The 70,438-nt window shown below is 45.4% G+C and overlaps 4 protein-coding genes across 5 annotated transcripts; 2 read left to right on the top strand and 2 right to left on the bottom strand.

Annotated features, from left to right (window-relative positions):
* Positions 1-462: 462 nt before the first annotated feature.
* LOC101759783 (glucose-1-phosphate adenylyltransferase small subunit, chloroplastic/amyloplastic) lies at positions 463-5,267 on the bottom strand. Its single transcript, XM_004973199.4, has 10 exons — positions 4,900-5,267; positions 3,954-4,250; positions 3,123-3,392; positions 2,818-2,997; positions 2,315-2,418; positions 2,085-2,196; positions 1,865-1,963; positions 1,667-1,786; positions 915-1,032; positions 463-756 (listed from the first exon to the last, which is right to left on the bottom strand). Exons 1-9 carry the CDS (start codon positions 5,146-5,148, stop codon positions 916-918), a joined length of 1,548 nt encoding a protein of 515 aa, XP_004973256.1. The 5' UTR covers positions 5,149-5,267; the 3' UTR covers positions 463-756; position 915.
* Positions 5,268-8,873: 3,606 nt separating this feature from the next.
* Positions 8,874-13,976, bottom strand: LOC101759376 (KH domain-containing protein At4g26480). 2 transcript variants are annotated; one of them, XM_004973198.3, is made up of 7 exons: positions 13,802-13,972; positions 12,772-12,857; positions 11,352-11,497; positions 10,545-10,661; positions 10,353-10,469; positions 9,507-9,650; positions 8,874-9,370 (listed from the first exon to the last, which is right to left on the bottom strand). In XM_004973198.3, exons 1-7 carry the CDS (start codon positions 13,888-13,890, stop codon positions 9,221-9,223), a joined length of 849 nt encoding a protein of 282 aa, XP_004973255.1. In that variant the 5' UTR covers positions 13,891-13,972; the 3' UTR covers positions 8,874-9,220. The 2 variants fall into 2 exon arrangements, with proteins under 2 accessions (XP_004973255.1, XP_022683424.1); XM_022827689.1 differs by lacking the exon at positions 9,507-9,650 and having other exon boundaries at positions 13,802-13,976.
* Positions 13,977-38,936: 24,960 nt separating this feature from the next.
* LOC101758977 (protein PHR1-LIKE 2) lies at positions 38,937-48,652 on the top strand. The gene is made up of 6 exons (XM_004973197.4): positions 38,937-39,296; positions 45,367-45,443; positions 45,527-45,581; positions 47,263-47,332; positions 47,457-47,526; positions 48,019-48,652. The coding sequence occupies exons 1-6, from the start codon at positions 39,083-39,085 to the stop codon at positions 48,319-48,321; spliced, it is 789 nt and encodes a 262-aa protein (XP_004973254.1). The 5' UTR covers positions 38,937-39,082; the 3' UTR covers positions 48,322-48,652.
* A 533-nt stretch (positions 48,653-49,185) lies between these two features.
* On the top strand, positions 49,186-55,131 carry LOC101767513. Its single transcript, XM_022827743.1, has 5 exons — positions 49,186-49,251; positions 49,395-49,955; positions 51,842-52,254; positions 52,336-52,412; positions 53,801-55,131. The coding sequence occupies exons 1-5, from the start codon at positions 49,186-49,188 to the stop codon at positions 54,229-54,231; spliced, it is 1,548 nt and encodes a 515-aa protein (XP_022683478.1). The 3' UTR covers positions 54,232-55,131.
* Positions 55,132-70,438: the final 15,307 nt, after the last annotated feature.

The following is a 70,438-nucleotide window of genomic DNA, read 5'->3' as shown; positions in this document are numbered from 1 at the left end:
TGAAAGACGATTATAGATTGTAGAAGAACTGTTGGTCTTAGTCAACCTCATATACAACTTTTGCAACAGGTTCATTTTACTGCCCAATTTGTACATGTCTCAGTGAAGTCCAAGCAGCGGAACAGAATAAAACACGCCTAATAGCCTTCAAAGGAAAGAAAACATTCTCTTTTCCTCTTGGAGACACGGGGAATTTATCTCGTTTCCAGTACGAATGAACTCAAATGTTTCCTTTTGCACAAGGTAAAGTAAACCGTTCCCGGTAAAAATTTCAGTCGAATTATTACATTTCTGACAGGTCTTGTACTGCACTTCCTACTGGAGAAGCTCTGAGTTCAGACGATGGCTTCATTCTTAACTTAGGCTACGGGTTGGAAATTGAGTAACGGACAAGGTGATAAGGGAGTGGGTAATCAGAACATGCTCAGACAGCTCATCATGCATGGTGAGTAGCTCCTCGGCTCAAATCAACAGCAGCAAGCATGATAATTAAACTGATAATTACACAACATCAAAGAGGTATCCCAAATTCAGGCATGCAATTTTGATTCCCACGACATATGTAGAACATTTGCCGCTACAACATTATATCCTACAACATTAACGAGGACAAAAGAGCACTAAGAAAAAACAAAGAGTGCCTTGAATAGCACTTCTTTTATTGTTTCCATGATCTCCAACACGCTGGTCAGCGGATCAAGCAAGTAACAGCGCTGATGATCGTCGATGGCACTCAGGCGCATGTCTCACATCTACCTGCAGCACAGTTCAGACAGTGGTTTTTTGAACAGGCAAGCTTGCAAATTCCAGCAAAGATGCAGCATTTCCTACCTATTTGATTTAGTATGTTTCATAGCTTTTGCAGGAGAGGTTTTACTGACAGAAATGTGCTTGGGAACAGGGGGGTAACTTACTTCATATAACTGTTCCGCTAGGGAGCAAAGCATCCTTGATCACAGTGACGATTCCACCTTTGATGAAGTATCCATCCGTCTCCCTTGCAGCTTCTTGAACATTGTCAGCATTGATTATCTACAAAACCAACAAGTCGTGTGAGAACAATTGCTGCCAAAGAAAAAGTGTAGTAAGCAAACCTATGGAATGCAATGTTACTGTTTAATCATATGAATCACAAATTCAGAACTCTTCTGCTCACGACAAGTTAAGAACAATCAAACGCAACGACAGATCTGTCAAGCAATGGCAGTAACAGAGCAGGGAAACAGCTGGGTCGGGATATGGCAGATCTTTTTGGATGGAATTTGAATGGCATATGCATGAATAGTACCGCAAAGAACAAATCATATATGGCTCTGCATTTTCAGATATCTTTTTATTTATATTTTTACAGCAAAAACTGATAAATGACTTGTTGACAACTTTATCTTTTGGAACAAAGAACTCCATCTTGATTACCTCAGTTAAATAAAGGTAAAGGGGTAAAATGAAAATTTATGCAGGCAAACACAAGTGTACAGAGTCATATTATATAAGCTATCTTCAGTGCAAAATGACAAAATAACGTGCAAATGTATTCATATTTTTAAATTGATATTTAAAAAAATAATGCAGAATCGACAGGAGAAAAATGACATATAGTTATGTAATATCCCATGAGAAAAAGAGACCAATAAATTATTAAACATAAGAATATCAGTTAGAATACCTTCACATTGTCTCCAATTCGAGCATTCTTGTCAATGATTGCTCGTCTGATGTGTGAATTCTTCCCAATACCAATGGGAATGCCACCGTTTTCAGCAAGGAGTTTCTTGTCAGCTTCAGTCTGGAAAAAAAAAGAACACCAAGTTTGAGTTCTCTTAATGTTCTCAGCAGTATACGCTTACACCTGTATATATTTTACCTCATAGTAGTCAGCACCCATTAGCAAAGTGTCCTCTATGATAGCACCTTCAGATATGCAAGATCGGAGTCCAACAACAGAATGGTGTATCTTGCAGTTCTACATGCACAAAAATCAAGGCATAAAGGATTTAGCGAATGAAGTATGAAAAAATACTTTGGAGATATACAAAGCATATAGAAAGGTAAAATATTATGCAGTAAAATAAAACACTACTTACTTTAATAACACATCCTTCACCAATAACACTGTCAGTGACATCAGCATCAAGAATCTTAGAAGGTGGCAGGTGTCGAGGTTGTGTATAAATTGGAGCAGAACGGTCATAGAAGCTGCATTCAGATTGAAGGCAAACAAACACTATCAGAAAAGGCTAATTGAAATTGTAGGAATTGACATGATGCAGCTTTGTAATTGACTACTGCAGCACAGTGAGAAGAGAAAGCATACCTGAAATCTGGGATTGGCTTCTTGGTTATTCCCAAGTTTGCATTATAGAATGCCTCAATGGTACCAATATCTTCCCAGTAACCATCATACAGATAAGCTTGCACCTGCAGACAACAATAACAAATCTCAAGTACTGCTCTAAAAGGCGGCTGCAAGCCTGCATAGGAGCTACGTATCATCCTATTTCCTAGCACCTAATTGCTTCCTAGCTCGCCTATTTGATGACCAAGCATTAGGTGCCAACCCCACCTGCCTAGCATCTGTGCTTTCTAGCACACTGCTCTTAAGCAGGACTTAATGCATATGAACTGCAAATATGTATGTACTCCAATGTATCTACATGCTAGAATGCTGCTTCAAAAATAAAAGAATTATCGGGTTACCAACTTATGGCATAATGGCATTTCTATGAAAGAAAATCAACTGCCATAATAATAACTTTTAAAAACACATCAGTAAACAGAAGAAAACAAACAGCTAAAGATTCAATTATCTTTCCATACCCTCTTTCCAATGCTTGTTGCACCTGGAATAACCTCACTTCCAAAGTCATTGGCTCCAGGAAATTGTTCACGGAGGAGCTGAAGCATTACATCTTTGCTAAAAACATAGATACCCATGCTAGCGATATAAGGCATTTCCTTTGCCCTCACATCATCAAGGCCAAGTATGGTGGTATCAACCTACATGGATCAGTAAGCAGTATGGTGTGAAGGCATTTTAAAGAAGAACATTTTAGCAGTACTCAATGGTTGTCCACTAATGTATATCTCAAGTTAGCTAGAAAGGAAAGGTGCAACATGTGTACCATCATTGCTTTCAACTGATCTCCTTTTGGCTTCTCGGCAAATTCAATGATCCTTCCTTCTTCGTCGATTTTCATCAGGCCGAATGCAGTTGCACGTTTCTCATCCATTGGTAGGGCAGCAACAGTAATATCAGCATCTGTTTCTCTGTGAGCCTGGATGAACTTTTCATAGTCCATCCGGTACAGGTGATCACCAGCAAGAATTATAAATTCCATCACATTATGCTCCTCAAATAGCCACAAATACTGCCTTACAGCGTCTGCAGTACCCTGAAAAAATATATATATAAGAAAATCAGTACTCGACATAAGCTAGTGAAGGACTCTAACAAAATCTCCTGTAGACAACATGCATTTGCTTCAGACATGATAGCACATGTCAAACTCATGTTCAGTAACCAATTGGAATGACCTTCGTTCTCTGCTGGTCACAAATGCAAAGGAAAAATATGAAATCTGGAAATGAGGATACGGTGTTAAATGTGCTGCTTATTTTAGGGGGAGAAACATCATTGTGCACCCACACAATAGACATGGTAAACTAAAATGTTGGCCTTAACTATATGACACAATTGTCCAGCAAAGTTAGGCATATAAAGTTGAAAAGATATATTGTTCATCCACTGCATAGTCATATCATCTATACCCTTTTATTTCATATACCCTATGAAATTGAGTGCAGACTGAACATAGAAGCATCCTTTCATTTCTCTCTAAATTCAGTCTCAGAATAAAGTAGAACATCTCGTGTTAGAAACCCCCTGACGTGCAAGCTACTAAATGGCACATACATAGAGAAAATCAGAGAAGACATAGTATCAGTAGGGATACCTGAAACCAGTTTGGGTTATCTGGGCTCTGCTGTGCAGCTAAGACTTCAACAAATCCTTCATTCTTGTACCCTCCAATGTTGCTCCCATAGGCTCTTGAGAGGTGACGATTGAGAGAAGCGGAGTTGAACTGCGTCAGCACATAGATCTTTGATATGTTGCTGTTGAGACAATTGCTGACAGGGATATCAATAAGCCTGTAGTTGGCACCCAATGGAACAGCAGGCTTGGCACGCTTCTTCGTCAGGGGGTACAATCTCGTCCCAGCACCACCACCAAGAATGATCCCAAGAACACTCTGAGCAAACAAATGTGTGTTAAATTGCATACAGACAAATCAATTTAACAAAAAGTGAGTAAACCTATGAGTAATGACAGAAGGACAGCTCTGAAACCCTTTTTTTTGGCACTCCTCAGAAACCAATAACATCAAAGAACAGGTCATGTTTAAAAAACAGAGACCGGATCGTGACAAATGGACCACTAATGTTTCCATCAGACCCAGAAACTAATACCATGTGAGAACAAAAAAGATACGATTATAGTAGAAAGAATGATCCAATAGCCACAACCACCGGCCATGACAACATCTTGGATACATTTCTTATTGGCTACAAGGAATAGGTAATCCATCGCATGAACCTCGCAAGAACTAACTAGCATCCTAAAATGGCCTCATTCATCGGTACCTATACAAATAAAAATCGGCAACCGTGAAACGTGCACATGAGAACACAAGACGACAATCCCAGCCGCCGATTTGGGCATCTAGATCAGCAACGCGCAAACGAATAAAAAAGCAATCTTTTGCGATCGCGTCCCAATTTCCCATCAGGAACGGCAAATGCGCCTCCAAGGGGCCACCGACGGATCAGAGGCAGGAGAGAGAGACGGCCAGGCGCGCCAACAGAGACGCCGCATTCCCCGTGCAAGAAGTGGGGGCGTACCGTGCTGGCATCGGGGTCGAGGCAGGTCTGGGAGCTCTTGGAGTCGGACACGGCGCGCGGGGTGAAGACGAACGGGCGCCGCCGCGCCGGTGCCGTTGAGACGGGCACCCCGCGGCCTCGCCTGCCGTGGCGCGGCTGCGCGCTTAGGAGGCGGAGCGAGGAGTCGCCGGAGGTGGACGGCGCGGCGCCGTGGTGGCGCGCGGGGATCAGGGTCATGGACGACGGGGAGGCCATGGCGGCCATCGCCATTGCTCCTGCGGTGAGGAAGGACGAGGGAGGGCAGGCGCCGAGCGGCGGAGCTCACGGGTAGCCTGTGGCCTGGGATCGGGGAGTGAGGCCACACCCTGATAGGGAGTGGAGGTGAGTGTGAGACTGCTCGTGTGGCTGTGCGATTTTAACTCATCTGGTAGTCCTAGATGTTTTTAAATTTTTTTTTGTTTTTTCCTGGGGAGTGAGACCTGCACTGTGCAGGTGACAACTTCTGGAACGGCCTTGAATCTTGATGTCTAATTGTGGCAAATGATCTTGGGTCTTGGCTGACATCGCATGGCAAAGGGGTTCTAGTTGGCATGTATAAGAAAAAGAAAATCATGCACTCACTGAAAATTCAGAGAAAGAATATTGGGCCCTTGTTTACTTGGGAAGTTGGGAGGTGCCAAATTGGCATTTTGCCATAAATGCGACACTGTAGCGTTTCGTTTGTATTTGTGAATTATTGTCCAAATATTGATTAATTAGGCTCAAAAGATTCGTCTCGCAAAGTACAACAAAACTGTGCAATTAGTTTTTGATTTCGTCTACATTTAGTACTCTATGCATGTACCGCAAGTTTGATGTGATGGGGAATCTTCTTTTTGCATAGTGTCAAAGTTGGGAGTTTTGTGGGAAGTAAACAAGGGCTGGGATGATATAAGGTCCTGTTTTGCATGGCTTCAACTCCACATATTTCTGCTCCACTCCACAACTTCAGCTGGAGTATGCTCCGCATGGAGCTGGAACATGATGTATAGCTGTCAGGGTATCCTCAGCTCCAGGAAAGAGATATTTCAGGGTGGATTGCCATTTTTGCCCTAACTTATGACCCCACCAGTCATCCTCTATCCATATCTTCTTCCTTAGGAGCTCCAAGGAGATCAGGCGGGACAGGGGCCTCCTCGCACCACCATGGAGAAGGGGTCGCTGGCGCTGCACAGGACGGAGGTGTGGCGGCATAGGAAGGCGCGTCCCCGTAGCATAGAGCCGTGACGACGCGGCAGGGGCGTGCCCGCATGGAAAGGGGCCGGCGGTGTGGCAGGGTGTGGTGTGCGAGATGCGGAGCAACGGATGCGCAGAACGGGACTGCCGGAGGCCAGCGGAGGATGTTGAGCGGCTGCTCCCGCGGCTCACCGCACTGCCCATGCGGGAGGGGACAGCGCTGCACCGGCCGGATCTAGGCCGGCGGCCATCGAGTGGCCGAGGGTAGGGAAGAGGTGGCGCGGCTCAAGCGGCGGCCTGGGTGGGCGGTTGCCGAGGTGGGGAGGCGGCAGGTGGCGGTGGCACTCCCGTGAGTCGGGGAGAAGGGGTCGGGAGGATAGGGGCGAACATAAGGAATGAAAAAATAGATTGAACCGGTAAGTTTGTGTAACCAGTGGTAAAGGTGGGTAATTACTCCCAAACTTCACGAGTAGATCCATATTTGAGGATCTTGGAGTTGCAAATGAGGTGCTCCACCAAAATGAACTGGAACTCCAAAAACTCCATAGAGTTGTACTGCTCCAAAAAATGGTGGAGTTGGCCTGTTTGGCTGGCTCCACTCAACTCTGCCCTAGAGTTTGGAGTTGTAGTCATGCAAACAGGGCCTAAGTTAATAACAATGTTGATAAGACTATATTAAATTATTGTGCACAAACTGACCGTGTATTAAGATCTCCTATAAAGCTTTCTATTTTTCTAATGTATCGTTCCAGCATCCACGTGACATTGTCTCAGACAAAGAATTATTTAAGACCACTAGTTTACCGATATTTTCTAATATACAGATAATAAATAGGAGATAACTTACATCGTTAGCATTAGGATCCAGGTATGTATGCTTGGAGGCGGAGGAGTCATTTGCAACGGCTTTGTCACGCTTTGAAATTGGTTGCTCCATGGTAGCATTTGAGGGTGAAGGGAAGCCTTTAGATGCCAATGCCACATCCATCGATGCAGCTTGAGAAGAAGTAAGATTAAGGAAATATGAGAATGGAATTTGTAGGTGTGTCTTGTGTATTCATTGAGGCATCTTCTCTAATTTATAGACGATAATAACTTGTAAGCCCATGCACAAAAGATGCCAATTTCATTACTCGACGAAAGAAGTTTGTTGATCAAAAGTGTAACAAGCTGTAAGATTTGTTCTTATATACAACCAACTTTTGGAGAAAGGTGCATGTTATGAGTTTCAAAACGTGAAGCTTTTTGTCATCCTGAGCCCAACTCTTTGGCTTTTATATGACACTACCATTTCTTGACGTGAAGAAACAAGTTTGTTTTGAATAATCTAGCATATACTATACAAGTTATAGCTGTATGGGTTGTTTCTAGCGTACAATACATCATTCGAATGTTGTTGGGAACCGTAAAGTTTAGTAGTGCACTTCATGATAAAAGAAAAAGTAAGCATACAGGTTGTAAGTGTGTCATGACATTATGCAGAAGGCTTGCATGATTGTTGTTAAGCAATATATGTCATAAAAGATGTTGACACTTCCCATACGAATTCTAAAGTAGTTTGAACTTTATACATGGGATTTTACGTGAAGCCATAGCAAATCCTTTTGGCAGCATCAAACTAAGTAAAATGGGGAGAAATAAAGTATTGAAAGCATGACATATCGATCGAGCGGGTCATGTGATGGAAAAGTGATACAAGATTATTTTTATCTGTAGAAATGTTCCTAATAAACTTGATGAGATATGAATGCAAGCAAAAGGGAGATGGCTTTTTAGCAGACATGTCATGCTCGATGTTGCATGTTTCAAAAAATCTAATCTTTATGTGAGTTGCAGGATATATCTTGGAATTTAAAATATTTGGTGGCACTTGAAACACGTATAAAAACATACAAATTTTATAATCCAAGCGCATGATTAAAAAAATGTAAGTCATCTATAAAATTTATAAATAAGTTTGTAAGATCAGTACATATTTTACATAGATATTAATTTCAGTTGGATAGCAATAGATCAAATCCGGCGTATTCAATGGATAAAAGAGTTGTAGAATGTGTGCACGCCAACCTCCCTCCCATCAGCCTCCAGTCCCCCACCTTTAGGCAGACTCTGTGTGCAAGACAGGGGGCGCCTACCATTTCGCCGTTTGGTGTATCCGATGGGAGCAGAAGCGAGCATGTGGCCTCCGGTACTTGCGCGGCTCACGTGTCAAAAGGCGTACAGACGTGGCACGCCACCACTCGTGGGCTGTAGATTTGCCGTCCCTCGTGGGCGATGCACGGGCTGGGGCCGCCGCGGGAGGCCCGGCCAAGGGACTTTTCGACGGTAGAGAGCCGCCGAGAAACCCAGATGCCGACGCCTGTTCGTTCGCTTGTTCGAGGAATATGCCCGCCGCAACGTTTCTATTATTGTGGATCTTAAATATCAGCCTACATACTCCCTCTGGTGACACTTCGGACTCTTTTGCCTTAAGATTTCGTTGTATCCTAAAATTCGGCAATGGAACCAAGTTACTTTACCTGAACCTTGACCGAGCAAGATGCATCATGCGTGCATCAGTGCATGCATAACTAAGTTTTTTTTTAAGGATTCATGCCTAACTTATTAAGTCTTGCTCGGCCAAGGTGCAGGTATACTATCATGCATACTGCCTATCATTCATATTTTTAAAAGACAACGGCACCATATCGATGCAGCCTTGAATCGGATCGCTGCTGCAAGTGTCAAACAATGTGCTTCTCAGTGCTACTCTAAACCGATCCAATAACAATGCAATAACAGAAACAAAACACCGTGAATGACCTCACCGAGCTTTTCCAGATCAATAATTAATGGTCATATGCACTAAGATGACACAAAAGCACTACCCAGTTAGATTCCATACAATCAGTTCTTTCCATAGGTGACCAACATGTTGAGCTATACAAGCCTACCAAAATCGCATAGCACATTCTCCCCCCTAGATTAGAACTCTAAACACTAGCATACTAGACAGCCACAGCCACAGCCAGAGATGGTTCTCTTGTCACACAACTGCAACATATACTTCACAGTTCAGGCAGCAAATCAAAGTCTCACATAGCAGATGTATTCTCTTTGGAGGGAGTCAAAAGGCAACCATTGTGGTTTAACCACGAGTCTTGGCCCTCTTCATGCCCATGCTGTTGCGAAATGGGGAGACTGACCCAGACTTTTGCGAGCTGTCGTCTCTGAGGGTACCGTTTAGCATGGCAAGCTCGCGAAGCTGCTGCTTCTTGAAGAAGTCCATCGATTCATCCTAGCAATGTTTAAACATATAAGCACATATTGGAGAAAGGTATTGCAAGACCAGAAAATGTTGACAGCATGGTTGAAACTGACACTTTAATTGAAAATGAAAAAAATATTAAAAACTATAGGCAAAGCTATCCTACCACAGGTTTCAGCATGTCATCGAGAATTTCTCGGGCCTGCATAAGGCGGATATCAACTATTTCAGCTGGCAGCTCAGCTTCTATCACAAGGTGGAGAGGCTCATTAAGGTGTTCATATCCTGGTTTTCCCCTCATCAGCTCTTCCTGCAAGTTTGGAAGGCAATATAACATGGGGTGACCTCAACACTCAAATAAGTGGCAGTACAACAACAGTATCTGGAGAAGATACCAAATACTGGACATTTCTGAAGCACAATTTGAAAAATAAATCATAGTTCAAAAGCAAGTTAGCTAAAGCAAAATGATGTCCAAGGAATAGCCATATAGACAGTTCCTATGCAATATAATTCAGGTTTGCTGCAAAATGCAGTACAGCCTGTTCCAGTTGAAAAACTTTGGAACTGACCATACTTGACATTAGAGAACAATCCATTGGTGCAGTAGTTAAAGTTCACAGAAGGATGCAAATTTTAGTGATATACCTTAATTATTTAACTATCTTTTAAACCAAAACATTACCCTAATTAGCATACTCCAAGACATTAGAGAACAAGTCTACATTAACTATTTAACTATATATCAAACCAAAACATCACCCTAATTAGCATACTCCAGGACATTAGAGAACAAGTCTTGCTCCAAAGAGGATAAAAATTGTGAATATAGACAAGGAAACAAAACAGGTGTGTGGTAACTTATGAGTTTACAATCAGAATATTAACAGTGACACAAATCTAAATAGTCACAGGGAAAGTAATAAACCAACACGAAACATACCTTAGCATATAAACAGTGACACAAATCTAAATATTCAAAGGGAAAGTTATAAACCAAGATGAAACCTACCTTAGCAGCATCCTTTATGCTGCCACGGCCTCTAATCAGGACACGGCAGTCGGTGTTTGCCTCAACTCGCTTAAGAGAATTTCCCCTTGGACCAAGTAGTCGACCCACAAAGTTGAACTGTAAAGCATAATCCCACAATCATATAAAATTCATCTGAACTGAGGGAAATAAGATATGGAAGCAACATCTTACATTAGGGTATTTATCCACAGGAATATCCATTCTCATTGTTTTCTTCACAATAAAACCTGAAGAGTTGCCTTGCGGACTATGCCACTTTCTAGATGGAGGATGGAACATGCCTGCCCCCTGAAACGTAAAACAAAATATGGCCCTGAAAAATAAACTAATTGAAACATGAATATTCTATTTAAACTTAACACAGAATCCCCCATTCGAAAACTGTGAAATGTAATACAATAATTATGTCAAATTTGACATGCATATTCAGCCCCCAATGTAAGATCAAATTGTACTTAAATCATCAATACTGCAACTTTGCACTTAACTTCCCAAATTTCAACTTTTGGCAACTATTTAATGGACTGAAGCATATTTTTTTAATAAGAATAAAGCAAATCCATGGACTATTCTACAGTGCAAACTACAATTCAAATAATCTACCAAGGAAATTTCCATCTGATCAATTTTAACTTGGCTAGCTTTCACCAGTGGCCTCCTAAGTCATGCCATTACCAAAAAACCTAAAAGGTGTTAAATAAGATATCTTTGCAGTCAATGAGTCTGAAAAAATTGTGTGTCCATTCGAGAAGTTAATACGCAACCAGTCATCAACTTTGGAGTTGGGATCAGTATTTACCCCTACAAGCTACAGCACACATAGTTAATTGCCTGGTGAACAAGAAAACACTGCAGGGTATTCGCTACTGATAAATGTTAAGAACAAGAGACCAACCGTCACTTCATTTAGGTATTTCACATTCACCACAATCCATAAAAACAAATAGCAATAGTTACGTCAGTGGTCAGTAATCATACTTCAGAAGGAATTGCTGGCGCCCAACCATTCATTTCAACAGGCCTTCCATTTGGTATTGCTCCTCCATTTATAAGGGGGCTACCATGCTGATACCCAGGTTGATCTAAAACAGGAATCCCCAAGAGTGCAGATACATGCAATATTTCTGCTCACAATTTGGAACACCAAGCATGACAGGTACCAATAAGTTAGCATCACACATTGAAACAGACAAGTCAGAAGTCGATGGACAAGCACATCAACTTAAATCCAACACTTTTAAAGTTCAGTTAAACTAATGTAATCACAAGCACGCATAAATTTCCTGAGCAGTATTGTCTGTACATGTCAGGATTACCATTAGCTACCAGAAGCAACCACAGGGCAGAACTAGCTGACGGGGAAGACAATAGAAGTCATGGCTCTAAGACCCAAGTCTTAACTGTCCACGAATCAATGATTTGAAATTTATCTAAAGTGAAATTATTAGCTATGCTATTCATCACAAGGAAAGACATGGAAACCAAACAAAAAAGAGGAACTAGTTAAGTAACAATAATAACTATCGTAAGTTGTTAGGATCCTTTTTCGATGTATCTATAAATAGATTATCTCTATGTTGTGTACTCCGTACCACAGTAAGTAGCTATCCTATTGTGAAGTTGCTAACAGTACACACTGTTGGGATGGAATTGAAACATCAAATATCATACACAATTGTAGCATCAGACTTGGATTCACAATGTGCAGCAGATGGAATTCGAAACCTGGTGTTGGCTAAGTAACCAGGTGCATCTAATTGAGCTACAACTGGTTTTCACTCGCAGAACATAGAACCACAGTCAGAAGTGAATTTCTTGAAAAAGTTCATTTACACCCATTACAGGTCCACCACCACAAACTTCCACGTCTCAAAAAATTAAACTCATACATCATGCCAAATCATACATGCCTACAAAATTTTGTGCAAAAATATGTTCATTTGTGCATCTCCCATCTATTTTGCACAACACACAGATGAATGTATTTGGGCATAAATGTTAGCAAGTGTGCATGGTTTGGCATGCATGCATGTAAACTTTTTTGGAGAACTTTTGTAAGTTCGGAAGTTCATCCACCTATAATGGGTATTACATAGTAGACAAGCTTTCATTTCATAACAGAATTTCCCATAGAACACAAGCCTTTCTAGAAGCTGTTCGTTCTACCAACGACTCTTACTTGAGAATTCGAGGTATATATTTGTATGTCTGTAGTGTTTCTAAGAAATATTAGAACAGCAGAACGAGAAATGAATGTCCTTGCATAATTATTCTAAATTATCCGCATTTCCTTGATTTAGGTAGGAGCATACAGTAATTGTTCACTCAGGAAAATAACTATGCTTCTTTGCCGGTGGACAAGAAACTAAATTTAGTGGATGCGTTACTGATGATTTACCTTGATTCAACAGCCGAGATGTGCATGGAAGAACTTGCATGAACGGGGTAAGCTTTTGCTTCTCTGCAAGCAACTCTGCAATGTACCTGGAAACACAACAACCAGAATCATTGAGCGCACACCTAGATACAATAATAGAAAGTGAATGCTCATCAACTGATCTATTATGTCAAATCATGGGAGGAATCTCTTAGGGTCTTCTTAAGTGGAATCAGTTGATTTGTTCGATCTACTAGTAGATTGGGAAAACCAGCACTCATAAATCAAGATCGAACTCAACCAAAATGGTGAAGTAGAGTCAAAATGGTCAGCGTCCCTCATTGAATTGTTCAGTTTGACAGGATTACTTGATTGTGATACCAACCAAACATCAATAGTTAACCTCAACTAGAATCAATTATGCCCACCCGAAAATCAGATGAAAATCACAAGGATCAGTTCACTACTCACTCAGTAACTCAGCTCTTACCAATTCCGCCAAAAGAAAATAGAAGGTACATGTTTCACTTTCAATCAAACACTTATCTGAAACCAACAAAACCCATCCCAGTATCAACACCAACGCAGCCATCAAAAGCCTAAAATTCACGAGCGAAATAGATAATCTCTCATTAAAATTTCAAGATTCAAGGAACTGAGCAAGTTCCTCACTCCCTAGTCTAAGAAAAATTAAACACATCTAGACTTCTGACAGTCCAACCCGACGGCCACAGTCGAGCCACCAACTCGCATACAGTTCTATCCTAAGTAGAAAACGAAAGATTCACTTGCATCTTGATCATCTTAAAACCAATCGAATCGGGACCATCAGAAATCTTTAGCACCACGAGCAGTCAATCCAATCCCGAGTCCTAACAAACCAGACAGGGATCACCAATCGACTCTAAGATCCAATCTTTTCAAGACATCCGTCCACAGAACCACCCATCAAACCTCCATCGCGGCACAAGAACGAAGACATCGTCGCAACGAATAAAAGGAAGGATAGAATCAGGGGGGCGAGAGGTGGAGGCTCAGGCGTCTGACGTACTTCTCATGGTCGGCGAGCTGGAGGTGAGGGGAGTGCGGGCCCGTGGAGGGCGACGGCGAGTAGGCCATGTAACGGCCGCCGGAAGACATGGCCGCCGCCGGACTTGGGTAGGATCTACCGAAGGAGGGGCGAGAGCACGAGCAGATTTTTCTTCTTTTCACTGGTGATTGGTGCGTAATTATCCCTTCAGCTAATGCGCATGTATGCTCAGAAAGTTCATAAATTGCACATATACCCTTGCAAAAACAGACTTGGTCCTCTTGAACTTTTTCTTTTACGAAAGTCAAATATTTGATCTTGGATAACTAGTGTATTGTCTCGAGTACAAATTCCTGCAGGGATTAAAGTTCCTCGTGGTTTGCATGAAATTTTGTTCCTGAAATAAATAGTGGTAGGAAGGTGTTTGCAGTGATTTTGTCAATATTGAGATTTGTCAGCTTAGTCCTGATAAGTGCTGTCGGGTTTGGTGACCAGCAGTCCATCAAGGGTACCTAGATGGTTGATTTGTAGGTAGAGAGAATCGCAAGATCGTTAATTGAAGAGTATCTTGGCCCCTAAGTGGGTTTTGGTGATTTAATGATAAAAGCTTAAGTAACTAATAAAGTTTCAAGTGCATGAGCAGGTTCAAATTGATGTAGCACTTGTGATGGATCCCTCAAAACGAAATGAAACGATGAGCGACATTTTTAGCAATTTAAATTTTATTCTTGGTTTGAATTTGAGTATAGGAAAGTCGCACTATTAAGAGGGATGCGTAATCTCTGGTCTTGATGATGAAAGATGCTCAAGATGACCTAATAAAACCTATGAAAGACACCATTTGCACCAGCACATCACTTGGGGATAATTAGAAGTGCTAACTAGAGACTTCCGGATTTTTCCGAAATATTCCAGAAATGGAGAGTTTCTGGAGAGTCTCCAGAGGTCCGAACTTTTCCGGAAGTTTTTCCAAAAAAGTCCGGAGGTCCGGATCTTTTCGGAAGTTTTTTCGGAAAATGTCGGAGTTTTCGAAAATCTCCAGATAAAGTTCCGGAAATTTTTGGAATCTTTTTAATAATGGACAGTTCAGGTGTGAAGGGGTATAAATACCCCCTCACCGTCTTCCCTGTGCCCTCTCTTGCCTCTCTATTGTTCTAAGCTGCAGAAACACTCTAGAGCTCCTCTCTTTGCTCCCTTTGACTTTCTTGTGAGATTTGTTGGGGATTTAAGAAGAGATTGGTGAGTGGGCAAGGGATTGTGCCAGTGAGCTGCAACTCCATCTCTTGAGCACCTTCGTTCTTTGTCAAGCCGGCAATTCGTGTTTGTTACTCTTGGAGCTTTAAGCTCTTAGCCTGCTAGGCGTCGCCCGGACGAGCATCCAAGCTTGTAGCTGCCCCGGAAAGTTTGTATTACCCCTACGATTGAGTAAGTAACTCTAGGTGGATCTTTGTGGTCACTAGAGGGAGGAAAGTGACTTGGTGATATAAGTCCACCCTTCGTGGGTCCTCAACAGAGATGCAAGCTTCGCGGTGTGAAGCTGAACTCCGGAAACAAATCCTTGTGTCATTCTTACTTATTGCTTTTAAGCTCTTTCAAATTCCTGCTTAGAACTCATTTCTAGGGTTTGCTCCCGATCTACATTTCTAGTGTGCTTGGAGTTGTTCTATCTTACTTAATAGTCCTATAACAACTCGGTGCTTCACCTATATTCATCGATCTAATTTCCAGCAAATCTTGCTAGGGGGCGTAGTTGTTTTTGAAAAAGTCCGGATTTCTCTGGATATTTCTCTGGAAATTTCCGGAACAATCTCCGGAAATCTCCGGAACTTTTTAACAAGTTTGTTTTAAGTGTCAAATTTTCAGATTTGGACTATTCACCCCCCCTCTAGTCGACACTCTAGATCCTTTTAATTGGTATCAGAGCTTTGGTCTCCGGATTAAAGCCTAACCGCCTGGAGCATAAAAATGTCGACCTCGGGGAATCAAGATGTGGCTATTGGAGGAAATGTCTCAAATCCAACCGACTCCCAACCACCCGTGGTACCACAAGGAGCAACAACAAGTGCTCAAGGTGGAGGAGTTGGTGGAGCAAGCACAAGTCAGAGGAGACGTCATGATAGTGACGATTCCTCCTCCGACGACTCCGACTATGACGATACAAGGTCTAATCGCTCCGGACGTCATGGCTCGAGAAGGGAGTATTATCAAATCTCTTTCAATTACAATCGCTTAAATGTTAATACCTCATCCGGGTCGATCAACTTGGGAAAGCCGCCCCATTTTGATGGGGTAAGCTATTCCTAGTGGAAAAACTCGATGAGGGAGTATTTGATGGCGGTCAACCCTGCACTTTGGTATGTTGTGAATGTAGGCATAACATTTCCATCCGAAAATGCCACTCTCACATAAGATCAAGCTCTTGACATACAACGCAACTATCAAGCCTTGCATCTTATCAAGAGTTCCTTATGCGTCGAAGAGTTTGATAAGGTGGATGGATTGCAATTCACCAAAGAGGTATGGGATACTCTATTCATCAACCATCAAGGAACAAAGAGAGTTAGAGAAGGAAGAATAAGAGCTTTGGAAAGTGAACTCAACCGTTTCATCATAAAGAAAGATGAAACACCTCAAGAGATGTATAATAGGTTGAACAAGATTGTCAACAAGATAAGATCTCTTGGGAGTGATAAATGGGGAAGAAGAGAAGTGGTTGACAAGATCCTCTCGGCTTACATGGCTAGAGATGTTCAACTTCCTATATTGATTAGGGAGAAGAGAGGATTCAAGAAGTTCACACCGACGGATGTGATTGGACGTATTGAAGAACATCTCATCACCGTCAAGGAATTCAAACTATCCCAAGAGATGTCAAAGATTCATGAACAAATTGAGAAGAATAATGGGGTAGCTCTCAAGGCAAGTCACAAGAGCAAAGAAAAGGAAGCAAGTTCATCGTCAAAGGCAACCACCAAGAAAATTGATGACGATAGTGATAGTGAGAGCATGGATGAGGAAGAAATGGCCTTATTCATGAGAAGAATAAGGAGAATGATGAAGAGGGGTGGCTTCTTTGAGAAGAACAAAGATAAAGAGAAGAACAAGAGGAAATCAAAGAGGTCGTGCTTTGGATGTGGCAAGGAGGATCACTTCATTGCAAATTGTCCGAATGTCAAGATCAAGAGAAACAACACATCAAAGCGTGACAAGAGCAAGTACAAAAAGAAGATTGGTGAAGCCCATTTGGGTCAAGAATGAGACTCAAATGAGGAAAGCTCAGATTCCGATGAGGAGGTTGGTGTGGCAACTATGGCATTTGAAGCCCCAATCTCCAAATTGTCTCTATTTGATGATCTCACCGATGATGAAGACGGCTTCACCCACACTTGTTTCATGGCTAGAGGGATAAAGGTAGATTTCAAAACCCCCCTCTCATAATGATAATGATGATGATAATGTTAGTGATGATGAAAAGGCCTTAAAAGGTTTAGGAAAACTAGCATCTAAGAGAATAATGAAATTAATGACGGAAATAGAAGATAGGGATGAGACTCTTGAGGTGCAATAAGAGTTGTTTAGGCTTGAGCGAGAGAAAACCATTGCCCTTGAAAAGTCCCTTGAAAATGAAAAGAAGGGACTCAAGGTGCAAGAGGACTTGCTCAAGATTAAACTTGACGAAATTCTTAGCCTTGAGAAATCTCTTGTTAAAGAGAAGATGAAAGTGGATGAATTAACTGAGAAGGTTTCTTTAGTTAAAGACACTAGTGCTAATCTTCAGGATGAAAATGTTAAGTTTCAAGAGAACCTCACTAGTTTGGAAACTAAACTCATGGCACTTGAAGTTCAACATGACATCCTTAAGAAGAGTACATCATCTAGCTCTAATGATGCATCCATATCTTCTAGTGCTTCTACTAGTAATAGTTATGCAAGATGTCATAACATTGATGTAAATGCTTGTGCAACTAACATTGCTCAAATAAATGTTATGAAAAATGAGATTGCTAGGTTGTCAAACTCACCTCTCAATGAGGAGAAGAGCACACCGAAAAGAGGTGAATTTGAAAATCATACCGAGGGTTTTGGGTCAAACTACATGAAGAAGTATGGCTTCAAGGATGGAAAGGGGCTAGGTAAGTTTGAGAAAGGCTCAATTGAGACCATTCCATTCGTGAAGAACAACCATACTATGGGCATGGGGGCAAGAAGAGTGGTACATGGCATGAAGCAACTTGGGGCAAAAGTTGTTGGTAAGCAAGAATACAACAAGCCCATCTAGTTCAACAATTCTCAACAAAAGCAAAAGAAGCCCCATGCCATGCCATACAACCCCAAGGTTTTTCAACCTAAGCAAGTCAAGAAACTCAAGCCATATGCATCACAAAATACATTTTATGCCGATTATGTATTAACTTGGGATCATAATGGTAAAGTGATCGCCAAGTATGTGGGGAACCACACCAAGGACACTTTGATTAAGAGAAGTGTATGGGCGCCCAAGGTTCTTGTAACTAACGCACTAGGACCCAAATCTATTTGGGTACCTAAAACACAAGCCTAACTTGTTTTGTAGGCTTACTCCACTGGTGGGACAAAATGGGTGATCGATAGTGGATGCACCAATCATATGACCGGTGAGAAGGAAATGTTCTCCACATGTGAGATGAAGAAGAATTCAAGGGAGAAGATTGTGTTTGGGGACAATAGTGAAGGAACAGTTGTTGGTCTAAGTAAAATTGCAATATCAACCGAGCATTCAATTTCTAATGCTATTTGATTGAATCTTTGGACTACAACTTGTTATCTGTGTTACAACTTTGTGAGATGGTTTACAATTGTTTATTCACTAATGAGGGTGTGACCGTCTTTAGAAGAAGCGATGACTTCGTTGCTTTTAAGGGTGAACTCAAGGGAAAGCTTTATCTAATGGACTTCTCCTCTAATAAGGCTCAACTTGATACATGCTTAATGGCAAAGTCTAGCATGAGTTGGCTTTGGCATCGCCGGCTAGCTCATGTTGGGATGAATAATCTCAACAAGCTTCTAAAGGGGGAACACATCCTAGGACTAACAAATATTTATTTTGAGAAAAATAGAATTTGTAGAGCTTGTCAAGCCAGAAAGCAAGTCGGTGCCCCACATCCATCCAAGAGCATCCTAACCACCACAAAACCATTGGAGCTATTGCATATGGATATCTTTATTCCGGTGGCTTACATTAGTATTGGGGGGGGAAACAAATATGGATTTGTCATTGTTGATGATTACTCTCGCTATACATGGGTGTTCTTCTTGCATGACAAGGGTGAAGTTCATGAGATATTCAATAAGTTTGCAACAAGAGCACAAAATGAGTATGGAGTGAAGATCAAGAGAGTAAGAAGCGACAATGGCACCGAGTTCAAGAACACCAACATTGAAGAGTATCTTGACAAGGAAGGCATTGGTCATGTGTTCTCCGTCCCATACACTCCACAACAAAATGGGATTGTGGAAAGGAAGAATAGAATACTCATCGAAGCGGCAAGAACAATGCTTAATGAATACAAGACTTCGGATCAATTTTGTGCAGAAGCGGTCAACACGGTATGTCATGCTATCAACCAGCTCTATCTCCACAAGATGTTGCACAAGACCGCATATGAACTCATCATCGGTAAAAAGCCTAACGTGTCTTATTTTAGAGTTTTTGGTAGTAAGTGCTTCATTCTCAACAAGAAGCCCAAAAGCTCTAAGTTTGCTCCTAAAGTTGATGAAGGTTTCTTCTTGGTTATGCCTCAAACGCTCACGGCTATCGAGTCTTCAACAAAACCATTGGTTGTGTTGAAGTCGTGTGTGACGTAACGTTTGATGAAACTAACGGCTCTCAAGTGGAGCAAATTGATCTCAATATTGTAGGCAAAGAAGAACTTCCATCACGAGCTATTGAGAAGATGGCCATAGGGGAAGTTAAACCTCAAGAAAAGGAAGATGTTGATGACATAATTGATGGGCAAATCAATCAAAATACAGCTGCAAAATCGAGGACCTCAGAATTTCGAAGATCTCTGAAAGATGTTCCGGAAAATTTCGGACATCCGGAAATATCCAGACACACTCCGGAAACTTCCAAAAATTCTGAGAAAAGTGATCAACATCAAGCCAAAGGCGAGGATTTAATCCAACCACAAGCTTCCAACCCTCATCCAAGAGTTCATCAAAGTATCCAACGGGATCATCCCATTGATAATATCTTGGGAAGCATTCGAAGAGGGGTAACTACTCGTTCTCGTTTAGCTAACTTTTGTGAACATTACTCATTTGTTTCCTCTTTGGAACCCCTTAAGGTAGATGAGGCGCAGGAGGACTCGGATTGGGTTATGGCCATGTAAGAGGAGTTGAACAACTTCACAAGGAATGAAGTCTGGTCCTTAGTGGAACGCCCCAAGCAAAATGTGATTGGAACCAAGTGGGTGTTTCGCAACACACAAGATGAAAATGGTGTGGTTACAAGAAACAAGGCAAGGTTGGTTGCTCAAGGATTCACTCAAGTCGAGGGATTGGATTTTGGGGAAACTTATGCAACGGTGGCAAGACTAGAAACTATCCGCATACTATTAGTCTATGACACCCATCATGACTTCAAGCTATATCAAATGGATGTCAAGAGTGCTTTCTTGAATGGCCCAATCTTCGAAGTTGTATATGTTGAGCAACCACCAGGCTTTGAAGATCCAAAATTGCCCAACCACGTCTACAAGCTCCATAAGGCGCTCTATGGGCTTAAACAAGCACCAAGAGCATGGTATGAATGCCTTAAAGATTTTCTATTAAGGAAAGTCTTTGAGATAGGCAAAGCCGATCCTACTCTCTTCACTCGCAAAAGGGATAACGATATCTTTGTATGCCAAATATATGTCGATGATATAATATTTGGTTCTACTAATCAAATGTGGGTTGAAGAGTTTAGTAGGATCATGACCAAGAGATTCGAGATGTCCATGATGGGAGAGTTGAAGTTCTTTCTAGGTTTTCAAATCAAGCAACTCAAGGATGGCACCTTCATAAGTCAAACCAAGTACACACAAGATATGCTCAAGAAGTTTGACATGGAGAATGCCAAGCCCATCAAGACTTCTATGCCAACCAATGGACATATTGATCTAAATGAAGATGGTAAGAGCGTGGATCAAAAGGTATATCGATCCATGATAGGCTCATTGCTTTATCTTTGTGCATTTAGGCCCGATATCATGTTTAGTGTGTGCATGTGTGCAAGGTTTCAAGCTAATCCTAAAGAATGTCATCTTATGGCCGTTAAGAGAATTATAAGATATCTAGTACACACTCCTAACCTTGGCTTATGGTATCCTAAAGGCTCCACTTTCAATCTACTTGGCTATTCCGATTCGGATTATGCCGGTTGCAAGGTAGATAGAAAGAGTACATCCGGGACTTGTCAATTTCTTGGTAGGTCCTTGGTGTCTTGGAGCTCTAAGAAACAAAACTCCATTGCCCTATCCACCGCCGAGGCTAAGTATGTTGCGGCTGGTGCTTGTTGTGCCCAACTACTTTGGATGAGGTTTACATTGAGAGACTTTGGTTGTGAGTTCAACAAAATACCTCTCCTATGTGACAATGAGAGTTGTTATAGGACTATTAAGTAAGATAGAACAACTCGTTGCTTCACCTATATTCATCGATCTAATTTCCAGCAAGGCTTGCTAGGGGGCGTAGTTGTTTTCGGAAAAGTTCGGATTTCTCCGAAAATTTCCAGACGTTTATTGTGAATTTCGGTAAACAAATCCTTTATCTTGTGTGTTTATTGTGTTCTTCAAGTTCTTGTTGACCTAGAGCTTGATTCGTGTTGTTCTACATTTTGGTGAAGTTTCTCTCATAAAGATCACCTGTAGTAGTTTCTATATATCATTGTTGATCTTTTGATTCAAATAGATTTTGTAGAAACCTGTTTGTTTTTGAATTTCATAGAGTAGTTTTTACTCTGTCAGAAGTTCCAGCCCTGTACCGGAAGTTCCGACCCCGTCAAAAGTTCCGACACAGCGTCAGAAGTTCCAACCCATTTAACACCGTTGCGAAGAATTTTTCAAGTTTTATAGATCAAGCCTATTCACCCTCAACTAGGCATCACACGATCCTTTCAGGGAGGTCAGCCAAACGGCTGGAAGCATGCTGAGTCGCCCCTCGCCCCAAGCTAGAGTGGTCGGACGAGCAACGAGAGGCACGCTGAGTCATCTGTAGAGCCTAGCCCCTGAGCCTGGGAGCTAGCCAAGCCACATAAGCACACCAAGTCGCCTCCCGCCCCAAGCCAGAGAGGTTGCCCGAGCAACGAGAGGCACGCGAAGTGGTTTCTGAGCTGTAAAAGGACAAAACATTATATAGCATAATGTAGAATATTGAATAACTCGAAAGTTTAATCGGCGTAAAAGTAAATCCTTGCGCGTCCTAATCTTGTGGGCTATGTAATTTTCTCAGGTAGTTAGCCCGTTATGCTTAAACACCTAGCCTTGCTTAGCCAGCAGTCTGCTGAGAGCGGATCTCGAGCTTGTATATGGGGCATCACAAGATGAGTCGTGGTTTCACGGATTAAAGCGTGTGCTACCCGAATACTTTAGCAACTGTTAAGAGAGACGGACAAGCCGCAAAGCAGTTGGAACTATTCGGGAAAGTAAGAGTGTGCGCTGGGCACGTGTAGGGCGCATCGCTGACTGCCCGTGTAGTGGACGGACTAAGCTGTATAAATAGTCGGGGTGTGACCGAGGTGGTCGGCGAAAGTCATGGAGACATAGAAAAGTCGGGGCGTATTGAGATATACGAAAGTTGTAAATATTTAATTGAATATATGACTTAGCTTGATTCATGGTCGAATTGGAGAGTCAACGTCATGCCCGAGTGGACCGCCATTGGTGAACAGTTATTGACGAAGCTGATACTGTGTTCAGGTGGTAGGAGTGGTCGACTGTGCTGGCTGCAGGGGCAGCGATGCGTGGTTTGCTGCTGCCGAGTCGATGCGGCCGTTGGGTAGTCGCTGCACTTGCAGTAGGGCACTTATGGTTGTGCTGTTGACAAGCCTTCAAGCGCACCAGCGCATGCGTGAGCTCCGAGCTGTGATCCGCACCGTGGGATAGCTCCATGTTTCATTGCCCAAAGCAATGCAAAACAGCCATGCATGCACCAACGTTAAAGAAATAATAGATTATAAAATAAAGGAGCAGATCATATCGGGGATATAGAAGAAAAACAATGAAAGCAAAAGAATCTCCCTGATATGCGCATGTATCCTGATCCATCCGTCACGCACGTGCCAGAGGCAACCTAATCACCCACGCATGGTGAAGCATCCCCACATCAGCGGAGACTAAATGTGATGCAAATATCAGTCCCAGGAGGCTGATAACACATTTATTCAACAGATAGTTCAATTGCTGTACAACTCCCGAGAGAGTGGGTGTGAAAGCCACGCCGCGATAATAAGCAAATAAATAACAGCGGCTAGCTAAGAGACTACCAAAAAACAGCACTCAGGACTACACATCAGCAGAAGCATCTTGTGAAGGCCAACACCTCAGGCAGTGTTGGGTGCGGACACGACCTCCTACTCAAAGTCCTCAGCGACGAAGTCCGGGTCTTCCTCTGTAGCAACGAAGCAAGGGTGAGTACAAAAGTACTCAACAAGTCCAACCCCATCCACGGAGGGGGATACAATCAAGAGTATGCACGGATATATCAAGAATGAGGCTAAGGTTCATTTTGCCATAAAGCTAGGTTTTTCCAACACGTGCAAGGGTTCATTTTCAAAAGAGTTTCCGCAAAGCTTTTCCTTTAGTAACCGAAACATTGAGTGGGGTTGATCCTACACAAAGGATCCAAGTTTTATTGCTATCGGACTCCCTGTCCACCATAGCCCGCGGCACAACTGTCGGACACTTCCAAAATCCAACACACGCCATAAAAACCATCCAACTCCAAATGCTAGTTATGTGATCAACCCGTAACTCGTCCAATGCCGTGGACACGGCTACCCGGATAGGTTTTAACTCTGCAGAGGTTGTACACTTTTCCCACAAGTAGGGTACCACAGCATGATCACCTTAGTGCCGGCGCGGATCCTAACAAAGCCATTACCCACCTTAGCTAAGACTGACTAGCTAACACGGGAGCACCCAAGGGGTTAACGACCTATGTAGGAGGCCGTAACTGGGACCTAAGTCACAAAGATCTTACTCATTTTCCATGGGCTCCCGTTGCTTACCAGCTCACCCGAAGACTAACAGTTTAGCTAGTGGGATTTATGCTAAGCCGTTGCCCATACAACGGTTGAGTGGTTGCACGATGGTTGAATTAGGCGAGATGACACATCAACTCGGTCCTTAACCATGACAAGATGGACATCTCCCAACCTTGCTCAACCACTAAGGTACGAGCTCAACATTCTGGCATTTCACACAAGAAACACCCGTCCATCTCATCTAAGCATTTCTTGCCTTTATACCCGAAGATCCATTTTCTCATTTGAAAACACTCACACATTTATTCTTGAAATAAACCACTGTAGTCATGATTGGATTTGAGTAACAAGGTCCTAAGCATTCTAGTAGTAATTATCATCTAAACAGAGCATGTCATATTTAGAGATAATTATAGGATAACAAGGAATGTTCATAACAATCAAGGGTGGCTATCCAACCGTGTCTTGCAATACAACAATATGCATCTTTATAAAACAGGCGATAGGTTGTGTTTGAAAAACTAGGAATAAATATGCATCAAAGGGTGAGATTGGACTTGCCGTCCTCAAAGCCTTCCGGGAGTTCCAGCTCACGCTGCTGGTCCTCAGGCTCGGGCTTGCGGTCAAACTCCTCCTCGTGCTCCATCTCAGGTACTCCGCGATCTACGGCACACACAAACGAGCACACAATAAATAAAAAGAAAATACGATTTTACCCGCTGAGCTCCGAACAGAGAATGCGAATGAAAAATAGGTGGGATGAGTATTTTCATGAAATTTGGATATGCCTCGCTGGAAGTATACTGGAGGATGACGTGGTCGAATTTGGGATTAATTGGAGGAAGTTTGGCACATGAAATGACGAGTTAACGGAGTATTAGGGGCTTAAAAGAAGGTTTAGGACTGATTTACGAGAAACCAGGGACCTATTCGTAAAATATTTTTTGGGTGGTGGAGGGGCACATCTGTGAAACAACCTTTGAGGGAGGTGGAAGGGTTATTTTGTGAATAGAGAGAAGTAGGGGGTTAGATCAAAACTGGGGGTGATTTTCTCCCTCTTCTTCCTTGGTTCAGGAACAGAGAAGGAGAGGGAGGAGATGGCCGGTCGAGCCTCGCCGGCGGTGAGCTGAGGGCCGGGGGAGGTGGAGGGAGTTGAGGGGGTCTCATTTTGCCCATTACCACGGAGACTCGGAGATAGGAAAAGGGCGGATGGTGGTGGCTTCTTGGGTGGCGGTGCACGGCACGGTGGCGGCGGTGGTTAGGCGCACGGGAGGGAGCAAGGGAAGGGGCGGTGGCACTGGTGGATGGAAGATGGGGCAAGGTGGGGTGTCGCTCTGCCCTTTAATAGGCCGGCAGCCGGCGACACTGTGGGCCGGGGCCGGCGGGCGGCGAATGGCGCGCCAGGGCGGTGGGGGACGGCGTGCTGTGCCGGTGGTAGGGGACGCCGGGGGGGAAGGGGGGGGTGAGCGGCGGACGGTGCAATAGGGCCCGGGTGTGGCGGAACCACCTCTGATTAGCTTGATTAAAACATGGTTAAGTCGCCTAACACGCGACGCTCATGCCTTAGCCAAGTTAACATGAAGTGCCGTCGGATTTCATCCGATTTAACCACTTTAACAGGACCGAGTTAGCAAACTCACATGAAGGTGAGCGGTTCCAGAGAATACAACAAGTCAACTGAGTTAAACAAATTGACCATTTAGTTCAACAACAAAACCACATCAGAGTTTTACCAGGTTCAAAAGCAGCGGAAAGATGAAATAGCGGGAGCTAGCGCCGGGGTCGGACGTCCTTGGTGAGGCCAGCCAAGACATCAGTGATCCTTGTCCTCGCCGTCCGAGGAGGGATCCCACTCGACCGTCCAACCCGAAGGGAGTTGGGGCGGCCAAGTGCCAACAGGAGTGGACTCAGGAGCTGCGACTTCACCTGAAAAAGAAAGCCACAACAAGGCTGAGCTACTAAGCTCAACAAGACTTAACCAACCGGGAGTAAAACTACTCCACCACCTCTAGACATGCGAGGCTCTTTGGCTGAGGGGTTTGTTTGCCAAAAGCACTATGTATATCCTTATTTTCAAAGTTTTAGCTCAGATTCTAAGTTCATTAACCGGTCTAAGTTGGCAACTTACTCTAAGCAAACATAGATCCAACCAAAGAGTATATAACATCCTCAAGGTCAAGTCATCATCAGATTCCTTTATTACTCAGTGTAGCATAGCGATCAAGTAGTCTCAAACTGTGAGAGGCAGATGAATCGATTCGAGTGATTTAACCATGCATGGTGAACCTAACCTCACGACATCCGCGCACCACCGAGGTCGCTTCCTGTGTCAGCCTTCCCCATCAATTCCCTAACCCATGTCGGGCCTATTTCCTTTGGTGCAAGGTTCCACAGACCCGGCCTCTGCCGTTCTGTGACCACACTTGCCACCACGTGCGGCCGCAGGGGAACTCCGTTCCAAGGACAATGGGGCGACCGCTCACATCTAGGTTCAATCCGGTACTAGGCTTCCTCATCCCATACTGAGTATGAGGTTAGTACTTTCAAACACTTGATCACGAACAACACCACTGTCGGGCCTTAACAGATTCCATAGATAGACGGGGCGATCAGCCGACCACCAAAAGAGTTAACCAAAACCCTGCCCCGTCCATTGTCCTTATAGTTGTAACAGAAGAGAAACAACCAACTCCTACAACTCGCGAGTGATAGGAGATCACTCAACCTTTACCGATCCCTATTTAAGCATAGCAACTACTCGGTCCAGCAACTAGTGTTCAGATCAAAGGAACTACGCCATGCATCTACGGTTGCAAAAAACTCCTATACGTAAATGCACAAACAAGATGAAGAAGGCATGCGCAAGTTTGGGAAACTGGGGTTCATGCTCCGGGGCTTGCCTTCCAGCGAGGAGGAAGGGAACGGGTCTTCTGCTGGGGCGGCTTCGGCTTCTGGAAGCGGTAGCTCGGCTACAGCTCCGTCTTCTGGCGCCGGGTACAGCTCGTAGACGCTGTCGGCGAGATGCAACTCTACCCTAGTCTCTTGAACCCGAGTTAGCACTTAGACGGTTATTTCAATAGCAACACTTGCAAGTTTTAGCCCAGAAACTTTGTAGCAAAGCTACGGAAAAAGTGGGGAAGTTCACTTGAGTTGGTGGAGAACAAGGTAAAAGGGTCGGATGGGAAGAAACTTATGATCTGACCCTTAGGCTAGAGGAATAGCTGTGCTGCGGGGGTCCTCAGACTTAACGCAGAGAAGTCCCCGATTTTACACATATACCCTTGGGTCAAGGAAAAGGATACAGTCGAGCCCTCGGGCGAGGCGGAAAAAAGGGTTGGCGAAACAGACGGGGTCGGGCGAGACGGAGAAAGGGGTCGGACGAACGGATAGGGTCGGGCGAGGCGGAAAAGGGGTCGGGCGGACAGACAGGGTTGGGCGAGGCGGAAAAGGGGTCGGGCGGATAGACAGGATCGGGCGATGCGGAAAAGGGGTCTCGTTTTCTTTTTCCCTTTTTCTTCTTTCTTTCCTCTTTCTCTTTCTTTCTTTCTTCTTCCTCCTTCTTCTTCCTTCCTCCTCCTTCCTTCTTCCTCCCCCTTCTCCCTAGCAGACCGCACGCCTGGCCCCTCTTGGCGCCATCCTCCAGGCGCCATACTCCTGGCGCCTGACCCCCCTATGCCTGCTCCTCCCTCGCGCCCAACCGCCCCGACCCCCGTGCGCCTCGGGCCCCGCGCCGCCACGCCCAGCCTCGCGGGACCGCTGGCCGCGCCGGTGCCCCTCAGGATGCGCGACCCCCCGGCGGCCAGCCCCGGCCCGGTGTGACGACCGACCCCAAATCTTTTGAATTAATCTAATCCGAGTCCCTAATCCCCCTATCTCAGCTTCCCCAAGTTTAAGTGCTCAACCTCCAGTTCCGGTCCCGACCCCTCTCCGCTGGTTCCCAGCTCCGACCCCTGCAGACCCCCAGCCCACCCCGTCGGTCCCTTCTGAGTTCCCCAAGGCAGTGCCCTTCTCAATCTTGAGCAGAGGACAAACCGAGACCGACCGGTGGACCCGCAAAATCTTTTCCCCGATCTCCCGGTGCAGACGCACTCGAGTGGCATGCCCGCTTCAGAGCTTCTCCGCCGCGTGGCTCAACTCCTCCGACCCCCGCCGCTTCGCCATGTCGCCGGCCGCGACCGGATGGAATCCCGCACCCTCTTCCCCAATCGCAGCGGAAGCCCCTCTGCAACCCTTTCTGCAGCGCCTCGTGGCTTGCGCCCATCATCACCTCGCCGGACCCCCGGTTGCAAAGCCCGATGCCTCCCGGCTTTTCTGCCGCCTCTCCCCAGTCGCGCCGCCCCAGATGCGCTATGCGAAAATTCCTCCTTCGCCAACCCCGACCCCGGCCGCGACAGCTCCTTTTCTGCCTTGGCAGAACTACGCCCCGATAGACCGCTTCTTCGCGCTCGCCCGCGCAGCCGCAGCCCGCCTGTCTTCTCACCTGTGCAACCTCGCTTCTAGCATCATTCCCCCTGTCACACCCATCAGATCCGCCGCACGATGACGCCCGCCTCCGCCAAATCTCAACCACCGGCAAAACCGCGCCTGCGCCGCCCTGTCTCCAGTGCCCAATGGCCGAAGGTGTCCTCCCCGAAGTCCTGCTCCGCCGCCCCTCGTTGCTCAATCGCCGCCATGGCAGCGCACTCCATCGCTTCTTTCTGGTCTTCGTGCTGCTCCAACCCTCTCTCTTCCGCGCAGCTATAAAAGGGAATGCCAGAGTCCCACCGGAGTCCCCTTCGCCATCGCTGCTTTACCGCCGTTCCCTCTGTTTCGTGCTCAAGCGCTGCCACCTAAGTCCTGAGGAACTCTCCTCTCCACTCAACACCCACCTTTCCCAATCCACCCAGCCGCTTGCTCCTCCGCGCTGCGCTAGAGCTTGCTTGTTGTCCACAAGAAGCATCGCCACCGCCGGAGCACCGCCGGACATCGCCGCTGCCTAAGTCTTTAGTGCTTCAGTCCTTCCACTTAAGTCTGCTCCTTCCCGACCCCAAGTTTCACCTATAAACCAAAGGTAAGTTACCGACCCCTTTTCCGCCTCGCCCGACCCTGTCTATCCGCCCGACCCCTTTTCCACCTCGCCCGACCCTGTCTGTCCGCCCGACCCCTTTTCCGCCTCGCCCGACCCTGTCTGTCCGTCCAACCCCTTTTCCGCCTCGCCCGACCCTATCCGTTCGTCCGACCGCTTTCTCCGTCTCGCCCGACCCCGTCTGTTTCGTCGACCCTTTTTTCCGCCTCGCCCAAGGGCTCGGCTGTATCCTTTTCCTTGACTCGAGGGTATATGTGTAAAATCGGGGACTTCTCTGCGTTATGTCTGAGGACCCCCGCAGCACAGCTATTCCTCTAGCCTAAGGGTCAGATCATAAGTTTCTTCCCATCCGACCCTTTTACCTTGTTCTCCACCAACTCAAGTGAACTTCCCCACTTTTTCCGTAGCTTTGCTACAAAGTTTCTGGGCTAAAACTTGCAAGTGTTGCTATTGAAATAACCGTCTAAGTGGTAACCCCCTGTATTTGCATTCGTGTAGAGTTGCATCTCGCCGACAGCGTCTACGAGCTGTACCTGGCGCCAGAAGACGGAGCTGTAGCCGAGCTACCGCTTCCAGAAGCCGAAGCCGCCCCAGCAGAAGACCCGTTCCCTTCCTCCTCGCTGGAAGGCAAGCCCCGGAGCATGAACCCCAGTTTCCCAAACTTGCGCATGCCTTCTTCATCTTGTTTGTGCATTTACGTATAGGAGTTTTTTGCAACCGTAGATGCATGGCGTAGTTCCTTTGATCTGAACACTAGTTGCTGGACCGAGTAGTTGCTATGCTTAAATAGGGATCGGTAAAGGTTGAGTGATCTCCTATCACTCGCGAGTTGTAGGAGTTGGTTGTTTCTCTTCTGTTACAACTATAAGGACGATGGACGGGGCAGGGTTTTGGTTAACTCTTTTGGTGGTCGGCTGATCGCCCCGTCTATGGAATCTGTTAAGGCCCGACAGTGGTGGTGTTCGTGATCAAGACTTTGAAAGTATTAACCTCATACTCAGTATGGGATGAGGAAGCCTAGTACCGGATTGAACCTAGACGTGAGCGGTCGCCCCATTGTCCTTGGAACGGAGTTCCCCTGCGGCCGCACGTGGTGGCAAGTGTGGTCACAGAACGACAGAGGCTGGGTCTGTGGAACCTTGCAACAAAGGAAATGGGTCCGACACGGGTTAGGGAATTGATGGGGAAGGCCGACACAGGAAGCGACCTCGGTGGTTCGTGGATGTCGTGAGGTTAGGTTCACCATGCATGGTTAAAGAACTCGAATCGATTCGTCTGCCTCTCACAGTTTGAGACTGCTTGATCGCTATGCTACACTGAGTAATAAAGGAATCTGATGATGACTTGACCTTGATGATGTTATATACTCTTTGGTTGGATCTATGTTTGCTTAGAGTAAGTTGCCAACTTAGACCGGTTAATGAACTTAGAATCTGGGCTAAAACTTTGAAAATAAGGATATACATAGTGCTTTTGGCAAACAAACCCCTTAGCCAAAGAGCCTCGCATGTCTAGAGGTGGTGGAGTAGTTTTACTCCCAGTCGGTTAAGTCTTGTTGAGCTTAGTAGCTCAGCCTTGTTGTGGCTTTCTTTTTCAGGTGAAGTCGCAGCTCCCGAGTTCGCTCCTGTTGGCACTTGGCCGCCCCAACTCCCTCCGGGTTAGACGGTCGAGTGGGATCCCTCCTCGAACGGCGAGGACAGGGATCACTGATGTCTTGGTTGTCCTCACCAAGGACGTCCGACCTCGGCGCTAGCTCCCGCTGTTTCATCTTTCCGCTGCTTTTGAACCTTGTAAAACTCTGATGTTGTTTTGTTGTTGAACTAAATGGTCAATTTGTTTAACTCAGTTGACTTGTTGTATTCTCTGGAACCGCTCACCTTCATGTGAGTTTGCTAACTCGGTCCTGTTAAAGTGGTTAAATCGGATGAAATCCGACGGCACTTCGTGTTAACTTGGCTAAGGCATGAGCGTCGCGTGTTAGGCGACTTAACCATGTTTTAATCAAGCTAATCAGAGGTGGTTCCGCCATAGCAGAGAGGATCGCAAGACTATGAACTTGATGGTAACGCAAGGCACAAGATACAGAGATTTATACAGGTTCGGGCCGCCAATGTAGCGTAATACCCTGCGTCCTATTTTGTGGGATTGTAATGCGTCCTGCGCTCGGGTGTTGGTTGTTGTGTCGAGGGATTGGGTACCCCTACCTCCCCTTCTATACTCAGGGGTAGGATTACATGGCAGGACCCCTAATCGGTTACTATAGATGAGATCTAGTCGAATTACAACTGCTTGTGTGGAGCCCTAAATTCTGCCTTCTTCATCAAGTTGGGCCGGCATTAATGGTCGGCTGGACCCTCCACGAGGGTATCTAGGAACTATAACCGTCAGGTGCTTATATGATAGGAGTGTGTGCATGCGCTAGTGGGAATGAAAAGCTTATACAACTCGAATTTTGTAGGTTTTGAATGCTACAGGGTTCATATTTTGAAGTATAGTTTTTGCGTAGCAAACTTTTAACATATTTTTTCTCTAAGGAGAAAAGGCTATTTCCAAGTTGTCAAATTTCATGTAGAATCAAAACAATTCATACGAACCAATAAGGTTGGATCACTTCATAATGACATTTGTTTTTTAGGATTTTGTGCGATAAAAATTGACATCACATGGCATTATGACCATTTTCACATACTTTGTATCTTACAATTAATCACATGCTAGGTGGTCTGACACTATACAAATAATGCTAAAAGATTTACCTTCTAGCTACCGGTATTATAGACTTGATAGCATCAATGACTTCGTAGAATTTTGATTTGACATGCAACCTATACAAAAAGATATTCCTGATCGCTCAGTTTTGTCTTAAGTCAAACTTATCTAGTTGCGATAAACTTTATGGAGAAATAGGTTCACATCTATAATATAAAATAAATGCTCTAGCAATATATACTTGATTGTATCAAATGAAACTAATTTGGTGTTTCAAAAATTATGAATTTTTCTATAAATTTGATAAAAAATAAATAAGTTTGATCCGATCAAAATTAAGACGACTTAGAATTTAGAACAAAGGGAGTGAAAAAAGAGTTGCCGCTACAAAACTAAATGTAAATATTTCAATAAATTTGATGGTGATATGAACTCTATTTGTGTGTATAGAAATAATTGAAGGGTTACCAGAACAATACACATATTAAGATGTGGGGTTTTCTATCCACCGATCTCAATCCTTTCTTGATAGAACCGAGCTGATGAAAAAACGCAATCACAAGTTGAAATTTTATGCTAAGTAAAGTCAGTATAGCTTAGCTGGCTAGCTTCCTTATGCGACGTGGCCACCTAGATTTGAGTCCTCGATTCAACATGGATTCTAGTTTTTTTTCTAGATTTACTTCATGAATTATGATGGTATTTTTTTAGTGGTAGGCGATATACTTATCACTAGCAAAGTATTTACGATGACTTCATCAATCACAATATCTGAAAGGCAAGCCTCTTGAAGGTGCTCATAGTGTCTACGTGTGATTACTGTGTTCTACAAAAAAAAATAGAGTTTTCCATCCGCTGATTTCAACCCTATTCACTAGGTCTTTAACATAGGGTGCTTGTATTTTCAGCTCATTATTATTTCAATGGTAGGCAGCATGCTCATGGACAATGGAACTCTTATGGTGATTTTGTAAATTTCAAATCTATCGCCCAGTTTCTTAAAAAGTTTCATAGTGTAAGGTGTGCGAATGTGGATATGATTATTTGTATCATTGTACCAATACCGTGTTTAGAGTGTTTGTGTTTAGGGTTCAATACCGTGTTTAAGAAATTACAACTATTTATGATATATGTATCGAACAGATACAATTTCAAGATCCAACTTCAATAACCTACAACCATTTCGAGACATGTATAAAAAACTACAACATTGTGACCGTATGACAATGCGGACATTGTCATATGGTCCCGAAGGTTGTAGGGTTTTTTTTTTTGAAACTGAAGGTTGTAGGGTTTTAGTTGTGTTGAAATAGTTGTAGGTTTTCGAAACATGTCCATTTCTAGTTTATTATTATATCTTTTTGGATGGGCAAAAACAAAACGATTCATTTAATGTAAAAACTCATGGCCACGGCTATCCCGTGAGCACTGCCGGGCCGGACCGGCTATCCCATGAGCACTGCCGGGCCGGACCGGGACGGCTCGGACTTCCCGCTCTTTTTCAATAAATAAATAAATAAATAAAGCGAATATTCATGGCCTAGCTTCCTTTGGTCAAGCCCAACCTTGCTAGAAATGCGGGCTAGATCTGGTAAAAAATATATTAAAATAGTTGTAGATTTTTAAATTCAGTAAAATTGAAACCGAAATGGAAGCCAAGTTGACCCGCCTCCAATTTTGCATGTAAAATAAATAGTATTTTTTTACTTGTTTCACCCTAGCCTAGACTAGTTTTTTCTTTATAAAAAAGGCTAGACTTATTTTTTACTTGAAGCTTCTAGCAAGAATGACTTTGGTCATGTGTCTGCAAAGATGGGCTTTTATTCCAAGCTAGGCTAGGTCTGAAAGTGTAGTACAATATAGATTGCATATGATACGTTGCTTAACCCCCACCGATATATATAAATATGATACATGGCGTAGAAGACAAGTAGCCAGAATGAGGATTATTACAATTTTAAACTACTAATTTTAGAATATGCCATATACTAACAAGGTCTATCCAAGCGTAGGTGTAAATGGGTTCCGCTTGGCCGAACAGGGGTGAATTGGTAGCCAATCATATTTCAAGAAGTCTAAATCACACGTGTCACTTTGGATGAAAAAAGCGCGTGATCTCTTTGCACAGGCGACCTGTCTCAAGTAGGTTTGTGTTTAGTTCATGAATATGTGGGCTGTGTCATCTCCCGTGTCTTGGGTGAAACAATGGGTGTTCATCAAGATTTTTTTTTACATTGGACGTAAAAAGGTGGATATTTTTTTTCTAGATGCGTGTTCGGCACGTACTTTTGTACGATGATGCCTCCTTGATTAGGAGTTCATTTTCGATAACATTTTCATCATTGTATTATCTACAACAATCTTAACAAACAAGATTCACATTGTATATGTTTAAAAACATTTGTGTGTAGTGGCAATTTATATGTAAACTAGCTATTGAATACATAAGTTGCCACTTAATATGGAATGAACTGCTAGATATCATTGTAACAACTCTACCTAAATTAAGTGCTTTTAACTATAAACCAGTGACAAATCAAATCCCTAAGTTAAGAAGTGAAATGACCTTTAAAAACCTAAGAAGCTCTTTTTGGAGTTTGAATTAAAGCTTGAATTTTTTTTATATACAAACTTAAGTTTCTGCCCAAATAAGAGTTCTAAAACTTTTAAATTCCAACAACTTTTGTTAAAGGCACCTTGACTAATTCGGAGTGGAAAGGAGTCAAAAACAGCAATCCAAAAACGGTTTACTAAAGGACCCAGAAAATCTCTTAAGTCCTGTAATTCGAGTTTTTCCTCCATCCTTGCAAGCTTTCATCTCCCGTTTTCCTATCTAAACTCGAGTCAGAGCCTTAATAGAAGTTGTAGTACCTCGAGAGTGTTCCAACTTTGTTACACTGACCCAGATCCAAATCAGACCCGAACTTGTTCAAAATCCCGGTCAAAGTGAGGTAAACCAGTCAACTCACCCCGGATGCCTTAAATCCTAAGTCTGGAATCCCAGATTTTTGGCTAGCTTTGGCCGGAAATATCTTCGAATCCTCTCACAATCAAAACCGACACCTTAAACAAAGTTTGAAGAACGACCAGAGTTGAACAAGTTTGTTTAAGGGAGTTTTGGGAGTTGTGTTGAAAGATTCGGAGAAGGATCGCTCCAAAACTGGTCGGGCTTGCTGCCCGAAGGGAGCCTCGACGCCCGCGCGCCCGAGCATGTTCGCTCACGCGCCGCGCGCCACGTGGCCACCGGCCACCGGCAGCTCGCCGGCGCCCTATCACCAGCGCGACAGCGACAGGACGAGAGCCACGGCGCCCAACCCGCGCCCGCGACAGGACGGAACGAGCGCAGGGCTAGCCAATCGCCGGCCGCGCGCAGGTCGCCTTCCGCCTGCCACGGCTCTGCTTCGCCAACCCCGTTCCGCCCATCCGTCGGGAAAGCTGCCACGACCATGGCGTCCCGCGCCTCCGCCCGCTCGCCCAACCCCCATGGTAGCCTTTCCGCCTCGCCCGCCCGACAGACCGGAAGCCCCAGATGCGCGCCGCCCAAGGCCAATCGCCGCCGAAGACCACCCGGAGCTCCGCCTCCTCTGCCCAATGGCGTCGTCGGCCAATGGCCGCCTTGCCCGCGCACTCGCCGCTCCCGGCCTTATCCTTTCCCCACCGGAGCCCCGCCTCGACCCTCCGCGCCACCCCGGCCCTATAAAAGGGGACCCCCTCACCGGCAATGCCACCCCTTACCACCGCCCGCACCTACGCCACCGCTTTCTCCTCTGAGCCACTGCTTTCTCCCCGTGCCGCCGCTGAGCTTCCGTGGAGCTCACCCCCTTTGCGCCACCCCACACTCCGGCGACTTCGCCGCCACCCTCAAGCCGTTTCTCCCAACACACCAGCCGCCCGCTCCTCCACGCGGTACTCGAGCTTGCTGGTGTTCGCAAGAAGCACCGCCGCCGCCGAACCACCATCAAAGTCTCGCCGCTGCCCAAGCCTTAGCGCGTACGACTTCCCGCCCCAGCCTACTCCTGTTCGGCCCCAAGGCTTCACCGGTAGACCTGGAGGTAAGCTACTTAACCTCCCTGTCCTTTCCGTCTCGCCCGACCCCTTTTTCTTTCCGTCTCGCCCGACCCCTGTCCTTTTCGTTTCGCCTGACCCCTGTTCTTTTTCGTTTCGCCCGACCCCTTTTCTTTTCGTCTCGCCCGACCTTTTCCCGTTCGCCTCGCCCGACCCTGCCAAGTTTCGCCGACCCTTTCTCCGCCTCGCCCGAGGGCTCGGTTGTAACTTTTTCTTTGACCCGAGGGTATCAGTGAAATATTTTCGGGAATTCCTCTGTGTTGAGTCTGAGGACCTCGGTACGGTTTTCCTTAAACCTGAGGGTCAGACCCTAAGTTTTCCCCAATCCGACCCTCTCATCCTGCTCTCCACCAACAGAAGTTGAACTCCCCCACCTTTCCTGTAGCTTTGCTACAAGTGTCCGTGTTAAAATATGAGTGTGTTGAAATAACGATCTAAAATGTTTAACCCCTGCATTGCATTTCCGTGTAGAGTTGAATCTCGCCGACGGAACGTACGAGCTTCATCCAGCACCGGAAGAAGACCCCGTTGAGGAACTGCACCCCTTCGAAGGAGAGCCCGGACCGAAGCAAGACCCCGAGGACCCGCAAGTTTTTCCTGAAGGCAAGCCCCGGAGCATAAATTCCTATCTTGAGTTCATGCAATATTATTGATTACTTGATTGCGCATTTACGTTTCAAGGAGTTGTAGTGGAACCTTAGATGCATAACTTAGTACCTTGTTTTTGAATACTAGTTGCTAAGGCCGAGTAGTTGCATTGCTTAATAGGTTTCGGTAAAAGTCGAGTGATCTCCTGTCACTCGCGAGTTATAGGAGTTGAATGTTTCAGATTTGTCGCAACTATAAGGACGACGGACGGGGTCAGGCTTGTGTGCGATACTTGGTGGATTGCCCCGTCTGTCTAAATGAAAATGAACTAAGGTCGAAACGTGTCGGCGTTCGTGATCAAGTGTTTGAAAGTACTAATCTCATACCTAGTATGGGATGGGGAAGCCTAGTACCTGATTGAACTAGGGCGTGGCATACCCTTCGGCTGTCCTTGGAACGTCGTTCCCATGGTGCATCATGTGGGTGCAAGTGCGGTCACAGTGCAGCAATAGGCCGGGACTGTGGAGCATTGCATGCCAAAGGAAGTTGGCCCTAACACGTGCCTAAGGGATCGATGGGGACGGCTGACAAATGAAGCGACCCTTCGTGGTGCGCGGATGTCATGAGATTAGGTTTGCCATGCATGGTTAATAAAATTCGAATCGATTCGTCTGCCTCTCACAGATTGGGACTACTTGATCGCTATTCTGCACTGAGTAAAGATGGAACATGATGATGATTTTAATCTTGATGTTTGTTAAGTAATTGCTTGGAAACCATGTTTGTTTAGTATAAGTTGCTAATCTAGAATGGATAAAGAACATAGAACATGAGCTAAAATGTTGAAAGTAAGGACTGACTTAAACGCTTTTGGCAAAGAAAACCCCAGAGCCAGAAAGCCTTGCATGTCTAGGTCTCGATCGTGTCTTTCCGACGGGTCAGTCTTGCTGAGTACTAGTTGCTCAGCCTTGTTGTGGCTAATCTTTTTCAGGTAATGTCAATAGCTTGGGTGTTGGTACCACTTGGCCGACCCAGCTTCCCCCAGGCTGGACCGTCGAGTGGGATCCTTCCTCGAACGGCGAAGGAAGGAGTTTTTGATGTCATGATCGGCTCCGTCATGATGTCATGTATCGACGTTTAGCTTCCGCTAGTTTTACTTAACTTCGAACCTTGCAAAATTTCGGTTTGAATTTCAAAAACTCTGATGTAATAAATTGTTGAACTATGTTGTCATGATGGAATGTTGTAACCTCTGTGCTACTCACCTTCGCGTGAGCGATGCTTCTCGATCCTGTTATGTGGTTTATCAGAGGAAATCCGACGGTCGACCAAGTTGACTTGCTTAAAGTGCATAATCGCGTGTCAGGCGACTTCAATGCATTTTAGTCAGGTTAATTTGGGCGGTTCCGCCACAATCATCTACGTTAATGTTTTAGTTAGGGTGTCCGATGCCCTAGCTAAAAATCGGATGCCCTAACCCCAGCTACCATGTGTGCAGTGGGAACTTTTTAGGCATACTTTTATTGCGATGGGCACACGATAATGTTGCAGCGGGAGAGATGTTTCAACTTCAAGGACGGATGTTGCAGTGGAAATTTTATGTGCGTATTTTGTTGCGATAGATATGTGATGATGTTACGGTGGTTATTTTTTTTGAGATGTTTGGCATGTGAGATGATATTGTAACAACGTTTTAGGATGTTGCATAATATTATTCTAGATGTTTTGATGGTTGATTTTCATGTTGCACTGTTTTAATCTATTTAACTAATTCTATTTATTTTACTAATATTTTTTTTAAAAAATCATATGTTTTAAACAATGTTGCAATTGTAGTTTAAAACTATTCTGATTATAATTTTTAAATATTTTAAAAGTTATGCATTGATGTTGCAAACTTTGTTTCTATGTAATGTTGTTCCTCCTCGTGGAGGTTGCATAAAACAAATATTGTATCATGTTGCGGAGGGAATTTTCTATCTTAGAATCGGACATTCATTACTATAGATGTATTTTTTATGTTGCAAGCGTTGATTTATAGTGTTGCAGCAGTTGATTTTCAATGTTTGCGACGGAGCATTCAATGAGAAATCTTCCATAGACATCCGCCGCATATATCAATCTAATGTTACTATTACATAGTCGGTACAAAAGTTCAAATTTCAATGGTTTTTATGAAGTTGCTACAATATTCTTCAGCGGGTCCTATGTATTTGTGGCACGGAAGGGGACCGATATGGTTCCTGGTTGACATGCCGGACCGACCACTTCCATACCTGGAGTTTGAGGTGTAGCCGGAGCACGCCATTCCGTCCGAAAGTTTAGAGCACATCCTTGGAACTGAAGCGTGGCTCGTTAGTGTGTGATGATGGCTTCGCTTCCTGTGCTACTGCGACGTTGAAAGCCCAGTCCGTGAGCGCCGCCGATCGAATCTCGCGTTCTCGCCTTGGAAAAAAACAACAACCGCAAACTCACTCCGAAAGCGTCAGCAAGCAAACTAGTACATGCCCAAGCAAGCAAAAGGGGAGGAGAACGGCAGCCCAACAGAAAAAAAGCTTCCATCTTTCTCCTCCCCTCTCGCTTTCGTCGGAGGGGCCGGCCGCGGCGAGAGCCCCCCAAAAGCGCGGCAGGTGAGGTCCCGGCAGGGGAGATGTTCCCCGGCCTGATCCACCACGCCGGCCGCGGCGGCCGCCCCGACGCCGCGGGCGCCGAGGATTCGCCGCGCGGCGGCGGGCTGGGGCTGCACGGGCACGGCGGTGGGCCCAGCGTGGTGCTGACGGCCGACCCCAAGCCCAGGCTCCGCTGGACGGCCGACCTCCACGACCGTTTCGTCGACGCCGTCTCCCAGCTCGGCGGGCCCGACAGTGAGCATTCCGACATCTCTCCCTCCCCCAACCCGAACTCCCTTCCCGCCGCATCCTCTTCTTGGCCCGCCTCGTTCTTGCGCCTTCAAGTGGCCGCCCGCTGCGACTGTTTCTTCCTCGTTTGGCTGCAGCGTTCAATTTATTACGGGAAGTGCCATGTGGGATTTGAGCGCAACGGCAGTCAGAATGTGCATTTTGCCTAGGACAATTGACTGATAATGCGCGTCTGTTAGGACTTACGAGGGTGGAACTTCAGTTGACTTAGGACAATTGAATGCGTGGCTCCCTTAGCCATTAGGGGCAGATGACTTTCGAGTTTCAGGTCACGGGATTGCATTGTGGTGGGCATCCTGTGCACACAATTTGGGGGCCTACTTGAGGAATTTCAGGCACCTTGTTAATTTATATTTGATGTGAAATTTATATATTCTTATGACCTCTTTAATATTTAAGCGCATATGCCTTGTACAGCTTTCCGTTTGGTCTGCATCTGTAAGTAACCGGCCATCATTTCAGAGAGTGCCTGGCTTGCTATCATCCTGTTGCATTTCAACAAAAATTCGTTTCATTTCAACTGTTGTAGTCAGGATTTGAGTTGCTGTTCTGAATGCTGCTCGTAGTCAGATTGGAAAGATTTGGTGCCATATTCCGAAGGGTGGTTGGTTTGCCATTTTAAGTTTCAGAAGTCAAAAGATCTGATGGAATTCCAGAAAATTTAACAACAACCAAATTAACTATGTGGTTCATGCCTTTATGGACAGCATCTCATCTTTAGTTAGGTACTTTGGTATTAGTGCACGGTGGAGTTTAGTAAGATGGTTTCGACTTGATTTTGATGATGATATCCACAACCTGATTATTGTTATTATTCTTTGGTTGATCATAAGTGCATCACAAACCTATGCTCTTTTAATCCAGTCCATAACAGTATCTTTTCTAGAATATGCACTGTTCCGGTATCAGAAACATGAGATTACTTTCTGTTCACCAGTCACCAATAATCTTTTTTAGCAATTACGTTGTGCTAGCTTTTCCTTGATAAATGTTTTCAGTTTATTTCGTTAGCTTCTCGGTGGCATCAGCTTTTCCTTGCACTCTTGTTTCTTGCAATTTCAGCTACAAGTTTGAATGTGTGGTTGGGATGTTCCTTACTGTTAGACGGTATGTATGTCATACGTGTGTATGGGATCTGTGCTGTGGGCTTTAAGCCTGGCCGGCCCTAGATATGGTTAGTTAGAGATAGGAGGAGATCTTGATTGGTTCTGTTTCTATAAGCCTCAAGATCTCCTCACCCCTATATATATGTAACCTCTAGCTCTCAATTAATCAATCTACTATTCCACGCAATCTCCATTGCTTTCATGGTATCACGAGTTTGGGTTTTTCCCGATCCAATCGCTTCCGCATCTTAGCGAGCAGCCTCCTCCGGCGCTGCTCCCTTCCAGGCACCGCCTTCCCGGTGTGTCGCCAACACCCCTCTGCGCGTGCGCCTCCTGCACGCCGCCCAGCCATGGCAGGCCCTGTTCTGCCTGCCCAAGATGCTGCTGCCGTTGGCGCGGCCCCTGGTGGTGTCTCCCCTCCCCTCGTCGATTCCTTCTCCCTTGACCCCGCCGTTCTCAAGCGCGCCGAGGAGGAGCGGGCCGCCGAGGAAGCGCGCACGGCAGGCCTAGGCCGCCCGCGACGCTGCGCTCGCCCACGCCGCGGACGCCGACCGTGAGGTGGCCGCCGCTCTCCAGGAGCGCGACCAGGCTGAAGCCCGTGCGCGCGCCGCCCGCAAGCGTGCCGCCCGCGAGTGCGTCGTGCCAATCCACCTTAGCCGGAGGTGCCCGCCGCCAACGCCGACGTCTCTGTCGTCGATGACATCCCCCGCGAGGTTCTGCTCCAACACGAGGCGGCCGCCATCATCAACCTTCACGCGCAGGCCGTGACGGTCCAGAACATCCGCCACCTTGTGCCCCTCGTCCTCGACGTCACCTCCACCAACTTCCCTCGGTGGTGTGAAGCTTTCTTGCTGACCCTCGGCAAGTACTCCTTGCAGAATCACGTCTTCTCCGCCGCTGCCGCTCTTGGCTTCCTGGACTGGGTGCAGATGGACTGCGTCGTCCGCTCTTGGCTCGTGGGAACCCTCTCCCCTGAGCTTGCTGACGTTGTCATGGAGCACGGTGCTACTGCTTGTGCGACTTGGCTCGCTCTTGAGTCCCAGTTCCTCGGCAATTGAGAGACGCGGGCTCTCTTCCTCGATGCTGAATTCCGCAACTTCTCCCAAGGCGATCTCTCCATCACTGACTACTGCTACCGCTTCAAGACCATGGTGGACTCCCTCTGTGACCTTGGCGAATACATCACGGACCGGACACTTGTCCTGAACGTGATCCGGGGCCTCAACGGGCGCTTCAAGGATGTCAGGCGACATCTCCGTTGCAGTCGCCCCTTCAGGTGAGGAACGATCTGCAGCTGGAGGAGATTACCATGGACAAGATCGAGCACGCCGGCACCTTCCTCGCCTCCTACGGTGCAGCAAACTCCAAGGCTAGTGCTCCCTCCATGCTGTAGCAGCCTCCCTCTGGTTCCGGGGGCGGCAAACGAGGCAAGCACGGTGGCAAAGGCGGCAACGGGGGCGGTGGCAACAGTGGCACCGGCAATGTAGGCGGCGCTGTCGGTTCCAACTCCGAGGCGCTGGGCAATCCAGCGCGGCCTAGGGAGCTCCCTGGCCCCCCTTCTACCATCCCTGGACCGGTGCCATCCAGATGTGGCTCGGTCCCTGGGGATCTTCAGCACCAGGCAGTCCCGCCTGCCGAACGACAACAACAGCACCAGGCGCTTCTGATCCAGCAGTAGCAGGCTCTCGCCGCACAGCAGCAGGCGCTGTATGGTTAGCCCCAGGCACTGTATGGCCAGCAGCAACCGCAGACCTTGCTGGCTAGGTCCCACGGCCAGTGGGGGATCCCGCTACCCAGCCTGTACAGCCTTGACCGTCTATCGAACCGCATCATAATTTCTCGACATGTCATCTTTGAGGAGTCCTCCTTCCCCTTCTCCGAAGACACTTCGCCATCGACTCATGAGGATTTCGAGTTTTTGGCCGATCCCGCTAGTGTCGTGGCCATCCCACTAGGGCCGTCACGCTATTTTCTCCCTGCAGGATCACCTGGTGCACTCCCTGCACAGCCACGTGTGGCTGACACCGGCGGCGCGCCCTCCGCACGGCCACGTGCGGCTGACTCCGGCGGCACCTCCTTAGGCGCGCCTTCTGCACAGCCACGTGCGGCTGGCACCGGCGGCGCCTCCCCTGGTGCGCCCTCTGCACAACCACGTGCGGTTGTCCACGACGGCTTCTCCCCTAGCGCGTTTCCCGCATAGCCACGTGTGGAAGGTGCCGATGCCGTCTCTCCTCACGTGCTCCTCATGTCTCTCCTCACTGTGCTCACGTTCTCCCGTTGGACCCGCAGCCAGCCGTGGCTGCTCCTCTGCCCTGCGCGCTTGCCTCAAGCGTTCACGCCGCTCCTCAGGTGGCCACAGCCGCCCAGCAGTCGCCGCCTCAGCCGGCCCAGGCTGATCAACTGGTCTCGTCTAGCAGCCGGCTCCGGCTGCCCCTCATCCGGCCCATGTTGACCAGTGCCTGGCTGCTCCGGGTGCCTCGCCGCTAGCCCCGGCCGGCCACTGCCAGCTACCACTTCGGAGGTACTCCAGGCGCTCGGTTCATGGACCGGTCCGCCCCTCGTGTCGGTCCCCTCCACTGCGCATTACAGTGCACGCTCCTGGTCCTGTCGGTCCGTCTCGCCTTCCTCCTGGAGCGGTCGCTGTCCGTCTAGTGGCAAATCAGCATGCCATGACAACTCGCGCCAAATCCGGTTTGCGCCTGCCGGCCCTGTTTCAAGCTGCATCCCTGTCGCCGGTTCCACGGAGTTACCGAGCTGCCCTTGCCGACCCCAATTGGCGGGCAGCCATGCAGGAGGAGTTTGCTGCTCTCCAGGCAAACGACACTTGGGATCTCATCCCTCGTCCCTCCCGTGCCAATGTGGTGATTGTCAAGTGGGTGTTCAAGCACAAGTTCAAGGCAGATGGCTCTTTGGAACGCTACAAAGCGCGATGGGTTCTTCGGGGTTTCACTCAGCGACCCGGTGTTGATTTAGCTGAGACATTTAGCCTAGTGGTGAAGCCTGCTACAGTTTGGACAGTTCTGTCCTTGGCCCTCTCTCGCCATTGGCCGATCCATCAGCTCGATGTGAAGAACGCTTTCCTGCATTGTACCCTGTCTGAGATGGTCTACTGCGCTCAGCCTTCTGGTTTTGAGGATTCAGCTCCTTTGGACTTCGTCTGTCGCCTGAATCGGTCTCTATATGGTCTTAAGCAGGCCGCTAGGGCCTGGTATAGTCGCTTTGCTTCGTTCCTGCTTCAGCTCGGCTTTGTGGAGGCCAAGACGGACACTTCCCTGTTCGTCTATCATCGTGGCAGTGATATGGTCTATCTTCTCCTGTATGTGGATGACATCGTACTCACAGCTTCGTCCACGGCTCTACTTCGACGGACTATTGATGCTCTTCAACAAGAGTTTGCTATGAAGGATCTCGGCGAGTGGCACCACTTCTTGGGTATGCACGTTAGCGCATGAATGGTGGTCTTTTCCTCCCCTAGCGATGGTACATGCTTGAGATTCTGGATCGCGCTGGGATGTCTGAGTGCAAACCTTGCAGTACACCGGTAGATTTGAAGCCAAAGCTATCAGCCGATGGTGTGCCTCTCAAGAACTCTACAGATTTTCGAAGTCTAGCAGGAGCTCTTCAGTATCTCACTTTCACTGGACCGGATATTGCAAACGCTGTTCAGCAGGTGTGCCTTCACATGCATGACCCTCGTGAGCCCCACCTCGTTGCTTTGAAGCACATTCTTCGATACATCCGTGGCACCCTTCACCTTGGCCTGTTTCTGCACCCCTCTCCTCTCAGTTGGACCTGGTGGTTTATTCTGATGGTGACTGGGCTGGTTGTCCTGACACTTGCAAGTCCACCTCGGGCTATGCAATGTTTCTCGGCAACGATCTCCTCTCGTGGTCGTCCAAGCGTCATAACACCGTCTCTCGATCCAGTATTGAGGCTGAGTATCGCGCCGTTGCTAATGTCGTTGTAGAAGCAACTTGGCTGCGCCAGCTCTTGGGTGAGCTGCACACCCCCCCGCGGTAGGCTACCTTGGTGTATTATGACAACATCAATACAATCTACATGTCCTCCAACCCGGTTCAGCATCAGCGCACCAAGCATGTGGAGATTGATCTGCACTTTGTTCGGGAGCGCGTTGCTCTTGGTGATGTTCACGTCCTTCATGTCCCGACGACATCTCAGTTCGTTGACGTTTTCACCAAGGGGCTGCCTTCTTTGGTCTTCACGGAGTTTAGGTCCAGTCTCAACGTCCGATCCATCGACGCTTCGACTGAAGGGGGGGGGGGGGGGGGGTTTAGACAGTATGTATGTCATACGTGTGTATGGGATCTGTGCCGTGGGCTTTAAGCCTGGCCGGCCCTAGATATGGTTAGTTAGAGATAGGAGGAGATCTTGATTGGTTCTGTTTCTATAAGCCTCAAGATCTCCTCACCCCTATATATATGTAACCTCTATCTCTCATTTAATCAATCTACTATTCCACGCAATCTCCATTGCTTTCACTTACTTTTTTTTTTGCTATTTGTTAAATATGTGTGACTTTCAAAACCTTGCGGTTTACGTTGATTTTTTTGTTTGTTTTTGTTATTTTTTCTGTTGTAGAGTTTCAGTTTTCCAAAAGTGATTAATGGAGTCATCGGTAAATGTCAAATTTATCAGGAGGCATAAATATATAGCTGACTCCGTTCCATTTTCTATAGTTTAACTTAGGTAATAAAGTTGTTTAAATATCACATATGGGGCAACCAGTGTCACCAACTGCGAGCTTGTCTGCAGACTTTATTCCTTGCTAGTATGCATTTGTAGGATGCTGAGCCAGGTGCTGTTGTTAGGTTGCATGTACTGGTAATCTTAGTTTGACATTTCAACAATAACATATCATTGTTAAACTGATTGCAATATCAATCTTGCAGAAGCAACACCAAAAGCTATCATGAGGACAATGGGTGTGAAGGGCCTCACCCTTTTTCACTTGAAAAGCCATCTTCAGGTACAAGCATTTCCTCATGCATATTTCTCCGGTAATTTCAAAAGTGCAACTTGAAAAGTTTACTTCTTATTTCTACTAACCAGAAATACAGACTGGGAAGACAGTCCGGCAAAGAGTTGACAGAGCAATCCAAAGATGGTAAGTTATGTATAAGTATTGATGATACTTTGAACTGGCATCTCTTCTTAATGAAATGACACGCAGCTCTCCTGCGTTGTTCGAGAAAAAAAAATTCTGAACTGGCATGTTACACCTTTTCTTGCTGTGTGTTATTGATATATTAACATCTTAGGGCATCGAATGAAAGAGCAGTCTCCATTTCATCATACAAGTCATCCATAGTTAAGACTCTTAGATAACTCATCCCCCTTTGAAATGCCACAGTGTGTGCTATGACATGCGTAACAAGAGAAGTATATTTATTATTAAAGATTTGGTTGTTAGGTAATTAGTTTCCCTACTCCTAGAGACATGTTTCCTTACTATGTGGGATTGTTTCCTTCATCTATATGCCATAGTTTTAAATGCCCATGAATTGCTATGTATGAAAAACTCATAGTAGTAAGATGTTGGCATTGACAAAGCATGCCCATGTGATGTTGTGTGGCATTCTTCCCTATCCTGAATAGCACTTCCACCCCTATTCACTGCCTGAACTATGTCGTCTGCTCTGCCATTATGTTCAGTAGTGCTCTGTTATGGGACGCTACACACTGCCAGCCCCTGTGCCATGCCAGTTCTGGTTCTCCATCCGCGTTTATGCCACCCAACACACAATTTAAAGCTGTAAAAGTGGTGCAATATGAAGTTCCTTCTCTAGTGTATCCTATCCTGTAGGAGGTGGTGAGGTGATCATCATTTTCACTATTTGCGGACACGAGTAGGAGATAAAGGTGGAAGAGAGGTCATGATGGAGCAAAAGCAGAAAGGAAAATCTGATGAAATCTCTCCCATTTCTCTTTGAGATTTCAAGGTTTCAGTAGTATTATCCTCTACATCTAAATTATGTGTAGTTAACATTTTTTAAAAGTGTTCAGAACAGGTTTTCAGAGCTTTACTTCTTGTAGCAAAACGCCTGATCTGATGTTTCTCTGATTGAGTTATGCTGGATAATTGTGGCAATTCTGCAAATCAAACTGGTGGCTGTCAACACTTGAGATATAGTCGTTGATATGGAGTGTGGAGATTCGCTGGATTATTTGGTTTATAGCTTATCATGATCTTGGATTCAAGTTTAACGTGCATTGGACGGAATAATGGATGGATCAATCTACATCCCATTTTTGTATGTAAACTGTGAACTATTTCCATAGTGTAATACCTTAAAACTTCAAAATCATCTTGTTGATCACTCTTTTTATACAGATTTGGGTGGTATGGTCTCTCAAACATACTTTTGCCTATCTGCAGTTATGAGTTCATTTAGGAAATTGTTTCTGTAGGACTCTAGTTCTGAATCTGAGCAATAGAGTTGGTGGTGCGTTTTCTTGTTACTTCATACCCTCACTCATGATTTCTACTCACATCTTTATGGTCAACTCGGCAGGCCTTGAACGATATTTCATGCCTTTTTCTACAGTTTTATATCATCCCACACTTTGAACTTAAAATACAACTTATATGGAGAGTTATATTAGACGGTAGGTTTTTCAATAATTTCCATATCTTGTATCAGATTCACTGTTAGCACTAAAACTTGTTTGAACACTGTTTGCATTTGAGCTCTTGTGCCCTGTGTATAATCATTTTACTGTAAGCATAACATTGTAATGTTATGTCGATTCATAATGACATCTGTGGCCTTCCCTCGCAATTACAGCTTCTTACCTTATGGAAGCTCAGAGTGGAACAAATTCGTCTCCTAGAGGTTCTACTCCAGATGTGAAAGAGTAAGCTGCATCACACATATCTAGCAAATTTATTTATCCTTATTTCTCGATCATGTGCATATTAGGAGTTTTATGTTGCTTGTGAGCCCTAGAGAAATTTCATGGTACTATTACTTTTGTATAGGAGTCAAGAACTTAAAGAAGCACTGAGAGCACAAATGGAAGTGCAACGAAGATTGCATGAGCAAGTGGAGGTAACTAAGAGTTCCAACTCTGCCTTGTCTTTTCTTAAAGTCATTTAATTCACTCGTGGCCTTAGCAAATTTAATAATAAGTAGATAGTAATTAACCAAATACTGCTTTTGCTTTGAGTTGTATGTTTGTTGTTTTAACTGCCTTGCCATTTAGAACTCACAGTAGTTCCACATGTTTGAGTGCTTCCTACCTAAGAGGGGAAACCATACTTCCCCTATCTACTAATCTGTAATCTGCCACGAGCAAACTGTGTTGTGGGTTAGTTGACTAAGGACAGCTGACTGCAGGCTTGAAACAACCTCTTCCTAATAAAAAATGAACCAAATGAACTCATTCTAGCTGTTCTCTTTTAAGACATTCAAGCCTTGGGTTAACAATTCCAGGAGCCAAGTTGAATCAATCTATCCACATGCCTTTCTTTGACTTCATTTGAAACTAATCAATGTAGTCTCCTAATAATATCCGTTTTAATGCATTTTTGCATTTAACAGGTCCAGAAGCATATGCAGATCCGAATGGAGGCGAACCAGAAGTACATCGACGCAATACTAGATAAGGCATTCAAGATAGTATCTGAGCAACTGAGTGGCATCAGCATATCTGACCGAGACCTGCCGGATCTGGCCTCTGCTGGGGTTATGTTTAGCCCTGCAGATCCCTTGAGCCCATCAGTCTTCCACCAGCTCTCTGTCAGCGCGGTTAGCCTGCTCAGCCCTGGAGGAGGCAAAGCCCTTCCGCATGTTGCCATCGACATCTCCCAGAAGCCACCAGAACTGAAGCGCAAGTCACGCTGAGGTACATTGCTAGCTCGGTGCAATGCATGACCTGACGCTGAAATAGATTGCCAACATGCTGTGATGCTTGACCTGGTTACATTCTGGGAAAATCAGAGGAGTTACGTCTAAGATCTGTGGAGGTGTAGTCCCCATCGTCCTGCAACTGTAGCACATGTAAAGAACAAGGTTATCTTGGTCTATTTCGTCCAATCTAGACCGACCCTTGTTAACATCTAATGCCTGATGGACAAGATCAAGTAATTCGCTTGTTGTCTAAACTGTTGTAGAATTCCGTGTTATAACATCTTGTTCAACACGCTCGGGTTATGTGGAGCTGTGCCACTGCAAATGTTAGCTTGCTTTTTTTTTTTTTGCATATTTCATCGATGTGGGTAGTTTCTCGCTACTGGAACTGTGTACATGTGGAAAGCACAGTATCAAAACTCTACACCTTAAGATATGGCGGAGACGGGTCCAGAGACATTGGATTTTGACATTCGAGGTGATCAGACATCAGAGTCCTTGATATTTTGCTAGTATACAAAAACATGAGCATTCTATTGCATTATTATGCTATCCTTTAATCCTGGTATTCGAATTTCGGCACGTTTATATTCGCTCCATTATTTGAGTTTAGAATTTAAAAAACGACCCAGTTATCGCGAGCTGCCCTTGCCACGTCTGGCCCAAACGCCCCGTGGAGAGCCCACGACCACCAGCCCACGTCCTCCTCATCCCACTTCCCCCGCATTTCTCAAGATAATAATACACATCGGCGCCAAAATTTCCCAAGTCCGTGAACAGACATCTCGACTCTCGAGAATGCGCGGGAAAAGGACGGCGCTCCCGCCTCCCGCCGCCGCCGCCGCGTAGGCGGCGGGGATGGACCACACGGCCGGCCTCAACGACCGCTCCCTCGCTGCGATCCTCCTTCGCCTCCCCTCCCCGGCTACCTCGCGCGCGCCGCGGCCGTCTGCCGGCACTGGCGCCGCGTCGCCTCCTCCCCGGCCTTGCTCCGCCTGTTCCGGCGCCTCCACCCGCCTCCGCTCCTCGGCTTCTTCATCTGCAACGACGGGTTCATCGTCGAGAAGGTCAACGGCGTCCTTATTGGGGAGATCTTGAGCCCCACCTTCTTCACGAGCAACCCGGAGCCCCCGGGGCTCTCCGGCGTCGTCAGCCGCTGCATCAACTTCTCCCTCGACTCCCTACCCGATGTCGAGCGCTGGGCCCTCGCCGACACCCGCGACGGCATCCTCCTCTTCTGCGCCAGCTTCTCCGCCCACGACCGTCTGCAGATCCCCAGCCACTTCGTCGTCTGCGACCCCGTCACCGGCCGCTCCGTCCTCATCGGCGACGCCCCCCTCCACGAGAGCGCGTACCTGGGCGCCTCGCTACTGCTCACCGATGGCCGCCTCTCCTTCGAGGTGATCGTTGTGACTTACTTCATGTGGGGCCCGCGCCTCCTCGTCTTCTCCTCGCACTCCGGGGGGTGGACCGTCCACCCCTACGCCGACGTCGGCGGCAGGTCCATCATGACGATGCTCGGCAGCGTCGGCTACGACATGCACGCCAACGGGTGCGTCTACTGGGTGATCAACGACGAGGAACACGAGGCCAGTGAGTACCTCATGGCGCTCGACACCCGCGTCAAGGCTTTCTCCCGACTTTTTTTTTGTTTTTTACTTTTTTTTTTAAGATTCTCATAAATAGGCTCCTAACAAAAATATTTCAAAATCTGGATCCTTAGCTTGACTCTATCCATGCTGGCGTCAAGCTTACACGTCTCGACGCTAGATGGTTTGACGCCAAGATTGTTGCGCTGTCGGTGACGTGGGTGCTGACATGGCAGGGGGCTTGGCGCCAGCGTCAATGGTACCAAGCTTGGCGTCATAGATCTTGACATCAAGCTTGGCACCGTAGATCTTGACACCGAGCTGGTACCCCATAGTTCTTGGTGTTTCGAATGAAACATGTATAATTATTCATAGAAGCAGGTAACAAATCACACTACAATTCAGCTAGTTAGGATGTGCATATTTTATTTCAAAAGGTCTGGGTTTGAATCCCAGCATTGAAGCTTTTTGCTATTTTTTTTCTTCCTCCCTCCGCGAGCGCGGCAACGAAGGGTTTCTCCCTCGAGCGCGACTACCCAGCGAGGTCTGGGTTTCTCTGTGTTCGAGTACAAGAAGAGCCGTGATGGCAACGTGTATGACCACTTCACCATCTCGCGCGACTACCCAGACGTCATGGCCTGCTCCGTCGACAACTGCCCCCGGACCATCATGGCTGTTTGAGCAAACTCTGAAATCCAGAAGGCATGTTCAGTCTTCTTTGTACCATCTTGATTTGACCTTTAGGCGGTTAAGCCTTGTATTTGCCGTTGTTCTCTGCTGCCCTCTGTATTTTTTTCTCATTTAGATTATTATATAAGCACTTTTAATCTGTAATTATCGTGCCATAATTCGTTTTGGTCTGAACAATAATGCAGAGTCCACACTGGATCACAACTGCCACTGCTCACTGACAGAGTCAACCTCTGCATCTCGTGGCGTTCAGTTGGCCAGTCCTGTTGTTTTTTTTTTGCCTTCGTTGCCGCGCTCGCGGAGGGAGGGAGAAAAAAATAGCAAAAAAGATTGGGATTCGAAATCAGACCTTTGGAATAAAATGCACACATCCTAACTTGCTTCTCGGAATAATTATATATGTTTCATTTGAAACGTCGAGAGCTATGGGGTAACAGCTTGGCGCCAAGATCTATAGCGGCAAGCTTGGCGTCAAGCTTGGCGCCATCGACGCTAGCGCCAAGCCCCCTGCCATATTAGCACCCACGTCACCGATGGCACAACGATCTTGACGCCAAACCCTTTGGTGCTGAGACGTGTAAGCACGGTCTAGATTTTGAAATGTTTCCGTCTGGAATCTATTTGTGAGAATCTTAAAAAAAAAAGCTAAAAAACAAAAAATTGGGCTTTCTCCACCATCAAGCTGCTGGCCGGCATGCGGGCGCGGTACGAGGGGAACATGCGCGTCGTGAGGACTGAATTGCTGTAGTTGTCACTTTTGGATAGTATTTTGATTGTGTTTACAAAAGAAAAGTTTTTTTTCTGTTGAATTGCTGTAGTTGTCACTTGTGAGAAGTTTTTAAAATCCTTGAAAAGATATTTTGGTTCCACTTGGGTTCTATTTGGACATCCATGGAGCATTTCCCCTCGTGCAAACATTGTATGAATAATGAAAAGGCACCTTGAAACTAGAATTCAGTTTGCCCAAGTAATGCTTTAGCAAAGGAATCTGGCTCACTCCAACTGGGAAGTGCTTGGTCTACGAATTCTACTAGCTGCCCTGCTTTCACTACTCATAAACGTGTTTCATCGAATTTCTTGGCCCGAGCTCGCCTCTTGTGATTGGTCTACTTGGCAGGTGGAATGGATCCTTAGCAGGTGTAGGTCCTTTTGTATCCGCTTATTTCCCGCTGATCGGTGAAAATAAACCATAAGCCCACTCAAACGCTTTCCTTATTTCTCGCTTACCCACCAAGCCGCTTAGCCCACAATCCAAAATAGAACTACCGCTCCGATTCTCCTGTACGCGGCCTCTGGGATGCTTCTCCCGCAAGCGGACCAATTTTTCCCTGAAACCCCTCACCCCACTAACACCTGCCGTCCGTTCCCCGCGTCTGTCCGCCGCCGACTCCGGCCACCACCCTCCACCGGTTCCCTGCCCAGATCTAGCCCGGCTCCTCCCTGCTGAGCAGATCCCGTTCGCCCGCCTGCTACTGTTCCTGCTCGCCTGCTGCTGTTCCTACAGGAGTTCCTGTCCGCCTGCTGCTGTTCCTGCCTGTAGGCATTGGCTCGCAGATCCCGTCCGCCTGCTGCTATTACTGCCCGCAGGTGCTGAAGGTGCTGGCCCGCAGATCCCATCCGCCACCCTGTTGCTGTTCCTGCAGATCCCGTCCGTCCCCTGTGTGTTGGCCCTGTGTGCTGACCCCCTGCTGTTTGGCCCTGTGTGCTGACCCCTGCTGTTTTCTCGCAGGTGCTGGCTCCCCCCAGGTGTTGCTGTTGAGAAGAAGGTGCTGCTGTTGAGAAGGATTGTGCAAGAGCAAGAGCAAGGTAAAATTGCTGTGAATTTTTTTGATGGATTGCGCAAATGGCAGATTGTGGATTGCATAGTAGTACTTCTTGATTAATGATGCTCTCAGTTCATGGTCATTAAACAAGATTCTAGATTTATATTTAATTGTACAATACTGTAATCAAATTTTAGATGGAAAAGTCGTTAAAGATTATGGCAAAATGGGATTCATTTGCCACGAAAGCTTTCAATGATATTTGTGTGGAAGTACTTGCTTTCAATCGGCCGCAACAATGTTTGAATGCAGTGGGATATGCAAATCTTGTTAGAAAGTTTTATGAGCGTACCAAGAGCCCATATGAGAAGACTCAAATGAAGAACAAGTGGGATATATTGAAAAAAATGTATACTCAATGGAAGACTTTGAACTTGAGAGCAACCGGATTGGGAAGAGATCCTGTTACTGGTTGTATTGTGGCTGATAATGAATGGTGGGAAGAACAAAATGCGGTGAGCCCACTAACACTATGATTAGAGATAGTTCACATACACGTTGTTTGTTTTGAACAGAAGGTCTAATGGGATGCTGTTTTGGTGATATTTTACTAGCTATGTAAGGTTGTATCTGGTTCAGAACAGCCCCGCTTGAGTACGAGGATCAGATGCGAATCATGTTTAAATCTTTCATTGTTACAAATGAGACTTCATATGTTCCAAGTGGTGATGGCAATGTTGATGTTGATGAACATGATGTTGCTGATGTTGGGGGCAACATTGATAGGGAGGCACCTAAGACCCCAACAAGTTCTGAGCGGAGGGCTCCAAAAAGGCCAGCTCCTAGTTCCCCTAAAGGAAAGAAAAAGAAGACTTTTAGAGACCAGTGCATGAAGCATTTGATCGATGCATATGAGTTGAAAGTTCAAAGTAGTAAACATTCAGCCACTTCACAAGTTGTTGATCACGTTAGAGATGAGATTGGAAGTATGTTGGATCAAGTCATCAAGGATGGGGCTGAGGAGGGGAGTGATGAACACTTCTATGCCACACAACTTCTTAAAAAAGGAGAACCATGATGTGTTCATTACATTGAAGACATAAAATGGGAGGTTGAATTGGATGAGGAGGGCTTGGGAGATAAGGAAGAAGCACTAGGGTCTTGCATTATTGTGCCATTTCTCTTTCGTTTCCCTTATGTTGTGTGAGACATTATTTCAATTTCCTAAGTATACTGTGTGAGACTATGTATCTTTTATCAGTTGTGTTGTACCAATAAAAATTCATCTGATTATCTGGTTAGTGCTTTTTGACATACTTGCATTTTTTTTGATGAGTACCTCTAGTGCAATTAGTGAATGTGAAGGCAATAGTGACTCTGTTCATACCATGGATGTCGATGAATCTGATGATACTAATGATGATTACATAGTGGCAATGCTTGGTCTGGACTACATGGCATCATCTAGTATGAACAAGAAGAAGATTACTACTACGATACCAAGGATGACTGGAATACAGTGGGTTGAGTTGCAACTACAAGATTCAATGGAGTGCTTTAACATGTTCAGAATGAGGAGGTCAGTTTTCTTAAGTCTTCATGACACCTTAGTACAAGATTATGGATTGAGATCAAGTAGACAATTTTGTAGCAAGGAAGCATTAGGAATGTTTCTATGGGCTTGTGGTGCACCTCAATCTTCTAGGCAATGCAAGAATAATTTTTGTCGCTCATTAGAAACTGTTAGTAGGAAATTTGAAGAGGTTCTTGAATCTATCATGAGATTAGCTGTTGATATTGTGAGACCTAAGGACCCACAATTTTCTACTGTTCATCCTAAACTACAAGAAGCAAGGTTCTGACCTCATTTCAAAGATTGCATAGGAGCAATAGATGGTACCCATATACCTGTAACTGTGCCATTAGCTGATCAACCGAAATACATTGGCCGGCATGGGTATCCTTCACAAAATGTCATGGCGGTATGTGACTTTGATATGCGGTTCACATTTGTTGTCACTGGTTGGCCTGATTCTGTCCATGATACTCATGTATTATTAGACACGCTTCTCACATACAAGGAACAATTTCCACATCCTCCCGATGGTAAGAATGAGTTATGTTGCAATTTATTTTCGAGAGAATATTTGCTCATTGTGATATAACATATAAATATAACATGCATACAAGTACTATCTTGTTGACTCTGGATATCCTAATAGAAAAGGATTTCTTGCACCCTACAATGGACATAGGTATCATGTTTCTGAATGGCAGCATAGTCAGCATCCGGTGGGATTGAAATAAGTGTTTAATCATACACATTCATCACTTAGAAATGTGATTGAGTGATCATTTGAAGTTCTAAAGATGAAGTGGCACATTCTCTTGAATTTGCCCAGTTATCTGGTTAACAAGCTGCAGTCCAAAATTATAGTTGCTTGTATGGCCCTTCACAATTTCATTAGAGATAGTGCCGTATATGATGCGCATTTTGAACAGAATTTTGAGGAAGATGATGCTGATCCAACCCAACCTAGCACAGATGGTGGTGGTGCTGCTTTAGGAGATGACATGGATATGGGTGCATTGTGTGATGCTATTGCCGTCGCTATGATTTCGTGCTTCGTTGTTGTACCCATGACGGATGTTTCCATACTAGACCGATCTATCCTATCAATTTCATATTATTGTAATGCAATTTTTATTTAACAAACTCCAAAGACATTAGAATTATTGTCTTCTCCTCAGATTCACAGCAAAAATGAGCTATTATCAGCCTCAGGGGCATTCAGGTCAATTTACCAACTAGGATAGACAATTGACACAAAATAATCAGGATTGCCAAACACCCAGCTTATTCAGACATCAGATTCTTCAGACAGCAAGCCTGCTTGACAGATAAGCGAGTTCCAGAAAACGAATAAAAAACAGGACCGTAGTTGTCAACTTGTCAGATTGGTCAGGCTATTGCCATGTGAATAATAGATCTGTTCAATCCAGTCTTTAAAAGTTTATTAACTTGCTGCTGCAATGCCATCAGTTGAGACATACAAGTTCTGCAATTTTTTCCCTATTGTCAAATTAAAGTGAGAATAAATTTATTTGCTTCTTAACTATTCTATAGATGAATAGTTGGACCCTTTTTGTCCCTCAACACTCTAATCTCCAGATAACTCTAATTATCCTAAATCATGAAATCAATCCCACTAGGCAAATTCTGTAGACCTCCTTTTGGATCACATAGTGCAAATTCAACAGTTTGCTGCTGGAAAGCATGATCTGCCTTGAGTTATATTTATCGATGAGTTAGAGTTGGTTTACAGTAACAAGAGGCCTCACGTATGGTACAGCAACCAGCATTATCTGCCATACACGTTTTAATCCAAACAGAGGTTAAAATTTCCAGAGTCTATCTTTAACAATTAATCATATAGATAATTGACCTTGTTCATCACATAGGTGTTTACGCATTGCTTAAATGGGTTGAGTTTTCATACATCCATACATTTGGGAACGTTTCTTTCATCTACAATTTCTTAACTTTCTAATATATGTCAAGCGCTTGCTTGATGTTTCAGGATTAGATGGACGATCATTGCTTTGATCTAAGAAGATTGTGTTTGTTGCCTTGCAGATGAACTGGGGTGACGCTGATTTTGCTTACCTCTGGAGTGAATGAAGCTATATCTTCGAAGAGTATGTCTCTGGAGCTGATCAAGTGATCAGTATAATATGTATCTGAAACTTTGAAATAGATATGGTTACATTTTGGTATTCGTCTCGAAGCAGCTCATTCATGCTAGTAATTCCTATTCCCAATCTATGTTTTCTTCTCTGGCTTTAAAGTCTTATGTTGGTTCAAACTTCAAAGTCTGTAATACCACTACCTTGAGCGTTTTACTTGCTAGTAATTCAGCTTCATATTTGTGTGACACCTATTTGTCAGCTACCTTGGATGGCCCTACAATATGTTATGATGATGGGATGAGTTTCCATATTTTGATTTTATGGGTCAATAGCACCTAGATAGATAATTTACGTTTAGTACATGTATAACTGTAAAAATAGCAAGTGATCATACTCAGCTTAACTATTATTTGCAACAGCTACCCAGGTTAAAAATAGCAAGTGATCGTTCCAGTGCGTGTGTGTGCAGATATCACTTATCAGTGCATTGTGGGGGCTGCTGGGCTGTAGCAGCCTGCAGAAAAGGCACATGTGCAGCTCGCACATAGTTTTTCCCAGAAAGAGATGAACAAGTAACAAGGGGAATTTTGTCACTCGGTGTAAGAAAGATTTAGAAAAATTCTAATAAGGCATCAAAAAGATGGTAACGAAGTTGAGAGAAAGACACGTGAAGACTTGAAGCGAATCCTGTTGGAATTGTGCACCGACAAAATTCATTGATTTATACGGTGATGATTGGAAAGATCATCTAATCAATCGGTGACAAGAGGGACAGTAGCAGGGTCAAGGACATGCATTGTGTACACCGAGCCATTCGGTGGACGCAGCTGATCACCACCGAATCAGTCGGTGTGATCGGCTTTGTAAAGAAAATAGCCCTAGGTCATAATGATTTTGATGATTAATGATAACATGATTATTGCGACTAATGAGTTTGCAATATGTACATTTGTAGGTGTTTTATAGGTTCCAAGGATAAATTACAAAGCCATAAAAATGTGAAGAAAAAGAAAGACATAGAAGAATTCTATGAGGTCCAAATGATAGCAAAAATCCAGAGATATTCCTTTTCTAAGGCTGGCTGTATTGAAGCCCGAAGACTTGAAGTGAATCCTGCTAGAATTGTGCACCCTTACAATCCACCGACCCATTCAATGGTGACCAACTAAGGTCACTGAATCAATTGGTGAGAAGGACAGCAGCAGGGCCAAGATATATGAAGAAATTCAAGGCATTGAATCAGTCGGTGACAAAGATTGACTACAACAGAAGGAAGTGCGTACTATGCATAGTGACACATTTGGTGGACACAATAGATCACCGAATCAGTTGGTGTGATCGGCTCGGCTCGTGATTGGCTCAAAATCAGTTCCGGAGGTTTTGTAGTGAATTTGTGGCCTCACCGATTCATACTGTGGGCACACTGAACCGGAGCATCGATTAAGTCAGTGATGGAAGTTAAAGGAAGGTAGTGTCTCAGGAGAGTCACCAATCCATTCAGTGACTATCAAGGCGTGTCATCAAATCAGTCGGTGATGAAAGGGGCTCGTGCATCATTGGCTCAACGGCTAGCTGGAGTTGGACCACCGATTCATATGGTTGTGCACACTGAGTGCACCGAATCAGTCGGTGATTGCAATTTTGGTGACGGTTGGAGCAACGGCTAATTTTTAGGGTTGGCTCTATATATACCCCATTGCCCAGCCATTTGAGATGTGTTAGAGCTTGGAGAAGCTTTAGGCTTGGTTCTCACATACAGACAAGTACTCTATCCACCAAAGTGCTAAAGAGAAGATTAAGACAATTAGCATGAGGCTTAGATCTTGATTAGTGCTAGTTTAGGCTTTTTAGCACATTGCTTTAGGGATTAGTCTAAAGTTAGGTGAGGTTTGCACACCTCTTTGTTATCGGTGCTTGCATGCACCAGGAGTTGTAAATCCAGGCTTGTAAGTCTTGCGAGACCCTCCAACCACGTTACGTGGAGTGGGCGCTGGTGCTTGTGAAAGGGCGAGGAAGTCCTTGGTGTTTTGCCGAAGCTCTACCAAGTGAAGAGCGGCTAGGAGCATCCGGAAGTGGCTAGGCGGAGACCTACTTGCTCGTGGGGAAGGCCCATCGGCTATCCTACGGAGTTACTTGATCAGGGAGTTTATGCCCTTGCACAGGCATTCCCTTTGAGAGGGGCTCTAACAATGAGGATTAGTGGAAATCTCTGCTTTCTGATACGTCATTTACCTTCTGCATTTCTTATTGCACTTACATTCTGCGTTTACCTTTCCTAGAATTGCCATGTGTAGTTTATAGGATTGGAACCTAGGGTGAAAAACTCTTTTGTGGTAGATATAGTAACAAATGGAAAAACCTAGTGCACATCTAGATAGAAATTGAAATAGATTTTTGTTAGCACCAAAGGAACGGGGTTCCCCGAAGAGGCGCTTACAAGGAGGCCCGCATGTAGAAAGGGGCTTCCTCCTTGTGAGCCCAAATAAGGAGATGGGCCTAGATCCCAGAAAGACAAGGAAAATATTGTGCCCGTGCGGCGGAACCCACAAGGGGCCCACATAGTGGGAGCAAGACGCACCCAAGAGGGCTTCCTGGGAAGACCCCTAGGAAAGCTCGCTTCGAGGCGAAGCAAGCGGTAGCGTATCCTGGTGCAAGAAAAAAGACCAAGAAAATGGGGATGTTAGGCACGAGAGGGCACGGGAGTCCAGGCAGGCTGTCAGCAGGCATCTTGTCCCTGTAAAAACACCATCATTATAGTTGATGGGATGCGCCTAGGCACCTCGGGACTGATGGCCTCACCTATCTCGTCCAACAGGCGACAGTCACCGCTCTCGTGTTAAGAGCACTTGCCAGGCTCCCGGCTACCCTCTGCAAAAGGGGCGGGCCCACACCACGGTCCCGGGAAGCGGTGAAGGCCTCTCGGGAAGGATCCTGGGAGCTAGATTCCACACCCCCTACCTTGGGATGGTGGTGCTGGGATGACAAGAACAAAGGTTACCCAGATAAGATGGTAAAAAACAAGATTGATGTACAAAGGACCTGGTTAGGTCACCCCAAAGCCGTGCGCATCAAGACGAGCGGTGTTAGGGCAAATGGACGATGTGTTAGGAGAAATGTAGCAAGAAGGGTGGCCATTGGGCCACCACATTCACACACAAAGAAGAGGGAAGGATTGGGGTGCAAGGCTTGCCCTGATTAGTCCTCTTATAGGCTTGGCCTATAAAATGCCGACCCTTCTACTAAGGAAAAAAAAAAGGCAATTCTAAGCAACATAGTACACATGATGTATGGTATTTCACTTCTGAGTGGCCTGAACCTTACTAAAAAACCTCTCTGAGTGCTATTACCCAAAAAAGTCCTCTCACTGTCTCTCGAACCCCTTCACATGAACTAACCCCTAGGCCAGATCTCTAAAAGGGGGCCCTATCGGATCCCCGCTCTAGGTGCTCGACCACCGTACAACAAAATGTGCAACGACAGGCCCTGGAGAGACAAGATTTCATCCGTGAGTAGGTACGCAAAATGTTGTAGGCTAGGATCATCCGAGAGGTCCTCTACCCTGAGTGGCTGGCCAACCTGGTCATCATGCCAAAGGATAACGGGAAGCTATTGATGTGCGTCGACTACACCAACCTCAACAAGGCCTGCCCGAAGGATCCTTTTCCGCTACCCCGCATCGACCAGGTTATCAATTCTACAATAGGGTGCGACTCCTTTGCTTTCTGGACGCATACTCCAGGTACCACTAGATAAGCATGGGAAGGGAGGACGAGGAGAAAACAACGTTCACCACCCCAGTGAGAACTTATTGCTACGTACTTATGCCGTTTGGCCTAAAGAATGTCGGCCCTACCTTCCAGCGGACTATGTGCATCATGCTGTGGGACCAGGAAGGCCAGAACGTCATGGCATACATCAATGACATCATCATCTAGACCTAGGATCAGGCCACGCTGCTCAAGGACCTGTCTGAAACATTCAACAACCTACGAGCAATGTGCGTGAAGCTCAACCCGGAGAAGTGTGTTTTCGGAATACCGTTGGTGAAGCTTTTGGGTTTCCTCATCTCCATTCGAGGGATAGAGGTGAATCCTGAGAAGCTTGAAGCTGTTGAGCGTATGCAACCTCCCATCCGCCTGAAGGATGTGTAGCATCTCACAGGCTACATGGCAGCCCTAGGGCGATTCAACTCGAGGCTTGGGGAAAGGGGGCTCCCCATCTTTCGGCTGCTCAACAACACATGATGTTTTGAGTGGACCGAGGAAGCAAGCGAAGCCCTAAAGCAGTTCAAGCTGCCGCCACCGCCAATGTTAGTCGTGTTGGGATACGAGGTAGGCTATGCTAGCGCAAAACAAAATTTTTCTACCACGTAAACCAGGAAAACTATCGTATATGGATCACGGGATTACCACTCGACGCACTGGTGCGGAAGATGTAGAATCACGTCGGGGCAGCGAAGTCGATCAGCGTAGTCGAACACGTAGTCGATCACGTCGACGTCGAGCAGCTCCTCAGCAGCTCGTCCATGTGCAGCAAGATCGTCCTCGTGCCGCGCCTCGTCGGTGGCTCGTCGTGGCTCGTCAGCGGCTCGTCCAAGTGCTGCAGGTGCAACACCTCCAAGGTATCCACACGTGCAGGGAGGAAGCGTCGCAAACCGGACTGCTAGGTCCACGAGTTGCAACAGGCAAGGGCATGGGAGGCGTGACAAATGTGTTTCGGCCAAAGGGATGAAACCCTAGGGTGCCCCACCCCTCTATTTATAGAGGTTCTTGACGGGTCTCTGGGTCCGAGGCCCATTAGTACTTCTAAACCTGATCCAACTCGGATCATATCCGAATTGGGCTTCCAGCCCCTTAAGTGTGTGACCCTATGGGTTCGGATACGTATAGACATGGCCCGAGTACTCTTACTCAGCCCAATAGTCAGTAGCGGCCTCTAGCAAGACGTGCCAACTCCTATACGCACACGAAGAATATATCAGATGAACCGTCACAACATCATGTACATGCTATTCCTTTTGCCTCATGATATTTGGTCTAGCTTCAAGCTGACCGCTCTTTCTCGATCCTGTGATTCGGAATCCCTTTGTAGGTTAACTCTTAACCGTTCGTAGCATGGTCATGCATTTCCGGATCCGATCACTTGAGGGGCCCAGAGATATCACTCTCAATCAGAGAGGGGCAAATCCCATCTTGATTGACCATGCCTCACAGCATGCTTCCTGACAAACCCAAAAGCTACCTTTTTAACTACCCTGTTACGGTGTAGCGTTTGATAGCCGCTAAGTAAGTCGATCCACATCTTGAGTACATGCAACAATCTCAGGTCTAAGGACAAAGCGTACATGTTGTGTAAAGAGAGAACTACTTCTCGTGTTGGGTTAGTCCTAGCACATGTCTTTACATATGCCTACATTATTAGTTTGACATCTCCATGTCCATGACTTGTGAAACATAGTCATCAACTAATACATGTACTAGTCTAATATTCATGTGTGTGCACACATAAACTCCGACTAGGGACAACTTTTAGAATAACCATACAAGGAAAGAGTTTCACATACAATTCACATAATTGCAGATCAATTCAAGTAGCCTTTAATAGATATTCAATGAACACAATATACAAATCATTGATACAATCAAATATCATCATCTCTATGATTGCCTCTAGGGCATACCTCCAATAGTCTCTCACTTGCACTAGAGTCAATCTAGAATATATCTAATACCCATAGCTTTAATGTGCGCATCATGCTTAGACTGTGGGAGAGGCTTTGTCAACGGATTAGAAATATTCAAATCCATCTATATTTTGCATATCTTGATCTCACCCTGATTAACGAAGTCTCTAATGAGATGAAATCGCCGCATAACTTGTTTGTTCTTCTGGTGATTCCTTAGCTCCTTTGCTTGCGCAATTGCCCCATTGTTATCATAGTAGAGATTCAATGGACTGGACGCATTTGGGAACACATCAAGCTCAATAAGGAAATTCCTTATTCAAACACCCTCCTTCGCGGCTTCCGAAGCCGCGATGTACTCAGCTTCTGTCGTAGAATCGGCCACCGTCTCCTGCTTGGAACTCTTCCAACTAACAACACCACCATTTAGTGTGAACACAAATCATGATTATGACTTTGAATCATCTCTGTCGGTTTGGAAACTAGCATCGGTGTAACCTGTTACAACGAGCTCCTCCTCACCTCCATAGATGAGGAACATATCTTTAGTCCTTCTTAAGTACTTAAGAATGTTTTTCACCGCTATCCAGTGACTCTCACTCGGATCAGACTGGTGTCTGCTTGTCATACTTAGCGCATATGAAACATCTGGGCGAGTACTTATCATTGCATACATGATAGATCCAATAGCCGAGGCATATGGCACTCTACTCATGCGATCCCGCTCATCAGCAGTCGAAGGACACTGAGTCTTGCTGAGATGTATGCCATGTGACATAGGCAAGAACCTTTTCTTCGCCTCTTCCACGCTGAACCGCTTCAACACTTTATCAATGTAAGTATCTTGGCTTAATCCTATAATCCTTCTCGATCTATGTCTATAGATCTTAATGCCCAGAATATATGCCGCTTCCCCTAAGTCCTTCATCGAAAAACTATTTTTTCAATGAAGTCTTTACAGACTCAAGCGTAGGAATGTTATTTCCAATCAGCAATATGTCATCCACATATAAGATTAGAAATACTACAGAGCTCCCACTAACCTTCTTATAAACACAAGACTCATCTTCGTTCTTGGTGAAGCCAAACCCTTTGATCACTTCATCAAAACGAATGTTCCAACTCCTAGATGCTTGCTTCAATCCATAAATGGATCTCTGAAGCTTGCATACTTTTCCAGCATTTTTTGGATTGACAAAACCCTCGGCCTATATCATATATTCGTCCTCAGTTAGGTTTCCATTCAGGAAAGCTGTCTTGACATCCATCTACCATATCTCATAATCAAAATATGCAGCTATAGCTAGAATAATCTTAATGGACTTAAGCATCACTACGGGCGAGAAGGTCTCATCATAGTCAACTCCTTGAACTTGTCGAAAACCTTTTGCGACAAGTCATGCTTTATAGATGTGAAAATTTCCATCCATGCCCTTTTTCTTCTTATAGATCCACTTGCACTCTATGGCTTTAACACCATCAGGCGGGTCAACCAAGTTCCAAACTTGATTGTCTCCCATGGACTCTATTTCGGATTGCTTGGCACTTTGCCATTTTTCGGAGTCTGGGTCCATCATTGCTTCTGCATTTGTCGCAAGCTCATCATTGTCCAACAATAATATTTCCCGCATTTCACGGAGCCTTGCCGACCTTCGTGGTTGTGGCGATGCTTCTCTTGCCATGGGTGTCTCAACTTGTTCTGCTATGTTAGCATCACTCGTTAATTCTTGCCCGATTGGCTCATCTCGAACTTCTTCAAGATGCACTGTCTTTCCACTCTTTTCTCCTTTGAGAAACTCTTTCTCTAGGAAAACCCCATTCCGAGCAACAAACACTTTGCCCTCTGACCGGTTGTACAAATAATATCCCAAAGTTTCCTTTGGATATCCCACGAAAATGCACTTATCCGACTTGGGTGTGATCTTGTCCAACTGAAGTCGCTTGACAAACACTTCACATCCCCAAATCTTTAGAAAAGACAAACTGGAAGTCTTTCCAGTCCTCATCTCATATGGTGTCTTAACTACGGATTTAGACGGTACCCTATTAAGTGTGAAAGCTGCTGTTTCTAGAGCGTATCCCCAAAATGATAACGGTAGGTCCGACTGGCTCATCATTGATCGAACCATGTCTAACAAAGTTCGATTACGTCGCTCGGATACACCATTTCTCTAAGGTGTTCCAGGTGGCGTAAGTTGTGGAGCAATTCCGCAACTTTTCAGATGATTGCTAAATTCATTGCTCAAATACTCGCCTCCACGATCAGATCGCAAGACCTTAATTTTCTTGCCACGATGATTTTCAACTTCATTATGAAATTCCTTGAACTTTTCAAAGGTTTCAGACTTGTGCCTCATCAAGTAGACATATCCATATCTACTAAAGTCATTAGTAAAAGTTATGAAGTATTGGTACCCTCATTTGGCTGTCGTGCTCATTGGTCCACATACATCGGTATGTACAAGTTCCAACAAGTCTAATGCTCTCTCAGGAAAACCTGTGAAAGGTGCCTTGGTCATCTTGCCCAGTAAGCAACCCTCACATGTCTCGTATGATTCAAAATCAAACGAAGTGAAAAGTCCATCAGTATGGAGCTTCTTCATGTGTTTCTCACTTATATGACCCAAATGACAATGCCACATGTAGGTAGTACTCAAATCATTAGGCCGAGGCCTTTTAGCATTTATGTTACAGACAGGAACCATCAAGATTTAAAACAAACAATCCATTCACAATGGGTGCAAAAGCCATAAACATATCATTCTTAGAGAACACACAACCATTGTTTTCACTCACAAATGAATAACCATCCTTCATCAAACATGAAGGAGACATAATGTTTCGACTTAAACTAGGAACAAAATAACAATTATTGAACTCCATAATAAATCCTGATGGGAGGTGGAGTTGCATCGTCCCAATGGTCAACGCAGCAACTCTTGCATTATTGCCCAGGCGGAAATCAACTTCTCCCTTTTCAACGCTTCTACTTCTTATCATTCCCTACATCGAATTGCAAATATGAGCAACCGATCCGGTATCAAATACCCAAGAAATTAACAATTGTATCAGTGAGAAATATGTTGTTTATAACATTAACAATAGGCGTACCTGAGGTGGAAGTACTCTTACTTTCGCCATTCTTCAACGAAGCTAGTCTCTGCTTGCAATTTCTCTTCCAATGACCAAGTTCATGACAATAAAAATACTCTTTGTCTGGAGCAGGTCCAGGTCCAGCTTTAACCTTGGGCACTGGGTTTGGCTTGGTAGCCTTGCCCTTCTTCTTCCAAGAATTGCCCTTCTTCTTAAAGATAGGCTTGTTCTGTATAGCCATCACATGGCTGCTACTAGCACTTTTCTTAATGTCAGCCTCTGCTGTTTTAAGCATGCCACACAATTCATTCAGACCCTTCTCCGTCCCATGCATATGGTAGTTCGAGATGAAGTTCCCATAGCTAGACGGAAGAGATGAAAGAATAAAATCAGTGGCCAACTCTTGGCCCAGTGGGAAGTCTAGCTTCTCAACTGTTGAGTGTAACCAACCATCTTGATTACGTGTGGTCTTACTGCTGCGCCTTCTGCTAGCTTGCTCTCCACAAAGGCCTTAGACACATTGAACCTTTCAGTCCTAGCCTGTGTTTAGAACATGTCTCTAAGCGCCATGATCATATCGTGCGCCTCATGGTTTGTTTTGAACTACATCTGCAGCTCGGGTTCCATGCAAGCAAGCATAAGGCAGCTTACTTCGAGGTTAGCATCACATGCTTTCTTGTAAGCATTCTTAACAGCAACAGGTGCATCATCAGCAGGTTCTTCTAGTAATGGGTTGTCTAGAACATCTTCCTTTTTCTCAGCCCTGAGAACTATTCTCAGGTTACGGATCCAATCCGAGTAATTTGTTCCATTCAACTTGTCCTTCTCAAGGACCGAACGCAAACCAAACGATGTGGTGTTGCTAGGTGCCATTTAATCTACAACAAAAGTAATGCAAAATACTAAGACAAATGTATCCATGATAAAGTAAATCACATTAAACTATTTAACATAATCTACTCCCACTAAAATCAATATCCCTCTATTGGTACTTAGTGATTCAGGATCCACAACTAACAAGTCTAATACTGAGCTTTAGCATCACCGCTAGCAAATGAGGTAGATCGGTAAGCAACTTCTTGCTAATCATATCACATATGACTCCTGTTGTTGGGTGACATCTCCATGTCTCGGCGCCCAACCTTTATGCCCCAAGGTCCTTAACCGTTAAGATAACCTTGTTAAGCAAACCAACCCTTACACGTGTAAGTGTCCGACACAAACCCGTCTAGTCAAGGAAAACTAGTGGCACCCTAATTTCATAGACCCACCACCAATTGTACAAGACATGGGACGGTGCAAGTTTTAGTTGGGAGGGCATACTAACTTAAACTTTGTGAGGGATCGTTCTACTTCTCACATCACATCATGCAGGAAGTAAAACATAAAGAATAACATGCACACAGTTGTGACACAGTATGACCCGTTCTCTTATGGTGATCTCCATCTCCATATAACCTGTTCACCATGGTGATCTCCATCTCCATATTTCATGTGCGCCATCCTCCTGGTGATGAGTCCTCCAAGAACTAGAACATGCTATTGCATCTAATAGCTAGTAATAAAGATTACACAGTTGCTTGGATCATCACAGATTGGTACGCAGACCATTAAATACATTAAAGTGACAACACATATGGCTCCAGCCGTGTTGCCGTACACGCGACACGCAGGTCACGAATGAGTTACACACATGCATCACATACACAAAGGGGCCATACTGATCACAAGATCCATCCATCCTGCAAAACAGAGTTAGGCGTTCTAACGTTCCAAACTTCAGAGGCCCGTAACTCCATCTTCCAAGCCAAATTTGGGAAATCTAATTTCGTCAAAAACGGCTAAGTGCAAATTTTTCTATAGATCAATTTTCATATAAAATTCACCTTGATCCGAGATTGTACCGAAAAGTTACGGCTGTTTTACCGAAGCACACGCATACGGCAAAATTCCGACCCAGTAGTAGATCCAATCTACTATTGCACATCTCATGTGCCTGGCGTATGAACTTAGATTTTGATTTGACCAATCACATTGATCTTCGCTTGCTGCAACTGGCATTACGTGTATCACTTAACTCCAATGGCGGAAATCCGACCGGTAGGAGTATGTCGTTACACGACCATTGTAGCAAGAACACGAAAACAGGCCATAGATCAATCTGAAAACTCGCATATCTCCATATGCACAAATCTCGAATCCATAACAAAACAGCTACGACTCTGATACCACTGTTGGGATACAAGTTAGGCTACGCTAGCGCAAAATAAAATTTTTCTACCACGTAAACCAGGAAAACTGTCGTATATGGATCACGGGATTACCACTCGACGCACTGGTGCGGAAGATGTAGAATCGCGTCGGGGCAGCAAAGTCGATCAGCGTAGTCGAACACGTAGTCGATCACGTCGACGTCGAGCAGCTCCTCAGCAGCTCGTCCACGTGCAGCAAGATCGTCCTCGTGCCGCAGCTCGTCGGTGGCTCGTCATGGCTCGTTGGCGGCTCGTCGTGGCTCATCAGCGGCTCGTCCAAGTGCTGCAGGTGCAACACCTCCAAGGTATCCACACGTGCAGGGAGGAAGCGTCGCAAGCCGGACTGCTAGGTCCACGAGTTGCAACAGGCGAGGGCATGGGAGGCGCGACAAATGTGTTTCGGCCAAAGGGATGAAACTCTAGGGCGCCCCACCCCTCTATTTATAGAGGTTCCTGATCGGCCTCTGGGTCCGAGGCCCATTAGTACTTCTAAACCTGATCCAACTCAGATCATATCCAAATTGGGCTTCCAGCCCCTTAAGTGTGTGACCCTATGGGTTCGGATACGTATAGACATGGCCCGAGTACTCTTACTCAGCCCAATAGTCAGTAGCGGCCTCTAGCAAGATGTGCCAACTCCTATACGCACACGAAGATCATATAAGATGAACCGTCACAACATCATGTGCATGCTATTCCCTTTGCCTCATGATATTTGGTCTAGCTTCAAGCCGACTGCTCTTTCTTGATCCTATGATTCGGAATCCCTTTGTAGGTTAACTCTTAACCGTACGTAGCATGGCCATGCATTTTCGGATCCGATCACTCGAGGGGCCCAGAGATATCACTCTCAATCAGAGAGGGGCCAATCCCATCTTGATTGACCATGCCTCACAGCATGCTTCCTGACAAATCCAAAAGGTACCTTTTTAACTACCCTGTTACGATGTAGCGTTTGATAGCCCCTAAGTAAGTCGATCCACATCTTGAGTACATGCGACAATCTCAGGTCTAAGGACAAAGTGTACATGTTGTGTAAAGAGAGAACTACTTCTCATGTTGGGTCAGTCTTAGCACATGTCTCTACATATGCCTACATTATTAGTTTGACATCTCCATGTCCATGACTTGTGAAACATAGTCATCAACTAATACATGTACTAGTCTCATATTCATGTGTGTCCACACATGAACTCCGACTAGGGACAACTTTTAGAATAACCATACAAGGAAAGAGTTCCACATACAATTCACATAATTGCAGATCAATTCAAGTAGCCTTTAATGGATATTCAATGAACACAATATACAAATCATGGATACAATCAGATATCACCATCTCTATGATTACCTCTAGGGCATACCTCCAACAAGTCACCCCTAGAGACGAGAAGCCACTGCTCCTGTACATTGCCGTGACCCCCTAGGTGGTGAGTGCGGCTCTGGTGGTCAAAAGGGAGGAGCAGGACCTGCCTCCTGTTGGGTTGGCGCACCATCTACCGTGCTCCTCCTGAGGACTCCCGGCAATGGCTCTGGGGAAGTGGCTCCTACCGAGACCCCTCCCGGGACACCCGGGACCCAGGGGCTTGGTGAGTGAGGGGAGGACCATCCCGCGGGCTCATCCTCCTGAGCCTCCAACTGTGCTATCCCAGAGCAAACTAGGAGGGTACAACGCACAGTGTACATCATCAGCGAGGTAATGCGGGATGCTAAGGAGTGGTACCCTCAAGCATAGAAGATGTTGTATGCCGTGCTGATGGCATCCCGGAAGCTTAGGCATTATTTCCAAGCTCATCTGATAACGATGGTGACATCATACCCCCTTTCTCAGATCCTGAGGAACCGGGAAGGCACCGGGTGCATCGTGAAATGGTCCATCGAACTAGTTGAGTTTGGCCTCTAGTTTGCACCCCCCTGCCATTCCATCAAGAGCAGGATCTAGCAGACTTTATCGCCGAATGGACCCCTGTGCCCGATCTGGAGAGGGGAACCATCCGAGGATCCATCGACACGGGGATGGGGAACCTTGGACACTGGAGTATTGGACCATGAACTTTGATGGGTCACACACCTTGCACGGCGAAGGTGCTGGTGTGGTCCTTACCTTGCCGATGGGGGAGACACTCCGCTACTCGATACAGGTCAACTTTCGGGCAACCATCAACATGGTGCAATATGAGGGCCTGCTCATCAGGCTCTGTGCTGTGACAGCCCGAGTAATTAAGAGACTAAGTCAAATAATCAATAGGGTGATTAAGAAGCAAATCCTAGCTAACTCCATATTGCTAAGAGTTAAGGTCCAAAAATATCTCAGATTCTGAACCAAGTGTTAAAACTCCCTCCTGTTGAGAATCACATGTGAAGCAAATAAAAATAAATTCTATATAAAAACTTAGTTTTTTGCCAATATAAAAGTGATAGATCTTTTCAAATTTAATAACCTTCATAAATGGCACTTTTTTTGATGTTGAGCAAAGGGTGTTCCAAAATCGAGTAGCAGTTCGGTCAAATTTCAAGTCAAATTTCAAAAACAGCTTTGACCGACGTCCCACCAAAGATCCCACAATCCTATCTCCAAATCCGTCGAGCTTTTTCCTTGTTGGCCTTTATAAAAGTTATAGCCCACACCTTGAACTCCAACTTTTATTTTTGGAAATGCAAGCACAAAGATCAAACTTGGTGAGGAAATACGCGTTAAACACGAGACCTTTCCACGACATGCATCACAAGCATCTTTATGCATTTTTGAGCATCATGAACATCATTGTGCACTCTTGAGCATCATGAACATCCTTTTGTGCATCATTGAGCGTCAGGAGCATCACTTGTGCATAAATAAGCATTTTTACCATGCATTGCTTAAGTCACATAATAGTTGTTTATTGTTGAAAAACTAAATTTGTAAAGCAACCCCAATTTCTTTTATACAAATGTGCCTACTTTTATTTTATTCAAATACTAGATACACTTTAGTGATTTTACAATATTTTTACCAGATTTTTCTGAAGTATTTGCTTGTACCAAAAATTCATTTAAAGTTCAGTTTTGGCTGTTTTGTTTTGTCAATTGTGTGAAAAGCATAGCAGCTCTTGCATTGATTTTTGTTGCATTGTATTTTTTGTGATTTTATCTTTCCATCGACTATTTTTGGGCAATTTTTGGATGAGTGTACTTGCATCAAGTGAAGGGAGAAATTTGAGCTAGTTGTTTTTTTTGCTTTTCTCGTGGGGCCCACAAGTCAGTCACCTTCTTCCTCATCCGTCAACACACGCATGCCAGATGGCTGGCACAGACACTGAAGATCACCAGTTGGCTAGCTCCCCAGCACTTGCAGGGCTCTTCCTCGCCCGG

This window comes from Setaria italica, chromosome VI (assembly GCF_000263155.2).
Source record: "Setaria italica strain Yugu1 chromosome VI, Setaria_italica_v2.0, whole genome shotgun sequence".
Classification (NCBI taxonomy): Eukaryota; Viridiplantae; Streptophyta; class Magnoliopsida; order Poales; family Poaceae; genus Setaria; species Setaria italica.
Note: the sequence above shows the minus strand (reverse complement) of the source record. Positions and strands in the feature narration are given on the sequence as shown.

Excerpts from the sequence above, each read along its gene's own strand:
- LOC101759376 (XM_004973198.3), bottom strand. The coding sequence starts at position 13,890 with ATGTCTTCCGGCGGCCGTTACATGGCCTACTCGCCGTCGCCCTCCACG. Across the intron at positions 11,498-12,771 it reads ATCTCGGCTGTTGAATCAAG|AAATATTGCATGTATCTGCA; the intron begins GTAAATCATCAG and ends AATTGTGAGCAG. Across the intron at positions 10,470-10,544 it reads CTGTGGATAAATACCCTAAT|TTCAACTTTGTGGGTCGACT; the intron begins GTAAGATGTTGC and ends TATGCTTTACAG.
- LOC101767513 (XM_022827743.1), top strand. The coding sequence starts at position 49,186 with ATGGACCACACGGCCGGCCTCAACGACCGCTCCCTCGCTGCGATCCTC. Across the intron at positions 49,252-49,394 it reads TCCTTCGCCTCCCCTCCCCG|GTCAACGGCGTCCTTATTGG; the intron begins GCTACCTCGCGC and ends ATCGTCGAGAAG. Across the intron at positions 52,413-53,800 it reads TGTGCAAGAGCAAGAGCAAG|TGGCAATGCTTGGTCTGGAC; the intron begins GTAAAATTGCTG and ends ATGATTACATAG.
- LOC101759783 (XM_004973199.4), bottom strand. The coding sequence starts at position 5,148 with ATGGCGATGGCCGCCATGGCCTCCCCGTCGTCCATGACCCTGATCCCC. Across the intron at positions 3,393-3,953 it reads ATAACCCAAACTGGTTTCAG|GGTACTGCAGACGCTGTAAG; the intron begins GTATCCCTACTG and ends ATATTTTTTCAG. Across the intron at positions 1,033-1,666 it reads GAATTGGAGACAATGTGAAG|ATAATCAATGCTGACAATGT; the intron begins GTATTCTAACTG and ends TTGGTTTTGTAG.
- LOC101758977 (XM_004973197.4), top strand. The coding sequence starts at position 39,083 with ATGTTCCCCGGCCTGATCCACCACGCCGGCCGCGGCGGCCGCCCCGAC. Across the intron at positions 45,582-47,262 it reads GACAGAGCAATCCAAAGATG|CTTCTTACCTTATGGAAGCT; the intron begins GTAAGTTATGTA and ends TCGCAATTACAG. Across the intron at positions 47,333-47,456 it reads TCTACTCCAGATGTGAAAGA|GAGTCAAGAACTTAAAGAAG; the intron begins GTAAGCTGCATC and ends ACTTTTGTATAG.